At 47.6% G+C, this 63,373-nt stretch overlaps 1 pseudogene across 1 annotated transcript; it reads left to right on the top strand.

The window, feature by feature from the left end:
• The first annotated feature begins 1,598 nt into the window (after positions 1–1,598).
• LOC308467696 (inositol polyphosphate 5-phosphatase OCRL-like) lies at positions 1,599–40,155 on the top strand (annotated as a pseudogene). Its single transcript has 16 exons — positions 1,599–1,640; positions 12,737–12,864; positions 12,947–13,150; positions 14,674–14,856; positions 23,012–23,111; positions 23,219–23,469; positions 25,108–25,161; positions 27,152–27,255; positions 28,940–29,075; positions 31,459–31,569; positions 32,026–32,191; positions 33,018–33,226; positions 33,606–33,629; positions 34,951–35,057; positions 35,847–35,973; positions 40,049–40,155. The product of its transcript is annotated as an inositol polyphosphate 5-phosphatase OCRL-like (transcript).
• The last annotated feature ends 23,218 nt before the right edge of the window (positions 40,156–63,373 follow it).

Genomic DNA, 63,373 nt, shown 5'->3' on the forward strand with positions numbered 1-63,373 from the left:
AGATAGCTCTGGATCTTCAGCTGCGGAGGGGAAATGCCCACGGTCCTTTCAAAATTTCCAATGTATTCATAGGAACATCACCTGTCTTGGCAAAAAGGAAGGAACAAATGTCTCAGATGCAAGCCCTTTAATCTGGAATTGCTATTCTTAACTCCATGTGGCTGGGGTGTTCTGGGGCTTCTGTACCTTGAACTAATAATTTCTTGTTTGCATGTTCTACCCCAGCTGCTGCTCCCTGTTCAGTTCAGCTGAGGGATTAATTATGCCTTGTCATTTGATTCGTCAGGGTCCGTTCCATACATGCCGGGTGGATAAAACGACTAATTCATGTCATGTCTAACTGGTTTGAGCGAAAGGCTTCTCAGAAGCTAGGGCATGTCATAAAATACGGCAATGTACAAAAGCGGGTGGAGGGTGGACATTAAAATCAGTCCAAAGAAATCAAATGTCTGGGTGCTCAAGAAATGTTTAAATGATAGCACAGAGCTGTTGGCACAGAAAAGGTCTTCAAGAGATGCCTGAAAGTCAGCATTTCATTACAGATCAGCCTTCTCACGGATTCAGTCACTTGTGCAGACAGCTCAACTTCTGCAACCAATGACCTCCTGCAGAGTGTAGCCACAAAAGAGAGTTTTGGGAGGACTGGAGGACAGGCTTGCAGTTCATTCAGGGCAGAAGCAATGGGAGAAGGGCCATAGCTTAGTGGTAAAGCAGCTGCTTACATGCAGAAGCTCTCCGGTTCAATCTGTTGTATCTCCAGCTAGAATGTCCTCTGTCTGAAACCCTGGAGAGTTTTTGCCATCCATTGTGGACAAGACTGAGCTAGATAGAGCCATAGTGGGACTCAGTATAAGGCAGCCTCCTATTGTCCCAGCAACAAGCCTTTGCCACGCACAGAGGACTCCTTAAAGACATGAAATAAATAAAGCTGCCCTGGAAAGGGATGCTGAAAATTAGAAAGCCCTGGGACAACAAAACACTCGGACACAGTGCCTTTAAAGCACGGACCTGGGCCTAGGAAGCATGGGGCACCAGGTACCTGTGGCTGAGCCTTGAGAGACTGCTGTCCAAGGTGCTGAAGGGATTGAATACAAAGATGCAACTGTTAGCATGTCAAGGGGCATGATGGTGCTTTGAATGCATAAAGCAGATGCGGCCTAACTTGCACAGTTGCAGAATGAACTGAACTGAGCTGGAAGAAGCAGGACTACATGGGATGTAGAACGCTATACAGGAAATGGCTCTGGGAGAGGCACATGATGCAAAAAGCGGCAGTTTCAACCCATTCATGGGAAAGAGAGCTCTGAAATCCTGGAGAGCAGCTGCTGGCTGTGGCAGACCATACAGAACTAGATGGCCCAGTGGTCTCACTGGGTTTTCAAGCCAGAACACAGCTTCAGCGCCCCCAGGACAAACCAATTTTTAATTCCCCAAACTCTTACTAATCAGAGTTTCCTTTTTAAAGCGACAGTAGTTCAAAGCATTGACTAGGGGCTTTTCAATGTTCAAAGGCAGTTCGGATGCCTTGACTTGCAATCCTTACAACAACCCTGCAGAGCAGTTCAGTGTTATCTCGAGTTGCAGAATAGCGAGGTGCGATGCCGAGGCGGGCGCAGGGTGGCCCACCTAAGGAGTTCATGGTAGGGGGACCTAATGAGGCCAAACTCCGTCTTTTGCTCTTCTTTCAGCTGTGTCTTGGCTCTGTGCTCGCAAGTGTTCTAGTGACTTTCAGGTAACTTGGAAAGCATGGTAATGATGTCTTGGTTCTGAAGAATGATATTTCCCCCAGTCTGACTTAGTTATCCTGGTGATGATTCAGCTAGATGTTGTACACGCTGACCATATTCCAGAAGGGGTTTGTTGTCTTGGCCTTGCTTTGGCTTACTGAGATCTGTCTTCTCCCTATAGGTGCTCATTCTAAAATGGATAATTGTAACGTTTGACTTCATTGATCAGAAGGAAAATATGAATGCTCTCTATGGTTTCTTCTTCCGCTTCTTACAATATGAGAAATTGGTAAGATAAAAAGGAATGTGTTATTTTGAAGGAACTCGCTTTTATTCTGACATTAACCCAAATCAAACAATAAAGAGTACTTTCCGACCACACAACAGGACACCATGTGAAAAGTGGGACCTTAAAAATACCTCTCCCATTTCCTTCCTTTTCCTGTCTTGTTCCTTCCCAATGGGCGCCGGTCGCAGCGCCCCCCGGGTGCACGGCATGTTCAGGCAGGCAGGCAGGCAGGCAGGCAGCTATCCGATGTCGATCCCGCCCGTTCCTCCCTCCACCCCCCTCAAAGACAGCCGCGCAGGCAGCTATCCGATGGGGGGGGGGGATCCTGTTCTGCATAGCTATCAATTTGGGTGTGATAGTCTTATGTTTGCATACTTATGGGAAAATAAAACTAATTTATTTTAGAGCTTGTATTTGTGTGTATTCATGGTATCATTTGTAGACCCAGTAGATGGCAGTGTGGTGTGGAGAGTGTTTTTGGCAGCTCCTGAAAGGATAGAGGGTGGAACGTTGACCGTTCAATGGCAGTATAAGCAATATATATATATAACTCCACATTTTCCTAGCTACGTTTCCCCATAAAAGTATACACTTGAATACATTTGAATCAAATACATTTGGAACAAGTGATTGTTACATTTAGGGAACATTCTCTAGGCGATGAGTTTGGGGGGAAATACAAAAACCCATTTGGATACATTTGGATACATTTAGAAAAGTACAGCATTTTGAGGGAAAATACATTTGAGTCGAAAACTACATTCAGATCCATTCTTAAAGTCAATGAGAAAGATACAGCAAAAAGGATACAATTTGATACAGCAAAAAAGGATCCATTCCCCAAGGCACCGTTGACCTTCTTGTAGGGTGTGAAGGCAGAATACGATCTATTTGATATTGGTAGGGTCCTTCTCCTTCATTCCCCTCTCTGACCCTGACTCTCTTATGACACAGGGACCATCCCAGAGTGTGGGCACAACTTCTGCCGGTCCGGCCTGATCCAGTGCAGCGGGGCAAAAAGGAGGCTGGCTTCCTGTCCTCAAGGCCGAGTTGGAGTCCAGAGAAGGAGCTTCGTCCGCAATCGTCAATTGGCTACCTTTGTCGAAGTAGCCAAGACTCTCAGTCTTCCAGAGGGAAAGGAGGAGTCTGTGAGAAGCACCAGGAGCCCCTGAAACTCTTTTGCAAGGAGGATGAAGCCCCCATCTGTGTGGTTTGGGGCAGATCCAAGTAGCACTAACACCACGAGGTGATTCCTCTGGAAGAGGCTGTCGAGGAATACAAGGTACCTTGAGGGGGAGAAATAGCTGTGTATTCTTCTTGGCAGGTGATCTTCTTAATTCTCAGATCCAGAGTAGGCATGGTATTCATTGGTGGTTGTTTATTACCTTAGAAGCAGCCAAGGGGAAGCCTGAGGGCTGCTGGGATGGCTGGGAGGAGGGAGTCAAAGTCTTTCTCTCTGCCAGGGGGGCCAAGGGATCTTCCCTTGAAATACAGCAGCTTCATGGGACCATGGCAGGGAGAGAAAGAAAGGGTTAACCTCATCCACATCCCCCAGCAAGGTTGCTTTGTACATATTTAGAACACTACAAATGTGAATTGCACATGTCTCCTTTGGCTAGCAGGATGTCTCCTCAATACCCTGCCAAGCAGAGAGCAGCAAGGGGTCAGCTGCAAGGGGGTGGGGACTGGGGGCCAGTGTTATAAGGAAAAAACGGCTCCTTTTCCCTTCTGGGGTACCTCAGAGCCCATATAGAGTCCTTTGGTAGCTTCTCTATCGGTAGGAGAAAATAACAGAGGCCAACCAGAGAATACTGAGAAGCAAAGCAGCTAGTAAGCCAGATCTTTATTACCTGTTGCAACAGGGTGCTCACCCCCCCCCCCCCGCACGCAGGGGAGAGGAGGAGACCCCGAACCAAGTCCTTCTATAGACATTTGAAATTGCCCACCCTGGAGCCCAAGGCCACCCCTCCATACATCATACATACATCACAGAAGGGGTGGCCTACAACAGACTCCTGTCTGGCAGGAAACCTGTTGATGGGTTTACCTGGCTGTTCATGGGTTTACCTGCATATTCTTTTGTGATGAGAACTACTTTCGGTATTTATGTATGTGTTTATATCTTAGACCTTCTAATTCTCCTAACACCAGGAATTGACCAGATGGTGCAGGATGCCCCCCCCTCCAAGTATCTGTTGGAAGCAGATTTAGGAATGGGGGGTGGAAGCACCTACTGGTGGGGACCACACTTCTTCTGGGGATGCTTCCTCCTCCTCCTCCTCCTCCTCCTCCTCTTCCCACTTCTCCCTGGGGCCTCAAGATGAGAAGTCAGGCTGGAAGTCTCCTCGGAGAAGACAAAGGAGCAAGCATGGCTGCCTTTCCTCTTCTCCAGACCAGTTAGTTGGACTAGAAACCTTTCCCATCCCAGTTCTGCAGTGGTTTTCAAGCAGTGTGCTGTGGCAGCTGGGGTGCCTTGAATGATGGTCAGGGGTGCCGCGGGAGACACTGGCCTCTGTCCCTCTTTCCTTCCCTCCCTCCTCGGATGCCATCTCTGCCTCCCCAAGGCTTGCCCAGCTGTTCTCCCCCAGAGAATGGTGCCTCTGGGGCTGGCCAGGGGGTGTGGGTTGCCAGGAGCTGAGGCGGCCTCAGAGGAAGCAAGCCAACTGGCGAGGGGCCCTTGCTGTTGGGAATGGACAGGCAAGTCCCAGGCCCCTGGGGGGCAGCGGGGGCAGCTCAGAGACCAAGAGGAGGACTCCTAAGGAGAGGGGAGAAGAGACGAGGCTGAGAGAGCACTCCGCAAGGGAGGCTGTTCGAGAAAGGGGGAGGGGAGGCAAGCAAGGGGGGACCTAACTGGTCTCCTGAGCCCCCCAGGGGTGCCACAGAAAGAAGGGAGTTGGTCCAGGGAGCCGTGGACCCCAAAAGGTTGAAAACCTCTGTACTTTTCTTTCCTCCAGTCAATTACTTTCCTATTATAGCAAGGCCACTGGACCCAAGAAGCCAGTAGAATATTCATCTCCTCTCTTTGTCGCCGCCTGGCGATTCGGAGGAAAGAGAGAGGGGAAATTCTGGCCTATCAAGCAGACCTGGACAAGGAAAGCAAAGACCTCCTTGGAAGTGTCCCTATTCTTACTAGTGAGGGAACAAGCACTTCAAGAAGCAAGTCCGGACTGAGGAGGGAGGGGGAAATCTGCCCATTTCAACTTCTCCCCATTTCTCCTTTCTCCATATCGGTTTGTTATTTATTTATTATTCTGAAAATGAATCAAATGCTAGGGTGGCTACCTTCTCGTATGAAGATTTTGATACGTGCTTTACCCTCGTAAATACATTTTTTGTGAACATTACCTGGCTGGGTCAACCTTGAGAAATTCAGAGGTGTGAATTTCAACAGATTGCTGTTTTGGTCTCCATATTTTCCCAAGAATTGCGAATTAGGTAAGTTCACCTTTGAATGCAGCTAAATGGAGTTTATTTCCCATTGTTGTTTATTATGTGAAAAGCAGTCAAGGAGAAGCCTGAGGACTTGTGAGCTGAGAGGGTGGAAGCAGTTCAATTCAAATCCTAATTCTCTTGCTGATGTTTTGAAGGCTGACCATCTTCCTCACTCCGACCTCCTCAGAACCGGAGAGGCTGAAGACTGTGGAGTAGTTGAGACAACTGCGCCAGTTCCTGGAAGAAGAAGAAGAAAAGTGTCTGCTGAATCATGTGGAAGAGGTGGAGAAGGAGATTGCAGGGAGAAGGGGTGAGCAGCTGGCCAGACTCTGCAGGAAACTCTCCTCTCTTGAGAGGATCATCCAGGTGATGGAGGAAAAGGGTCAGCAGCCAGCGAGTGAACTGCTGCAGGTAAGACGGCTCCAGGAAAAGGCTGCCTCCCATCCTTTCTGTGCCCCTTTCATGTACGCAAGGAGTGTAGGGGCTCAGTTGACGGAGCCTCGAGTCAGCTTTGTAATGGACAGGAACACCCCAGAGACCTGGGATGCTGAACTCACCTGAGTGCCGACTAGAGATTCTTCAGTCTTCTTGAGGGAAGGGGAGGGGATTTTCTGCTCCTTGCTGATGATTTGCCTCCAAATGCCTTCCCGCTGGGCAATGCTGCCTTCCTGCCCTGCCCTGGGCTTCGCCAAGGATGCAGTCAGGCCTCCTTCTGACATGAGCCAGTCTCTTGACCAAGCTTCTCTTCCCGTTCCCTCCACAACTTCTGGGTGGATCCCCTTCCCCATAGATCCTGATCGGCCCCAAATGGTGCTCGGTCACAGTGACCAAAGAGCAAGACAGAGGGACTCATCCAGACTGCGCCACCTTCTCCACTCACAATCCCATATGGCCAGACGTACAAGTGCTTCTGAACGCCCTCTTTAAGGAGGCTGAGAAGGCTGACATACTGGCAAAGGCAGGAGAAGCCCTATTACGGAATGATTGCCAGATGTCCCCGTCTCCCGGGGACAGTCCCCGGATTTACAAATCTGTCCCCAACAAAATCCGTCCCCGGAATGTCCCCGGATTTCATATAAGGCCCCCAGATTTATATGTTAAGTGTTGTAGATTTATTAGTAGGGAAGGAATGTTGCGTGATTGGTTCAACGGCACAAGACACACCATATGGGGACTTCCGGCGGGGCAAAATGGCGGGTGCCACGGCAATGAGCAGCTCCTGAAGCCAGCCAGAGCCAAGTGCACTACCAGGCTGGCTCCGGGCTGCTGAGACTGCCGCCTGCGCTGCCACTGCCGAGGGGGAACCAGGGATGCCCGGCGCGTCAACTGGGGGAACCGCTGACACACACACCCCGGACCCAAATCGAGGCGGGAGCGAGAGCACCTGGCCACGTGGCCGACTGCCCAGCGGCACTCCAGGGCCAGTAAAAACCCCGGAGCCAACCCAGGGAGAAGGAGAAGGAAGAGAGAGAAAGAGGAAGGAGAAAAAAGAGGGGAGCCCCAACCTTGCGGCCGCTGAGGAAGAGAGGTAGGAGAGCACCAGGAGGGCAAGGACACAGGGCCGAGCCCAGGCCCGACCTGAGCCTACTTCACGGCAGATAGCACTCCAAGACATCAGGCTGGGGCCCAGAGGAAGGCCACGTGACAGAGGAGACCCAGAAGAGAAGGTATTACTTCTTATTTTTTTTAAAAAATGATTTTTAAAAAAATAACATTTGTTTCTCTTTTGGGGAAAAAAAAGTGCCCCCGGATTCTTTGAAAAAAAATCTGGTAACCTTACCTTAAATCCTAACCTTCTAATTCCAAGTCTCTTCTTTCTCAATATCCCCATTCCGTTAACCGCACCAAGCAACAAGCTGTAAAATGCAAGTTTAAAAAGCAAGCTTTCCTTTGCATCTCACAGAACTATAAATGTAATTCATGGTTTTTTTCACCTGTCCGCCAAACTTCGGTCATTTTGCCTTCCTTTAAATGGGAAATCAGTAGTCAAGCCATACTTTTTGGTAAAACGTTCGTCTGGATCCCGCAAGTCCTACCTGAGAAGAACAATGGGAGTGTCCGCTAGCGCCAGCCACTTCTCCTTCTGCAAGCAGCGCCACCCGAATTCCCACCTGGGATGAGCCGCTAAACTGAGCCGCCGGAGAAAGTCTGGGGCGGGCGGCAAGTGGGAGGGGGAAGTCGTGCGCTTCTGTCCCGTCAGAAAAGTGCTGGTCCTCCCCGGAGGCAGCCTGCTTGCAGAGAAGGGGGCTGGGCTGCCTCAAAGCCCATCAAGGCCACGGGCTGCTAGCATGACTCATCCCGGCTTTATCATCTGAGGGGAAAGGGTGCGTGGTCTTAAATGCTGGCCTTGGCAACTTGGCTGAGCTAGCTTGGGCCAGCTTAGCCTCCCTCACAGAGGGTTGTTCTGAAGATACACTCAGGAAAACACCCGAGGCATGAAGAAGAAGAACGAGGAGAGTCTGGAAAGGGGGGTGGGGAGCGCTCCCACCCCAGCCGCTCCAGGATGGGAAGTGCGTCCCGGGGGAAGCGGGATTCAGGCGGAGGAGGACGTCGGGTTGGGTGGGGGTTGCCAGGAGCAGCACGATGTCCCTTGAACCCCCGGCTTCCACTCTCCAGGCAGGCGCCCAACGTGGCCAGCTGGCACTCCAGCCTTGGCGTGCAGATCCCGGGTTCAGCCCCAGATCTCTGGAGCGGAAAGGCTCTTGGGCGTGACTATGAAAGGCAGCATCTGTCAGAATAGGGCATACTGAGCCAGTACAGATGAACGTGACTATTGGTTCGCTTCCTCTGCTATCTGCCAGGAGCCAGGAGTGAAACCGAAAGTAGACTGACCAGCTAGCTGAATCCAATTATATTGCTATGGGGTGGGGGGAAACCTCTAACATTGTACTTTTCGATACTTGTAGTTCCAGGGTGAATTGAATAGGTGGTGGGGGGGGGTTGGAGGAGCGGAGGAAAGAAGAGCTAACTTCCGTGGCTGGGGGCGCAATCTGGACGGTTTTGCCGGGGCGCAAGATCACCTAACTCCTGCTCTGTGCCTCTGGACCAATTCAGGGGTGGATGGTGCTCATTGGGACTGGTAGGGTGGAATGCAAGGAGGCCAACAGTAGGTGGCGCCAGAGCCAAGGAGTGGCAGAGCCAATGCGTTCTGTATCTGAGATGGAGTGGGAAGGGGCTGGCGGCCACCGCAGCCATCCCCTGTCTGCCCTCACGGACCGGCCAGAATCCACTGGGCAAATGCTCATCTTGCCAGAGTCTGGGTCTTCTGCTGTTGCTCTCTCAGAAACCGTTCCCAGGTGGGATTTTTCATTTTTCGTAGCTGCTTCATTCCTGAGGAAGTTGGAGGTGACGCAACTCCTGCATCTCTGACGTGGGAAGGTTTTGGGGTATAACAAATTCCACCCTTCTTCCTTGGCTCCCTGGAAAGAAGGCACCTTTAAATTTTGAGCGCATTTCACAGGCCAGGAGCCAAGCACCCCTTCCTGATGGGGAGAAGAGGCCCAGAAAAGATGAGCCCTTCCCAGCCCAAAGGCGTTCCCCTGAGATTCAGCTTCCGGGCTATGGCTAACCAGGTTAGGAGCAGGAATATTGGGAGCGGGAAGGAACTGATGTCATCTGCCAGAGCAGCTGGCTAATTGAAGGGAATGAGGTGATAACAAGGCTTTCAAATCTGAACTCTTGTTTGCGGCTGATTAGGATAGAGGGAGGTGGAGAACAAGGGCAATTGGAAGCAGACTCTGAGTAGTTTGTTCCTTTTCTTTGTTCGGGTTCCTACGTCACACCAGCAGTTTAAATAGCAACACTCCTTTGCAAGATTGTCCGCCTTTTTAATTGTTTGTTATGGAAAATCAATAAAATGATAAGTTGCCCCTGCCAAAGGGTTGCATGACATCTGGCTGAAGACTTTTTGTGCTAAAAGTTGAAGCTATGCTGGTGTGTGTGTGTGTGTGTGTGTGTGTGTGTCCGTCCGTCCGTCCATGTGGCTGCTGTGTATTCAACATTCCACCCCCTCCAAAGAATCCTAAGAACCTTAGTTTTCCTTTCACAGTGCTACGATTCCCAGCACCCTTAACAAACCATTGTTCCCAGGACTTTTTGGGTGTGGGTGGGAGATGTGCTTTACATGTGCGGTGTGCAGGCATCTCCCAGCACATGTGTGTGGGGATTCAAGACTAACTCTTATGCTTTTCTTCCTTAGACCAGCTTGACGTTGAAAAAGAGGTTCTCTGGGTTGAGGAACACACGCAATTTCACAGCGAAGCAGAACACGGGCCGAATGGTCACTCTGTCATTGGATTTGGTGAAGTTAGACTGGCTTTGCAAAGGAGCTTGCCCCTGGAGCCAGTTGGTTGCCTGCCTCTGGCTGGCTGGCGGCTTGGCATCACCAAAACACAAGGAGACAGCCCCATGCAACCTCACACCCAAAGATTTCTGCCCATGCTTCAGACATGCAGCCCTAAGAGCAGCTCTGACTCCCACTCTAGGCCCCTCTGCCCCAGTCTTCCTCCTGATGTAGGCTACAGGATCTGGGAAGTTTGATCCACCTTTGAGGTGTGGTTCCATATGGCTGTTAGTACTGTTGTGTTTTTGCCAGAGAGCCACGTGGTAAGGAAGATCTCCAAGCATGCTTCCTAGGGGGTCCTCTTTAATCCTCAGATGTGCCCACAAAGGCATGATCCAGCACCCTCATGCCACAGCTGCCTCTGGAGTGACCCTCCCTCTGGTAAGAGGCGTGCCTCACAGCTGAGTGCTTGGTTGTTTGTCTAGGGCGGAGGCTGGGAATCTTGTGGGCTCCCAGATATTGCCAGATCCAATGGCCTTCTGCCTCAGCCAGCATGGCCGAGGGTCAGGGGTGATGGAATCCAACAACATCTAGAGGGCCACACAATTCCCCATCCCTGGTCTAGTGAATTTGAGGTTCTTGGTTTCTCTCCCTCTGCCCCCTTTTGCCTGGAAAAGCACTTTGGCAGATTCCTTTGGAGGATTTGGGTGTGACAAGCTGTAGCAGCGCACTGAATAAAACAACTTTGAGAAGCTGGAACACCAGGCTGTTTTCTTTTCTAATAAAAATATTCACTGTGCAGTTCACAGGCACAAAACACAATGTTGATATTGTCCAGGAAATGGGTTTTCAGTTGGAGGGCATGGGTTGCGTGAGAGCATGTTGTGCGGGATAACCAGTCTCATATAACCAACATGCTTCAGTCTAATTAGTGCATGAAGGGGTTAACACCATAGAGTAAGCTGTCCTGCCATCTTAGCCATGTCTCTTCCCCTTACCTTGGGAGTGAGTTCTGATCTATTCTGGTATTCACTTCTTCAGCGTTTAATGTACTGTAGGTTTTTCCTGATTTTATGGTTTTATCTTTCTGTAAACGGCTTTGATGTTTCTTACCATCTGGTAGTGTATAAGTTTTATGAAATAAATAAATAATTTCGAACAAATAAATAAATAAATAAATAGGAAGATGTAAAACCACAACCTCCGAAATGAAAGCTACTGTGCCTCCAGACGGATGTTTTTGCCTGGAGGGGGGCCGTATTCTGCAAAGTGCTCTCGATGCAATAATAGTGCAGCTTTCTAATGGACTGTCCACGCAAACATCATTCTGCTTTCTCAGTTGCTCTGCAATACTTCGCCAGGGTTACCACATCATGGCCAGCTGGGGGTGCGCTCCTGTGTTGTAGCTCAGCAAAAGCAGGACAAAATTCCTCTAGTACGGCTCACAGTGAGGGCTGCTGAGAGTTGGGAGAGATCTCGGAGGCCAAAGAGTTTGCTTTTCTGCTCAGTACAGGGGATCTTGCCAGCTCTTCACCCCTGACTGGCCGAAGATGCCCATCTCTCATCCAGGCAGCTCCACAGCGTGCCTGGATGATGACTCAGATGGAGCTGGACACACCATTCCTGAAGGATGCAATAATCTTGCAATTGTGGTGGACCAACTACATGCCAACAGGATGTCAGACTGAATGGGCCTTGGCCTGACCCAGCAAGGCTCTTCAAATGCGCTTATGTTCCCCTGACTTTGGGGACGCCTTGCAGGAGTCTCACCCGTCTCATGGCTATTCTTCTAGTGTGGACCAGTTCGACAAGCTCTCCCCCGAAAGCAGGTGCACCATCCAGAACATGCTGGCGCTGTACCTGAAGAAGAAAGCGAACACAGACCAGGAGGCAGGGACTTCTAGGGGAAGCGAGGCCTTCATGCGGGAAGCCTTGACTCCTCACGTGCTCCCCGGGATCAGCTTCGACCCCACCACCCAGTCTTCTGCTGGTGTCACTCTTCCACCAGGCCCAGAACAGGAGGCTCCTTCCCAACACGCAGAATGCCTTGCACGTGATCGATGGGCCTGTGCTCACTGTGACATAGGCAGGGCCGGATTTATGTATAGGCTAAGTAGGCAGAAGCCTAGGGCCTCTAGATCTAGGGGGCCTCGCCAGCCTGCCCGCTCCCCAGCGCCGCAGACAGTCTTCCCTCTCCCAAATTGCAAACCCAAGACTTCATGCAGGGCATTTCTCCCCCATTTCAAGGACATTTTGCTTCAAAAGGAAAGGTGGACTTGGAGAAGGCAAGCAAAATGCAAGGGAGATAGTGAAAGATACAGGAAATTGAATGCAGATTTCCAAAAAATAGCAAGGAGAGACAAGAGGGCCTTCTTAAACGAGCAATGCAAAGAAATAGAGGAAAACAACAGAATGGGAAGAACCAGAGATCTGTTCAAGAAAACTGGAGCTATGAAAGGAACATTTCATACAACGATTACCATAATAAAGGACAAAGGTGGAAAGAACCTAACAGAAGCAGAAGACATCAAGAAGAGGTGGCAAGTATACACAGAGGAATTATACCAGAAAGATATGGATGTCTCATACACCCCAGGTAGTGTGGTTGCTGACCTTGAGCCTGACATCCTGGAGAGCAAAGTCAAATGGGCCTTAGAAAGCACTGCTAATAACAAGGCCAGTGGAAGTGATGATATTCCAGCTGAACTATTAAATTTTGTTAAAGATGATGCTGTTAAGGTGCTACACGCAATATGCCAGCAAGTTTGGAAAACTCAGCAGTGGCCAGAGGATTGGAGAAGACCAGTCTACCTCCTTTAGAGGAAAAGGCCTTGAGGGGAGGACCTGTTGCCTCCACAATCCTTCCTAAACGTGCATAAGCTGAGAGGCAATTGTCCGGCAAATGTGGTGCTGTGGGGAGGCAGGAACATTTTCCTGCAGTTAAGTATTTTCTAAGTTCCTTTCCCGAAACCTCCCCAAACGGTTCTGAAGCCTCTCTAACCTCAGAAGTCTTTTCCTCTCTCCGGAATTCTGGGATTCGAGGATAACTTCATGGAGAAGGAAAGAAACCTGCAGAATCAGCAAATGAGTGCCCGCCGGGAGCCTCCACCCCCACCGCTGCCACCAAGCAGGCTGTAAGTTGCCTTAGAGGTGTACTGTGCCCTCCCGCCTCCTTGCTTTTATGTACTACTTGAGCTCTGTTCTCATCTCCCTGAGGCGTATCCGTGACAAGGAGAGCATGAGCAAGAAGCAACCCCAATGACCCACACTATGCGCCAGCTCTTTGTGCCTTCCACACATCCGCAGTCCGGACAGAGAGAGGGACTCATCAAGCACGTCCTCGCCAAGAGAGAGAAGGAATATGTCAACACCCAGAATTTCAGGTCAGATCATGCAAAAGTGCAAAGACCAGTGGAACCTGTATCAGAGTTGGGGCTGGAGAAAGCGACATCTACATGACAGCTTTATTGTTGGGTGCCAGGCAAAGTCTGTCCTGTTCACTCAGGCCACATGGGTGGGTAATGGAAAGTATTAGTTGTGGTGGGCAATTTTCCTTGGTGCCACATACTGAACCGTGGCTTCATTTTATGAGCAGGACGGCAGCCTCTCCTCCAGGTTTGCACACCTCTCCCCCACCCCAAGCCTATTGGGAAGCTTCCACTTGGATTTTAAATTAACCACAGTTTGGTGTGTCCAGATCCTATGGTGGTTAATTTTACCAGCTTTGTAAACCCACGATTGGAAGTTGGCTTGTTTCAATGAGCCATGGTTCAAATGAAGCAGTTTGTGCAGCTTCAGACATTGTGACAAGATGCAGTTAATCCAAAACTGAAGCAAAACCTTTGGAACTCCTCCTAAAAGCTGTGCTGGAGGACAGGGAGGTGTGACCCCCCCCCCCCAACACTTGGTGTGGGTCATCCTTATAATGCTAAGCTTACTACTTCAAACAAAGTTTTTGCTTTGGTTATTTCCTCGTACTGTTAGTAGTAAGGTAAAGGTAAAGGGACCCCTGACCATTAGGTCCAGTCGTGGCCGACTCTGGGGTTGCGGCGCTCATCTCACTTTATTGGCCGAGGGAGCCGGCGTGCAGCTTCCGGGTCATGTGGCCAGCTGGACTAAGCCGCTTCTGGCGAACCAGAGCTGCGCACGGAAACGCCGTTTACCTTCCCGCCGGAGCGGCACCTATTGATCTACTTGCACTTGGACGTGCTTTCGAACTGCTAGGGTGGCAGGAGCAGGGACCGAGCAACGGGAGCTCACCCCGTCGTGGGGATTCGAACCACCGACCTTCTGATCTGCAAGTCCTAGGCTCTGTGGTTTAACCCACAGCGCCACCCGTGTCCCACTGTTAGTAGTACCCAGTGGCCATTTGTTTTTCATGTCTGCTTTTATGATATGTTTATCAGTATGTGGTTAGCAGCTTCAGATGCTACTGTTTTACAGAGGCTGTTTAGCTTGCTCTTTTTACCCCTTTACTAGACAGGCTGTATTTCTGTGCTGTTTTCAGAGTCGGGAATGCCCATTCCTTCATGGCCAGCATGGAAACACAGAAGGCTAGCCATTTAGGAGATTTGCAAAGAGGACAAGGGTAATCTTCTAGCAAACCAGCTTGGCACAGCAGATCTGAGAAGTGGTTTTCTGCTCCCAGAAAGCCAGCCTGGAAACCAGGTTGCCAGGTGAAGGAAGAATGGAGAGATCAACCAACTCACTTGCCTTCGAAGAATTTCTGGTTGCCTGTGGCTACTGGGATAGTGCTTAGATATCAGGCTGGCTGACACATCTTAAAAAATACAAGGAAAAAGCTTTTTTTCTTTCATTAGCAAAGCTCCTTTGGAGCCCAGAATAGCTAAGCTGAGGAAGAAGTGGCTGGTATTACTTGTTTGTTCTTGGTCCTGATCTTGCCTGCCCTTGCACACTCCTGTTGTCTTTGCATATTTAACCAGCCCGTCTGTTCCGATTGGAGTCCTATTCCTGCAGTTCCACATCCTTCTCTTTGGCACTTGGGCATTTGGTTCCAGGAGCTGGACCTGAGCACAGAGGCTTTCTTCTACTTGGACTCGACAAAGGAGCAAGAGTGGCTGACAGCTGTGGAAAAGGCTTTGCGTTCCAAATCCAAGTACAAGAAAGTAAGTCCAACCCCACCCATTTCTTCAGCAGCCAGACAGCTGTCAGGAGCTGGAGGGAGGAGCTGGAGGGAGGAGGAGGAGGAGGAGGAGGAGGAGGAGGTCAGCAAGAAAAAACACCTGGTGTCAGTGGTGTTTTATTCAAAAGAAGCCAACATTCTTTATTCAAAGAAACCCAAACCGTGCAGGCCTCGTGATCACAGAAACCTTTCCCAACAGGTCTTGCCCCAGTGAGGTAGTTGTGAAGGCTGAAGGTTGCTACCCTCCCACCACTCTCTGAAGTCTCCTCCTCCCCCTGGTCCTTCCCAAGCAACCTGAGACTGACACCTTGCCTGTCTTTGCTCCATGCTCTTAATTTCTCTGTGTTCTGGGAGACCAGCAGGGAGGGGAGCTGATCGCAGCAGGATGGGGAGACCCCCTGGCTTCTTCAGCAGCCTGCCTGATCTCTGCTTCTTGACCCCCGCCTCCAGCCTCCACTTCTGCCTCGGATTCTGGACTGCTGTTTGCCACAGAATCTTCCTGCCCTCCTGCCTCTTCAGTTTCCAACGCCTCCTCTTGCTCACAGTCTGCTCCCTCTTCTCCCTCTGACGGCTCAGCGTCGTCGTCCCTGTGGGAATGTTCTGGGGTGCAGGAGAGGATATATTGTGGGATTATATCCTAATCCAACTTGTGCTAACAAGTTCCCAAAATATCAGCAGAGTTTATAGACATTCCCCTTTAAGTTCGCAACGGTAACGCTTGCACAGGTTCGCTAGAACCTCTATAATAATTACTCTGGTGATTTCCCCTTTTGTTCCCTCTTAAAATACAAGACACAACACAGTCTTTATAAAAGTATAAAAGAGTTTACTCACGTTCTGTTCAGAATATGATCCCAGAAGGCAGACCGCTTAAAAAGGTAAAATACACTCAGAATCTATCTTGTAGTAAAATAGTCCCGTCCTCTCTTGGCTGAGAGCCAAGAGGGCATCCTTGGATGTTTCCTCATCGAAGGAAGATGGCAGAGAGAGAGAGAGAGAGAGAGAGAGAGAGAGAGAGAGAGAGTGGCTGCCTGCCCTGTGCTTTTACCATTACCTGCACAGGTGAGGCCACACCCACCTCTGGTCACATGCGGAGGGCGTCCGTCCCAGGAAGTTTACCTGCTTGCTGGACTGACATCCCTCCCCATGTTCTAACATGTACACTCTAGGAATGTTGTCATTGACTGCTCCTGTGTTTACATCCCACATACCCCTTCTCAGGCAATACAACATATACAAAACATAAACAACTTTATTCAACCACCCAGAGTCCCAGCTTGACACATAGATTCTGGAAACTCTCTCTTGGTAGGGGTTTTGTCAGGATGTCAGCAGTCATCTCTTGGGTGCTGCAGTAGGATAGTTCCACAAGTCCATCCTGGATCATCTGGCGTATGTAGTGGTATTTAACCCCAATGTGTTTTGTTCTGGCCAGGAACTTCTCACTCTGCGTCAGCTTCAGGCAACTTTGATTGTCCTCCAGCAAGCTGACAGGCCCTTTTCTCACCAACCCAAAGTCCTTTATGAGTTGATCAAGCCAGGCGATCTCTCTGCAGGCTTCTGTTGCTGCAACGTATTCTGCTTCTGTAGTCATTGTTGTCTGGCAACTGCTTCGAATCCTGCTGATTCTTCAGGAAGTCAGTAGCCATCGGTGTAGCAACTGGATGTGCGTCTTGCATCTGCATGTGCTCAATTAGCTCGTGGATCTTCTGTCTTTGGCTGAGAAGAAATGAGCCGTCCTCTTCTCTTTCCACCTGGATCCCGAGGTAGTACTGGACATCTCCTAGCTCCTTGACCTCCACCTCTTTGCTAAGGTGTTTTACTATCTGTGTATAGTCTTTCTCACTTGCTGTGGCAATAATCAGGTCATCAACAAAAGCTAAGATATATGAGAATTGTCCATTATTTGACTTACTGTACAAGCACTTGTCAGCGTCGCCTTGCTTGTACCCAAGTTGCGTCAGCATTTTTTGTTTGTTGTTTTTTTTTAAATGATTTTTATTAAGGTTTCAATAAAAAGTTAGACAGAAAAACATAGAAAAGAAATACACAAATACACAATACATAATCCAAAAAAAAGAAGAAAAACACAAAAAAACAAAAAGCAAAAAAAGAAACAGAGCAATTAAAAACAATATCACTTTTCATTTCCGTTTTTAAATTTACTTATTTTCTGGACTTCCTCATACCTCCCTCTTTTGTATTCCAGTCCAAATTGTTTGTCCAGCATTTTCTTTTCCACTTTTTTAATCCAAATCTTTAATCTTAATATAATATAACATCAAAATTTTACCTCTTAAGTACCAAATTTCCATTTCCTTAGACTTCTTTAATCCTAATCTTTAATTTTACTGTAATATAGCATTGACATTTTACCTCTTAAGTACCAAATTACCATTTCCTTAAACTTCTTTAATCCTGATCTTTAATCTTAATCTATCTATAACTTTATCCTGTACAGCTAGAAACCACTTATTTTCAATCCAACATCACTCTAACATTCTTTAATTTTGCAGTGTTTCTGTAGATAATCTTTGTATTTCTTCCAATCTTCCTCCACCGACTCTTCTCCCTGGTCACGGATTCTGCCAGTCATTTCCGCCAATTCCATATAGTCCATCAGTTTCATCTGCCATTCCTCCAGCGTGGGAAGTTCTTGTGTCTTCCAATACTTTACGATAAGTATTCTTGCTGCTGTTGTTGCATACATAAAGAAAGTTCTCTCCTTTTTTAACACCGTTTGGCCGACTATGCCCAGGAGAAAGGCCTCTGGTTTCTTGAGGAAGGTATATTTAGATACCTTTTTTAATTCATTATATATCATTTCCCAGAAAGCCTTAATCTTTGGGCACGTCCACCAAAGGTGAAAAAATGTACCTTCAGTTTCTTTACATTTCCAACATTTGTTATCGGGCAAATGATAGATTTTTGCAAGCTTGACTGGGGTTATGTACCACCTGTATATCATTTTCATAATATTCTCTCTTAGGGCATTACATGCCGTAAATTTCATACCTGTGGTCCACAACTGTTCCCAGTCAGCAAACATAATGTTATGTCCAACGTCTTGTGCCCATTTAATCATAGCCGATTTTACCGTTTCATCCTGAGTGTTCCATTTCAGCAGCAAGTTATACATTCTTGACAAATTCTTAGTTTTGGGTTCTAACAGTTCAGTTTCTAATTTGGATCTTTCCACCTGAAAGCCAATTTTCTTGTCCAATTTAAATGCCTCCATTATCTGAAAATAATGAAGCCAGTCTCGCACTTTGTTTTTTAGTTTTTCAAAACTCTGCAATTTCAGTCTATCTCCATCTTGTTCCAAAATTTCCCAATATTTCGGCCATTTGACCTCCATATTGACCTTTTTCAAGGCTTTCGCTTCCATTGGTGACAGCCACCTTGGGGTTTTGTTTTCTAATAAGTCCTTATATCTTATCCAAACGTTAAACAGCGCTTTCCTGACAATGTGGTTTTTGAATGCTTTATGTGCTTTGACCTTATCATACCATAGATATGCATGCCATCCAAATACATTGTTAAAACCTTCTAAATCCAAAATGTCAGTGTTTTCAAGAAGTAGCCATTCTTTCAACCAGCAAAAAGCTGCTGATTCATAGTAAAGTTTGAGGTCTGGCAGGGCAAATCCACCTCTTTCCTTTGCATCCGTTAGTATTTTAAATTTTATTCTGGGCTTCTTGCCCTGCCAGACAAATTTAGAAATATCTTTCTGCCACCTCTTGAAACAATCCATTTTGTCCACGATTTGCAAAGTTTGAAACAAAAACAACATTCTAGGCAATACATTCATTTTTATCGCAGCAATACGGCCTAGCAGTGAAAGCTTCAAATTTGACCAAATTTCTAAATCTTTTTTCACCTCAGACCAACATTTTTCATAGTTCTCTTTAAATAAGTTCCCATTTTTTGCTGTCATGTTAATCCCCAGGTATTTAACTATCTTAACCACTGTTAAACCTGTCTCATTCTGAAACCTCTCTCTTTCAATCGGTGTTAATTTTTTCTCTAAAACCTTAGTTTTTGACTTGTTCAATTTAAATCCTGCCACTTGACCAAATTCTTGAATCAGTTCTAAAACCCTTTTAGTACTAGATTCTGGCTCCTGTAACGTCAGTTGCGTCAGCATTTTATGCAACTTCTGGTTCCAGGCTCTAGCAGCCTGTTTAAGTCCATAAAGTCCTTCTGGAGTTTGCACACTAAATGTGCCTCATGTGGTTTCACAAAACCTTTGGGCTGTTTCACATAAATTTCCTCAGAAATCTGCCCATGTAGAAAAGCGGTAGCAATGTCTATGTGTTTCACCCTCATTTTCTTGGAGGCTGCAATGCTTAAAAGCATTCTTATGCTGCTGTACCTCACGGTTGGTGCAAAAACTTCATCATAGTCTTCACCAAAACGCTGTGAAAATCCCTGTGCTACAAGTCTAGCTTTGTAGCGCTGCACTTCTCCTTCTGACCCCTTCTTAACCTTGAAAACCCATTTACTGCCAATGGCCTTCTTACCGGGAGGCAGCTCAGTGAGTGTCCAGGTCTTGTTCTGATGCAGTGCATCCATCTCCTCCTGCGCGGCCTTCCTCCAGAGACTGGCTTCTGCAGCTGGCATCTCCTGTATCTCTTCCCAAGTGGAAGGTTCCTGTGGAAACGCCGACCCTGCAAAGTAGGACAGCCGTAATGGTGGGACACCTCTGTTGGTTCTGGATGAGCGCCTGACCTCTGGTTCTGCGACCGCATCAGCTTCCTCATCCTCCTCCAACGCAGGCATGTCCCCATCTGAGTCCTCCTCTTCATCTCTGGTGCCGCCAGGGTTCTGGTCCTCTGCGTCTTCTGGTGCGTCGCCTGTAGGGGGGCGCTGTAACACTCGAAGGCAGATTATTACTTTGTGGGGTCTCAAAAGGGAAATATACAAACTCTTGAGTCCTTTCTGACTCATCGGAAGAGTCCACAACAGTGTTCTTAGTGTCTACTTTTCCATATTCATCAAAATAAACCGCATGGTATGCATTTGTCTTACCAGTTTGTAAGTCCATAATTCTGTATCCTTTGCCTCCAGAGGCATATCCCACAAGGATACCTGCTTTTGCCCTGGAGTCAAGCTTGTGTCTGTGTTCCTTGGGCACGTGGAAGTAACACGGACTTCCAAACACACGTATGTGCGACAGATTGGGAGCTTTCCCATGCCAAAGTTCAAATGGTGTGCGCTCTGCTCCTTTTGTTGGCAGTCTATTCTGCAAATAGACCGAGGTGTACACTCCTTCGACCCACAGCTTCTGTGGCAAACATGCATCCTTTAGCATGCACCTTGTCATATCCATAATGGATCTAAACTTTCTCTCAGCTATGGCATTCTGCTGTGGTGTGTAAGGAATTGTGGTTACGTGTGCAATTCCTTCCTTGGCCAGGAGAGCCTGCATTTCGTTTGAGCAGTACTCACCTCCATTGTCGCTCATTAACACAGCTGGAGCTCTCTGGAATTTATTCTTGACCATGGCAATGTACTCCTGGAGCTTGTCCACTATCTCACTCTTCTCTTTGAGGAAATATACAACACAAAATCTTGAAAAGTCATCCAGAAATATTAAAATATATCTATTCTTTCCCAGTGAGGGAACATTCATAGGTCCACATATGTCAGTGTGCACTATGTCAAGCACTTTGTTGCTTCTTTGTTCTGCACAACGTGGAAATGAAGGTTTTACAGCCTTCTCAGTAATACAGCTTACGCACTTTGCTGGAGCTTTGTTGCTCTGCTTTACCTGCAAACCTCTTACAAGTTCTCTTTTCTGTAGATCCAGAATGACGTTGGTGTCTCTATGTCCAAGCCTTCTGTGCCATAGGTCCAGATCTGCTTCATTCTTCTGGCTGGAATGTGCCACTTTTGCAGACTGGTTCTCTGAAAGATCAAGCTCATATGCACCATTTATTAGCTTTGCTTGAGCAACCACTTTGCCATTTTTAGTCACCTTGCATTCGCCATTTCCAAATGTGATCTGGAAACCTTTCTTGTCCAAAGTGGACACGCTGATTAAATTGCAGCTCAGCTCTGGTACGTACAAAACTCTAGAGATTGTGTTCTCAATGCATTCATTGTTTATATTGCATTTCAGACTCATGGAACCTGCACCTTTTGCTTTAACAATGTTGCCATCTGCAATCTCAATTTCAAATCCTTCTTCATCATTTCTCTCATTTATCTCATTAAAATAGTCCTTTTTATATGAAAAATGCGAACTGGCACCTGAATCTAAAATCCATTTATTACGTTTATTTTCACGATTCTGGACAGCTAAGTTCCTTTCTTGCAGTAACCATGTGCATTCACATTTCCCCTTCTTTTCCCCTTTTGGCTGAAAGCGGTAGGGTTTCTTTGTTTTAGGAGCTTTGCAATTCTTTGCAATGTGTCCTTCTTTGTTACAATTGAAACAAATCACTTTCTTAGGCATCTCTTTCAACTTTGTAAATTGCCTAGATGCATAACTGCTGTCCATGCTTCTAGCATTTCTCACTGGAGATTCAGCTCTACCTCTACATTCTTCTTTTAAATAACCAGTCAAGTCTTTAAAAGTCAGACCTTGTCTATGGTCCATCAAACTTTCAAATGCGCTAAAGCGTGGTCCAAGTGATGATAACAAAAATGCTATCTTTGTATCTTCATCAAAAGCTTTGGGAGTCAGATCAATTCTTTGAATAATCTCAGTAAACTTGTTGATGTGCTCTGTGAATCCCTCTTTTGAATTCATCCTCACTCTGGTTAATTTACACACCAAGTTTCTGAAGCAGTTTATGCTAGATTCTCCATACACGCGCTCAATATCTCTTAAGATTTGAGATGCATCATCTGTACTATTTATTAATGATAGCTGCTCATCACGAAGTCCACTCAAAATTATGTGTCTAGCTTCGCTGTTCATGCGTTTCCAAGCACTTATCTTGGCTAAATCTCTCTCAGTTGTCCCTGTAGGCTGAGGCTTTAAAGCTTCCAAAATGTGCTTATAATCTAAACATGCTATCAAGCGCTGCTTCCAGTGTATGAAATTGTGTTCATTCAGCACAGGCATTCCTAGCTTTGTATCACTATCAAAAGCTGCTCTAGCCATCTTAAAATCCAAAATTTGAAAATTCTTCAAAATTTCAAAATTTCTCAAAATTTGAAAATCAAAATCTCAAAATACAAAACAGTTCTTCACTGCCTTGGGTCACTGTGAACTCTGAGGGAAGGGGGGGGGTGTTTAATCCCCACTGCACAATGGAACAAAGGACCATGTGCTTACCAGGAAGTTAACTCAGAAAAATACTACTCAACTCAAAATCACAATCCAACGCAATCCTTCAAAAATACGCAGCAATATGCAATACTGGGCCCATAACCCTTTGTGGGAATGTTCTGGGGTGCAGGAGAGGATATATTGTGGGATTATATCCTAATCCAACTTGTGCTAAAAAGTTCCCAAAATATCAGCAGAGTTTATAGACATTCCCCATTAAGTTCGCAACGGTAACGCTTGCACAGGTTCGCTAGAACCTCTATAATAATTACTCTGGTAATTTCCCCTTTTGTTCCCTCTTAAAATACAAGACACAACACAGTCTTTATAAAAGTATAAAAGAGTTTACTCACGTTCTGTTCAGAATATGATCCCAGAAGGCAGACAGCTTAAAAAGGTAAAATACACTCAGAATCTATCTTGTAGTAAGATAGTCCCATCCTCTCTTGGCTGAGAGCCAAGAGGGCATCCTTGGATGTTTCCTCATCGAAGGAAGATGGCAGAGAGAGAGAGAGAGAGAGAGAGAGAGAGAGAGAGAGAGAGTGGCTGCCTGCCCTGTGCTTTTACCATTACCTGCACAGGTGAGGCCACACCCACCTCTGGTCACATGCGGAGGGCGTCCGTCCCAGGAAGTTTACCTGCTTGCTGGACTGACATCCCTCCCCATGTTCTAACATGTACACTCTAGGAATGTTGTCATTGACTGCTCCTGTGTTTACATCCCACAGTCCCCCCACCAGTTCCCTGGCTCTGAGCCTTCTTCCCTTGGGGGATCCCCAGTTGGTGCCACCTGCCACTCCAGGACAGCAAGCAATGAACAGAGCTGGTAGACATCCCAGTACCTTGCATCTTCTAGGTGCAGCTGGTGCTCATCTTTGTCAGGAAGGACCAGCTCAGCCGCATCAAGGAAGTGATGAGGGAGACAGTGGGCACAGGCATCATGGGGAAGACGGGGAGTAGACCCTGACAGCGGAATTCCCTACGTCTATCTTTCTGTCTGTCTATCTGTTTTTCTAATCTCTGCCAACCAGTTCCCCCCTCTTTCCTGCTTGCTCACTAACAGGCATCTTTGCTCCGCCCCTGCAGGGTAACAAGGGGTGTGTGGCCGTGAGGCTTGTCTGCAACAATACCAGCTTCTGCGTTGTCAATTCCCACCTTGCTGCCCACGTGGAAGACTTCGGGCGCCAAAACCAGGATTACAAGGATATCTGTGCCCAGATGAGCTTCCTGCCCCCTGACCAGGGTCTGCCGCAGCTGACAATCATGAAACATGAGTGCGTTTCGAGGGCTTGGAGGGAGAGAGCCTTGGCTGATGTAACTTGTTGGTCTCCGCTATCTGGAGAAGCAAATTGAGTCATGTTTCTGTAACTTTCCTGCCTGTGTGTAGCTCAGGGTAGGCAGCATTTGTTGTTGTTTAGTCGTTTAGTCGTGTCCGCCTCTGCGTGACCCCCTGGACCAGAGCACGCCAGGCCCTCCTGTCTTCCACTGCCTCCCGCACTTTGCTCAAACTCATGCTGGTAGCTTCGAGAACACTGTCCCACCACCTCGTCCTCTGTCGTCCCCTTCTCCTTGTGCCCTCCATCTTTCCCAACAACAGAGTCTTTTCCAGGGAGTCTTCTCTTCTCCTGAGGTGGCCAAAGTCTTGGAGCCTCAGCTTCAGGATCTGTCCTTCCAGTGAGCACTCAGGGCTGATTTCCTTCCGAATGGAGAGGTTTGATCTTCTTGCAGTCCATGGGACTCTCAAGAGTCTCCTCCAGCACCAGAATTCAAAAGCATCCATTCTTCGGTGATCAGCCTTCTTTATGGCAGGCAGCATTGTGCTCTCCAAATGTTGATTGACCAAAATTCCCATAATTGCTAAGAATTGGCCTTGCTGACGGGCTCATGAGAGTTCCACTTCAGCAACACCAGGAGGGTGCAGTGTTGGCGATCCCTGCTGCTGCAGCTGCACCACTAAGGTTTCTACTAGAGCAGCCAGAAGTGCCCAGCACTGTAGGCTCCTGCTTCATTCAGGGCAGGCAGATACTAAACATCTGTGGAAGCGAGTGCTGGGCTTCATTCATTAATTTCTGTTTATTGTGGGGATTTCTTCCCCAGAGTGGCTAATTTAAAATAATAATCAGAAATGCACCTCAAGATAATTTAAAGCATTTAAACAATACCTTAATAGCAGCGGATCTAAAGAGAGCAACATAAGCCGAGTGGCAGAGATGTATTAGATTAGATTATAGCAAATGTGGGCAACTTCTCCAGTGATCGGGGTGGGAGTTGCAGTTTGTTATGGGCAGTAACACGAAAGCAGAGCGGCCATTTTGCATGGAGAAGGTTCCCGGCTCAGTCACCAGTGTGTGCAGATCGGGCTGGGCATGATCTCTGCCTGAAAGCTGCTGCCAGTCCATGTAGTCCGTCCTGAGCTTGATGGGTCAATGGTCTGCCTCAATATAAGGTAGCTTCCTATGTTCCTGTGTCTGTGTACTACAGCAGGGTTTGGAGGGCCACAAGCGCCCTGCCCATGAATTAACGAACCAGGGGAAATTCTAAAAGTCTTTGCTGAAAGGACATCAAAGCAGGGGCCAGGTGAACCTCTTTGGGAGATTATTCTGAAAGGTCGGGTGCCATGACTGAAAAGGCCCTGCCATGCTTGAAAGAGCAGGAGTTCCCTGGGAAAGGGATTCTAGTCAGTGGAGAGGCAGTGCAAACATAAGTGGGCCTTCTTCTGGTACCCTTTTCCCAAACCTTGAAACACTTGAAAGGCCAAATGGGATGCTCTGAATTGGGCCTGGAAGCAGTTCAAGAGCCAGTCTAGTTCACAGAGCACGAGCCTCATATGATCATACTGCCCAATCCTAGTTATCAGTCTTACTACATATTGCAGGAAGTGGCAGCAGGCTGCCCCCCGCCCCCCGACCCCGTGAGCTAGCCTGTAGCTGTGGTTGCTTTGCTTTTTTCCAGCATTGTCATCTGATCACTAAAAATGAGCTTCAGAGACTTCTGACCTACGACCAGGTGAGAGACATCTTTGTGTTATATGTGGTGGTTTAGGATATTGCCCTGTTTATTTCCTTTGTCTGGGATACCCCAGCCTAGGCTAGAGAAACCACTTTCAGGCAGTTAGGAGCAAAGAACATAGGATGACTGCGACTTCTACAAATGCTTTTTAAGGTTGCAGGTTTGTGCAACCTGAATTAGAAGCAAGTCCCAATTAAGTTGGAGGGTTGCCTTGGAATAAGTAGGACTGCTCTGCAATTTCCCAGTTAGAGGGCTTTCCTAGCTCAGCACACGCTCCAGATGTTGTTGGACTCCCATCAGCCCCAGCATAGCTGCTGTCCAGCAATATCTAAAGGTCTAAGGTTTCCTGCTCTAGGTTTTGCATCTGTCTGGAAAATCTGCGTTGCTCACATGTTCTTATCAGCAGATACTTCCATTAAGTCCATTTAAATTGCTGGTGCTTTTTCTTTTACATTTTTCTCTCCAAGGTTTGTGTGTTCATCATGTTGACGACCTTTCTCCCACTTGGCATAAGGATCATTGGTATTTTGTGTTGAAACAGAGGCCTGATTGCTGCACCTTATGGTGGATTTAAACTCTGTGAGCGTAGTCATGCCTTAGCCCTTTGAGAAGGATGCTGCAAGGAAGGCAAGGGGGGCAGCCTCAGACTTCCAACATATGCAAAACCATCATAAAACATTAAAAACTTCCCTAAAGGCTGTATAGTTACTTATCTCCTTGACATCTGACGGGAGGGTGTCCCACAGGGCAGGTGCCACTACTCAGAAGGCCCTCTGCCTGGTTCCCTGTAACTTCGCTTCTCACAGTGAGGAAACCGCCAGAAGGCCCTCGGTGCTGGACCCTGATGCCTGGGCTGAACAATGGGGATGGAGACACTCTTTCAGGGCTGAGGCCATTTAGGGCTTTAAAGGTTGGCGCCAACACTCAGAATTGTGCTCAGAAACGTGCTGGGAGCCAACGTAGGATGCAAAAGGATGGTTTTGCAGTTGCTCATATTGTCGGGGGTGTATTCTGGTGGTGGTTAACAGTTTGTATGGATTATTGGTACATATAACGTTGCATATTGTAGGTATGGCTAACCTGTGGTCTGCCAGATGTTACTGAGCTGCAGTTCCTGTTGGCTCCAGCCATCATGGCCAGTAATCAGGGATGATGGGAATTGTAGTTCTGCAGCATTGTGAGGGCCACGTGTCTGCTGCTCCTGAGTTAGAGGATTTTCCTGTCGTGTGATGCAGCAAAGTAATTTAAGATGACATGGGGCAAAAATGCACAAGCATCCTGTACCTTTAATAAGTGTGTATAAGATAGGATTTCAGCAGGTATACCCCTTTTTTTGCACTTGGCTAACCTACTAGTAGGGACGCGGGTGGCGCTGTGGGTTAAACCACAGAGCCTAGGGCTTGACGATCAGAAGGTCGGCGGTTCGAATCCCCGCAACGGGCTGAGCTCCCGTTGCTCGGTCCCTGCTCCTGCCAACCTAGCAGTTCGAAAGCACGTCTAAGTGCAAGTAGATCAATAGGTACCGCTCCGGCGGGAAGGTAAACGCCGTTTCTGTGTGCTGCTCTGGTTTGCCAGAAGCGGCTTAGTCATGCTGGCCACATGACCCGGAAGCTGTACGCCGGCTCCCTTGGCCAATAAAGCGAGATGAGTGCGGCAACCCCAGAGTCGGTCACGACTGGACCTAATGGTCAGGGGTCCCTTTGTTGTTGTTGTTGTTTAGTCGTTTAGTCGTGTCCGCCTCTTCGTGACCCCATGGACCAGAGCACGCCAGGCACTCCTGTCTTCCACTGCCTCCCGCAGTTTGGTCAGACTCATGTTTGTAGCTTCGAGAACACTGTCCAACCAGGGGTCCCTTTACCTTTACCTTTAACCTACTAGTACTTCACCTTGGTCTTCCAGCACAACAGTGGCTGTTAATAGACTCCATGGTCAGGCAACAGGGGGTCTTTTGCTTCTCTGCTGATTAGCGATTTCTTTTTGGCTTTAGCTAAACATTCAGCGTACCCAAAAGACAGCTTTTGCTGATTTCACAGAGGGAGAGATCAAGTTCATCCCGACGTACAAATTCAACTCTAAAACAGATCCTGCTTGATAGTTGAGCCTTTGTAAGTAAGTCCTCTCAATCATTCTTCTGCAAGGCTTGTTTGTTTTTCCTAGTCTGCCGAGATGCTAGTAGTGTCCTGCCTTTCCATCCTCCTGAGCAGGCTAGTAAAAATATATTTTAAACATGGCTTTCTGCTAAGCAAGCTGTTGGAGGAGGGCTAGAGTTGAGGGCTGGACGGACTTCCTTTCCTCCGCAGTCAGAATGGACACCAAGCCACGGAGGAAGAGAGAGATCCAGCTCTCCTTCACCTGCTCACTTTGCTTGCATGGAATTCCGGGTTGCCAAAGGCTGCTAGGCGAGTTGTGAAATGCAAGGCTGTGATATGTTGTCTTCCTCAAGCCATCCCTGCTCTGCAAATGTTTTGGCTCCTTTTCCCCACATTTGTCCTGATAACCAGCATCCTCTGTTTCGTGGTGTGTATAAGCGGTGTTGCAGTTCCTTGAAAGGTGCAGCAGGCTGAATGAGACTCCTCTTTGTGTCAAGGAAGTCTGGGAATTAGACTTGGTGCTCTCTCAAGATGAGTCTGCCAGGGCATAAGAGCATGAGAGCAGCCCTGCTGGATCAGGCTATTGGTCCATCTGGCCCAGCATCCTGTTCTCACATTGGCCAATGAGATGCCTCTCGGGGAGCCCACAAACAGGACCTGAGTGCAACAGCACACTCCCCTCCTCCAAGCCATACTGCTTCTCTTGGTGGAGTATGTGCGGTGGCCATTATGGCTAGTAGCCATTGAGCCTCACCATCCAGGATTTGGCATGTTCTTGTGGTTCTTGACAACTGTCAGAAGCCACCTAGGCCTGCTACTTTCATTGCTCTTGCTGTGGTAATGGGGAAATCAAAAGGACAGGCGGAACATGTAGTGACGAAGCCGGAAAACGGCAGGCTCCTTTGGGCAGCATATCAGGTGCCAGAAAGGGTCTTTTGGATCATGGTCGGCCAATTGGTGCGAAGGGAAGATAGGAATTTTTTTATGTATGCGACAGCAGCGGCAAGAATACTTATTGGGAAATATTGGAAGACACAAGAATTGCCTACCCGAGAAGAATGGCAGATGAAAGTGATGGACTATATGGAACTGGCTGAGATGACCGGCAGAATCCGAGATCAGGAAGAAGGGTTGATGGAAGAAGACTGGAAAAAATTTAAAATATATCTTCAGAAACACTGTAATATAAAAGAATGTTAGAAAAAGGTTGGAAAAGAATATTAGACCGTATTGGCAGACATGGTACAATGGAATAAGTAAATATGAAGTGTAAAATGAGGATAGAGGAGAATTAAATACTTTCGAATGTTAAAATAAGTAAAAGAAAAGAAGGTTAGAAGGATTTGCTGGAGATACGATTTAAACTAGAATACAAAGCAGGGAGGTGAGAGGAAGTCATGGAAATAAGCAAAAGGGAAAAAGGTTGTAAAGGTCTAATTTGATTTTTGTTATTTTTTACTGTGATTTTTTGGTTTTTTTTATTTCTTTTTTACTGTCTGTTTTTTGTAAGATCTGTGTGGTTTGTTTTTTTTATTTTTTTGTAACTTTAAAACTGGAATAAATATTCTTTAAAAAAAAAAAAAAAAGATCACACGCCGTGTGTGAAGCCAAAGTTTGACTGCGTGAGCCTTGTGTGTTGCCTCAGCCAGTCCAACAGTCCTGGTGTCTCTCCTGTCTCCTTGCAGTGGGAAGTGCCGTGTGCCAGCATGGTGTGAGCCAATCCTCTGGAGAGGAGGCAGCGTGAATCAGCTCAGCTACCGAAGCCACATGGAATTGAAAAGGAGCGACCACAAGCCCGTCAGCTCCCTCTTCCTCACAGGGGTAACACCTGCCCTGGCCAGGGCTATCGTCTATTCGGGGGTTTTAGTTGCCTGCTATGTGGCACCTCCTCGAATCTGGGCAGGCCCTGACCAACAACCAGGCCCCTTTCCTTTTCCTTTTTTTTTAATGATATTTATTAAGGTTTCCAATAAAAAGAACACATCAATAAAAAATTAAAAAGAAAAAAGAAATACACAATTCAAAAATACACAATACATAATCCAAAAAATACAAAAAACAAAATAATAATAATAATAATAATAAATTTTATTTATATCCCGCCCTCCCCAGCCGAAGCCGGGCTCAGGGCGGCTAACAACACTAAAATAGTGCAACATTATAAAAACATCAAAGAATTAATTAAAATCAAAATTGATGGCAACCATAAACTAAAGTATTGTAAAGATTGCCAAAGGAGGGAGTCAGGCTGCGCCCTGACCAAAGGCCTGGTGGAACAGCTCTGTCTTGCAGGCCCTGCGGAAAGATGTCAAGTCCTGCAGGGCCCTTGTCTCTTGTGACAGAGCGTTCCACCAGGATGGAGCCGCAGCCGAAAAAGCCCTGGCTCTAGTTGAGGCCAGCCTAACCTCTCTGAGGCCTGGGACCTTCAAGATGTTTTTATTTGAAGACCGTAAGTTCCTCTGTGGGGCATACCAGGAGAGGCGGTCCCGTAGATACGAGGGTCCTAGGCCGTATAGGGCTTTGAAGGACAAAATAATTTGAAAGACAAAAAAGAAAACAATTAAAAACAATACCACCTTTTCATCTCCATTTTTAAATTTACTTATTTTCTGGACCTCCTCGTACCTCCCTCTTTTGTATTCCATTTCAAATTGTTTGTCCAGCAATTTCTTTCCCTCTTTTTTAATCCCAATCTTTAATCTTAATATAATATAACATTAAATTTTACCTCTTAAAAACCAAATTTCCATTTCCTTTAACTTTTTTAATCCTAATCCTTAATCTTAATCTATATATAACTTTAAATCCTGTACAGCTGGAAGCCACTTATTTTCAATCCAACATCACTCTAACATTCTTTAATTTTGCAATGTTTCTGCAGATAGTCTTTGAATTTCTTCCAATCTTCCTCCACCGACTCTTCTCCCTGGTCCCGGATTCTGCCAGTCATTTCCGCCAGTTCCATATAGTCCATCAGTTTCATCTGCCATTCCTCCAGTGTGGGAAGCTCTTGTGTCTTCCAATACTTTGCGATGAGTATTCTTGCTGCTGTTGTTGCGTACATAAAGAAAGTTCTCTCCTTTTTTAACACCGTTTGGCCGACTATGCCCAGGAGAAAGGCCTCTGGTTTCTTGAGGAAGGTATATTTAGATACCTTTTTTAATTCATTATATATCATTTCCCAGAAAGCCTTAATCTTTGGGCACGTCCACCAAAGGTGAAAAAATGTACCTTCAGTTTCTTTACATTTCCAACATTTATTATCGGGCAAATGATAGATTTTTGCAAGCTTGACTGGAGTTATGTACCACCTGTACATCATTTTCATAATATTCTCTCTTAGGGCATTACATGCCGTAAATTTCATACCTGTGGTCCATAACTGTTCCCAGTCAGCGAACATAATGTTGTGTCCAACGTCTTGTGCCCATTTAATCATAACAGATTTTACCGTTTCATCCTGAGTGTTCCATTTCAGCAGCAAGTTATACATTCTTGACAAATTCTTAGTTTTGGGTTCTAACAGTTCAGTTTCTAATTTGGATTTTTCCACCTGGAAGCCAATTTTCTTGTCCAATTTAAATGCCTCCATTATCTGAAAATAATGAAGCCAGTCTCGTACTTTGTTTTTTAGTTTTTCAAAACTCTGCAATTTCAGTCTATCTCCATCTTGTTCCAAAATTTCCCAATATTTCGGCCATTTGACCTCCATATTGAGCTTTTTCAAGGCTTTCACTTCCATTGGTGACAGCCACCTTGGAGTTTTATTTTCTAATAGATCCTTATATCTTATCCAACCAGGCCCCTTTCCACAGAGCTCCTCCTTGGCCAATGACTTCCGGTGCAAGGAGTGGGCAGGTTTTGGCTCTGTTAAATCCCTAGGCTTCCATTCTCCACTGTTCTGAGTACACGCTGCTCCTGCCGGCATGGCAGACCACATGGGCTGAACTGTATACCTTAACCGTTGGCTCCATTCATGCAATGGAGCTTCTGTGGTACTTGGCTTGGAGCATTTGGCTTCAGCCCATTGGCTCTGGAAGTCACAGCCGCTGCCATCCCTAGGGAAGCTCTCAGAGTTACAGTACTTGCCTCTTTCAGGGCTGGGAACAGGGGGGTGCATCAGGCCTTTCTGCTCTTAGCTCATACCCCCCCCCCTTTTAGTCCATAGCCCCAACAAATGTGCTCTGTCCCCCCCCCCCCATAGGTGAAGGTTGTGGATGACCGACGGTACCGGAAAGTGTTTGAGGATATTGTTCAGTTGATGGACAGGATGGAGAACGAATTCCTTCCCTCCCTGGAGGGAGGTAAAGACGAATAGGATCCTCTCCAACCCCTTAAAGAGGGTTTGCTGCACAAAGATCAGGGGGGGAAGAAGCCCTTGGCCCATCTAGCTCAGTCTTAAGCGGTTCCCCAGGATTTCCGGGGGATCTCTCCCAGCCCTACCTGGAGATGCTGGGGATAGAACCTGGGACCTTTGCATGCAAGGCAGATGCCCTTCCACTGAGCGGCAGCCTCTTCCTCGCAGGCAAAGACTCGAGGGGTAGCCAGCGTGGTGCCCTCCAGATGCTGGACTACAACTCCCATCATCCCCAGCCAACATGGCCAGTGGCAAGTGCAGCAAGATCTGGAGAGCCCCACGTGGACCTGTTGCATGTGCAGTCCCCTAAATGAGAGCCCGGGGCCAAGGACAAACTTCCCCCGGAGCACGTTTCCTTGCCTCTGCTGAAGGCAAGCACTCTCTTTCCTCCCCCCCCCCCCTTTTGCTCTGCAGTTTCCATTTGAGAATGTGAAGTTCCGGTAGCTGCAGAAGGAGAAGTTCCAGATCACAAACAACGGGCAGGTCACCCTCCACTTCTCCTTTATCCCCAAGCTCAGTGACAGCCAGTACTGGAAGCCATGGCTTTGCGCTGAGCCCTGCGAGGGATACTTGGAGCCCAGCGCGTCTCTCTCTGGAATCAGGGAACTGTAGAGTTGGAAAGGGACCCCAAGGCTCATCTAGGGAAGGCCTTGGTTTCCTTTTCATCCCCCCTTTTCCCCTCCTCTTCCCAACCCTCCTCCCTCAAACCTTGGGAGTTTGGTAGAGCAGGGGAGGCTTAACATTTGTGGGCTGCATTGCCCCATGCTCCAAGGGCCACACGTCAAAGCAGCTGAGCCCAAAGTGTAAAAGTGTGTGTGACCAGCTTTAAACAAACACACACACACAAATGAATTGAAGCCAAACAATGCTGGAGGGTCCCCAAACACCTTTTGGCATCGCAGGGAACCAGTGAGAGCAGTCCGTCCAAAAATTACTTTAAAAAAAAAAAAAAGCGTATTTTTATGTTGTGGAGGCACAAAAATATCTTGGGGAACATATAGAACTAGCCAAACTTTTAAAAACTCAATGAAATGTAAACTAAAAAAGAAAGTTACATCGGGGGCGCAAAAATCCTTTCCCTTTTTATATTCTTTTGTTAGGATCACTTTCTCTCACCCCCCCAGTATCCTGTCACCATCTTCTGTGCAGCTGCTGCTTTGGAGGACTAGAGAGGAAAGTGAGGTGGGGGTGGGAACTGAGTCGCTTCTTCTCCTAATTCTTGAAGTTAAGGTTTCCCCCATACACCTGTGAGAACAGGAGGCTGTACTAGATGGGCCATTGGCCTGATCCAGCAGGCTCACATTGTGTCCTTCTGTTCAATTCTTCACCGTCTTCACTTTTAATTTACAGACAAGCCAACGTGGCTGTGCCAAAGAGTGTATCTACCTGACCTCCTCCCGTTTTAGGTGAGACGGTGGACATTTCCCTGGATGTGTACGTCAGCAAGGAAGAGAAGATTGAGGCTATCTTTGTCCTTCACCTTGACCGTGGCAAGGACTATTTCCTCACCATCAGGGGGAGCTACCTACCAAGCTGCTTCGGGACCTCCTTGGAAGCCTTGTGCTGGGTGAGGCAGCCGCTTGGCGAAGTTCCCGTCACCAGACTTATTGACCTGGTAGGGAAAGGGGTTGATTTACCTGGCAGGTTCATCTGCTGGATGTCTACCCTTCCCACTCTGCTTGCCTGCTTGAAAAACAGCTGCTCTTCCACTCAGCAATGTGGGGGCTGGGGGTCCTCCGCTGCATTCAGCTTCAGCTTCTGTAGCTGTGCATCCGCTTCCTGTGTGCTGTTCATGCCCTTTGTTTGCCTTGACTGAGTCATCCCAGGTTCTGGTCCTCCCACCTGCCCTTTCGCAGGGCCACTGAACCGTGTGCATTTCCCTGCCATCTGCCCAGATACTGTTCAGCCAACGGGCTGTTTCTTTCTCTTCTCAGGGCCTGTGCCATTAACACCCTTGGTTGTCTTTTGCTCTTGCCTTCCTCCTCTGATCTCAGGGAGAAGACAGCTTCCTAGAAAAGGTAACAGTTGGTTTGCTATCCTCTAGATGTTCTTGTAGCGGGCTCAAATCAGGTACAGGCAACGCCCCGTTTACACGGGGGTTGCATTCCGAGGTACCGTGCGTTTAAATGAAATTGCGTATATTGGGGACAGCATTGGAAAAGCCTGCAAACACCCTCTGAACTGGGTCCTAATCAACAGCTGCCCTGGGGATGAGGGGATCAAATTCTCCATCCTTGCCAACTCCTTTTAGTGATGGGCTGCTTGCCACTGCTGTGCTCCTAAAGCTCTCTTGCTCCCCCCTCCTCTCTTTCTCTTTCTCTTTCTCTTGAATGTGGTAGCTTGAGATAGAACTAACCACCCTGAACATTTCTGGAGAGGAAGATGGGAAGGAGGCAGGAGGCATGGTTCACCAGCTGCTGTGTGCTGCATTGCCCAGACAAAGTCGTGGGCTGGGGCTCCAGCTGTTGCTCAGTTTCTACCACTGCCTCTGCAACGTGCTCTAGACAAGGGGTGGTGAACATGTGACCCCATCATCTCATCATGCTGGCTGGGGCTGCAGCCCATCAACCTATGAAGGCCCATCCATGTTCTGTTGCTGTTTTTGTTCCTTATTTCCTGCCCTTCACCCTAAGGTCCCAGGGCAGGTTCCAGCAATTTAAATAAAATGTTAGCCAAACCTCATGTCCACAGCTGCATATTCAGTAAGCTTTTGGGTGAGCTGCACATCCGGAGTGGGAGGATTACGAGCTGCATATTAATAGGGGGAGGGGGAGCTTGGATTTGGGGTGCGAGCAATTTGTTTTTTGTTTTCCCCCTTGAGATGCTTGCTGTGGCTAGGGCCGGGCGATATGTCAATATAGCTATATTTTCAAATCAGCTTGAAGTCTAGATAGTGAGACTGGTTTCATAATTTCTGACCTGGCAATATATTGCGAAACATGATGTGTGTGTGTACTATGCAAAAAAACACCATGTGGGGGGAACCGTGAAGCCAGACAATGCTTCTCGAGATTCCTGCAGCCCCTGTGGACTCTGCCGGTTCAGCTTTCCCCTGCCCTCCTGCAGGGGGCAGCAAAAATCACAATGCGGGGGGAACCGTGAAGCCAGCCAATGCCTCTACATAGCTCCATCTTATTTCAGACATCGTGATATATTGGTGTATTGCAATGTTTAGCTAGTGATATATCACCGTGTTGAAAGCCAGCTATCGCCCAGCCCTACCTAGTTGTGGCCTCAGAGGGCAAGACTTGTCCACCCAGCTGGAGCAAGGAAAGAATGCATACAGGCACACACTCTGTCAGGCTCTCATGCCAGTCCCGCTTGTCATTGGACCTCCAGGAGAAGCAGTTTCTGGATATCGTTCCCCAGGATGGTGATGACTCCACTGAGCGGCCAAGGAGATCTGGCTTTTGGTGGACCACCTCTTCAAGAATGCCTGCCACCAGGTGAGCTGAGGGGGACGGTACCATTGAAAGGATGGGTGTTGGCTGGAATCCAGTACCAGTTTTGGGGTGTGCAGGTTCCAAACATCCCAATTGATTTATATCTTAGCTACCGACTCGCTCTTACAAGAAGAAGAAGAAGAAGAAGAAGAAGAGTTTGGATTTGATATCCCGCCTTTCACTCCCCTTCAGGAGTCTCAAAGCGGCTAACATTCTCCTTTCCCTTCCTTCCCCACAACAAACACTCTGTGAGGTAAGTGGGGCTGAGAGACTTCAAGGAAGTGTGACTGGCCCAAGGTCACCCAGCAGCTGCATATGGAGGAGCGGAGACGCGAACCCGGTTCCCCAGATTACGTGACTACCGCTCTTAACCACTGCACCACACTAGCTCTCAAACTCCTGCTGTGAGTATAGTGGCACCTTGGTGGAGCGGCAGCGGGTGGGGCATCCAGCATACGGTCTTCCTTAGAGCGGCTCAGAAGAACCCAAGTGTTCCCAACCATTGTCTGTCTCTCCCTAGCAAAGCGGCTCTCTGAGACTCGCCACTAGAAGAAGCGGGGAATGATTTCACTCTCCCATTGCCCCAAATCAGGAGAAGGGTAGTAGGAATGCTACTGTGGAAAGCAGGCGGGATACAATTCTCAGCCCTTGTGCCAGCTCTCTTGGTGATGGGCTTCTCTCCATTGTGGCATTCCTCGACCTCACATTATGCACCCCAGGGCTGGATTGTTCTGTATGCTATCCAGGATGTACCTCATCCCTTCCGAACGCATGGGTGATACTCTGCTTCAGGAGGACCTCTTCCAGACCCCGGGCACGCAGGACGAGCTGCAGGAGAGAATTGAGTGCCTGGACACCAGCATTCCCGAGACGATCCGTATCCTCTTTGGGGGGCATTGTTGGGGAGCAGGGCTGCTTGGTGGTTTTCTTTCGCTCTTGGCTGGAGTGGACCTCACTTTTATATACCTGGTGGCTTAGGTTCCTAGGCCACCCCATCCTTAAGGCTCTGGGACACAGCACAATGAAATGCCCACAGTCAAGTCCAGTCATGCATCCAAACAGCTTCACAGCTTTAACCCCCATTTGAAAACATCAGCCTGGCTAGATAGAGCAGAGGTGGGGAATCCTGACAGGCCCGCAGGCCCCACATCTAGCATCATACGTGGTGTCAAGGTAAAGACATGGCTGCAAAGGAGCTTCAAGGGTGCGTTCAATTGTTCTTTGGCAAGCAGGGTTTGTTGACCGCACTTTTGGAGTTGACCACTAGTATTTGCTGTTTGGATTGAAACCATGCCTGCAGAAGGACATTTCCTCGGCAGATCAGCTTTGCAGGCAGCTTCGTCAAGAGGGGAGGTGTGGGATAATTACAGTGGGGTGGCTCAGTTGGTAGAGCGTGACACCCTTAATCTCAGGGCTGCGGGTTCAAAATGTGGGGTAATAAGCAAAGGATTTTAGGTATACTAAAAACAACAAGACCGCCCATAAAATGTATGCTATTGCCATGCCAATATGAGAGAAAATTAGTTGGAGGGTGGCAAGGGATGGGGCCACGGACCCCTGATTGGGAATAACGGAACTAGATGGTCCTCGGTGTCCCTTCCAACTCCACAATTCTAGGATCCTGTGTCTTAAACACAAATCTTGAGGAATAGTGTGTGTGTGTGTGTGTGTGTGTGTGTGTGTGTGTGTGTTTCTGTTTGAACTTTCCCAGCCTTTGCTTTATTCTGATTTGCGCTTGCATCCCTACTCCCCACGTGTAGAATTGCTATACCTTTGGATTTGGACATTCAAGCGTTTCCCGCATGGACACTTGTTTCCAACGGCCAAATCCCGGCGGCGGATGGCAACCCTACCCACTTGTGCCAGATTGCCTGGCATACATTACAAGCATCTAGTCACATAGATTCTCCAGAATCCCGGGGCTAGCCCACCTGACGGGAAGAGTCCGCGACCAGAAGGAGGAGGAGTACCAGGAAGAATGGACAAAATTCAAAGATTATTTAGCTAAATATTTCAAGATAACCTAATTGGAAAAGCTTGCAAATATGAGAGAGGCTTAGGATTTAAATATGTAAGGATAGGAATTAAGATGTTTCAAGCTAGATTAGAAAGAATGAAAGATGTGAAGTGATCAAGGTTTTTTTTGTGTGTTTTTTTGAGAAGATTGATTTTGGAAAACTGTTAAAATGAAATACAATGAAATTCAACCAGGGGGATTTGAGGAAGTCACTTAACAATGTTATCAAGATTGGTTTAATTACAATTAGGATGTATGTTTGTTTGTTTGTTTGTTTGTTTGTTTGTCTTAAATATTTTTTGGAAAATTAATTAAAAAAACTGAAAAGAAAAACACCATAGATTATCCAGAATCCCAAGCACCGACACTGTGAAACTTTCATAGGAATAAAAGGTAGGGGGAAAGGAGGCACAATGTCAAGCAGGCAACAGAATAAACCCGAGCACTGTGGGTCTAAAACCGGCCTCTGAATCTCTTGCTCCCCACTCTGCCCTTCTAACAATACCATTTTTTTGCTTGCTGGATGGCTGTGTGCAATGAGACCTCAGCCACTGAGGAAGGGTGCTGGCCCGGTGGGAGAAGTATGTGCTTGGCATGCAGGCGATCCAAAAATCAATTCAAGAGCAAAATTCCAGTTCTCATGTTTTCTGTCAAAATGGCTAATTTAAAGGGGAATAGCATGGTGCCTTCCACAGAGTCAGACCACTGAGCCGCCAAACTCCTTAAGGGAGGACCAGAGCTCGCTGGTGATGCAGGTCCCAGAACAGTCTCCAGCATCTCCAGGTGAAACTGAAAACATCACCTGCCTGGAACCTTGTAGAGCCACTGCCAATCAGTACAGACAGTGCTGAGTTAGGTAGCTATGATCCATCCACCATCACCCTTTGCCCGAAGCAAAGGCACATCGCTGGTCCAAATCTTTGAAAGACTTTCCCTGCTCACCAAGCCACCTGCCCTCCTTTATGCATTGCCGATGGCTTATCAAAGGGATCCTCACTGCAAGTCTCATCAAGGCAGACAGCTTGATGAAATCTTGGTGCCCTTTCTTACAAAATGCTAACAGGGACAATGGCCCCAGTTGCCCTCTGGACTCACAGGGTGCAGCTTACTTTGGAGCCATCAATTGTACACATTTGGAATGGCCCTTGAGAAAGGATAGTCTGCCTATATTCAGCAGCTTACCACCTTGTTGTTTGTTAAAAACTTGAATAAAAAGCATGCTTAAAATAAAACAGGAAAGATGAAATTTTGCTGGCTTCTTGAGAAAAGAATAATGCCTCATTATTTGTATCTGCTTTTAAATGTTGCTTCTCTTCTCTTTGTAATGAGTTTTACTGGGTCCGTGGTCATTTTAAGTTGCTTACCTTCCCTAAAATATATAAATCTACTCGACTGGAAACTTTTATTATCCAAATTCAAACCCACTTTGGATAGCAAAATTCCTGGAGTGGGGAGGAGGGTTCAGTGTTCTAATAGATTAGATATGGACAGTCCTTCAGTACAGCAAAACTTGACACTTTGAAACCTTTGAGTCCTTTCCAAAAGGACTTCACCCACTATTTAGGGGGGAAGTACGTCAGAACTGACCTTCTGCAGTACTGATTCCACATTCTTGGACTCCTAATCTTACACGTAAGTTAGAGCTGGAACCATCTCAGGCCCTATGGCTCTTGAAATGACCATGACCTATTGAGCAAAACCACAGAATCCACCTCTCTGGTGACTAAACCCCACTTGCGTTTACAAAATAAATTAACAACAGAGGAAAATCATGGAAGAAATAAAATGGCTTTTGAAATTAACAAAGGCGATTCCTTTTATCCACATGTATTACGGGACATGTTCAAAGCGCCCCTCAGGAGAAATTCTGTAAGCAAAGGTAGCAGGCACACAAGGACACATTGCTAAAAGAAACAAAGGGATTTGGAGGGACCATGCGTGAACAGGTAGTACCAGAATGTACAGAATTGTACCTAGAAAAAGGTTACAACTGGATTACCTTTTTGTAAACAAAAACAACAACAACCCCCAAAATAAAACTCGGAAGCAGCAGGACGCCTTAGGAACTCTTCAAAAAACAAAACACAAAACTGCATATCCCTACCTAGTCACCAAATGTGAGGGGAAACGTAAACCAGCATCTTACACTGCTTTAAATGATAGCCAGATTCTGCAATTTTTTACCACACCAGAAGTAAAAGCACGGGGCATTCATAAGTTTTTGAAAAATCATGCACTTCATTTGTAGGCAAGGGAAAGCTTTCTGCAATGTACAGAATCTTACTAAGACACACAATCTGTTGAAATGACCAAGCAGCGGACGAGATTCGGGGACAGTGGTGTGCCGCCTGGGGAAATGTTCCTTTCCATTCACCTTAAGCAAAGATGTGGTGACCTTGTGCATCCATAAATAACTTTCAGAAATGTATTCCATTACTTCCCAAAGCTTCTCAATGGGCTACCAAATGGCATTTCTTTCTATTTTGGATGAAACTGGGGAAGCAGCTTTAGACGAAGGGGTTGCTGACATTCGCTGGCCTGGAAAACACCTGATGCCAATATGATGGCAAATTGTGGGTGGTGCATTGATGGAGAAACTAAGGCAACAAATGGGGACATGACGCCACCGGTGTTCTAAAGATACATTTCATGTAAAGATTATGATGGGCTTCTTCAAATGCCCATAGCCTCTTACAAGCAGAGGTTTTAGATCAATTTTCTGTAAACCTCTGTCATAAATAGTTGTCACTGGAAATACGACCAAAACAATGCAATGCCGGACTCATCCCTCCCGTTAGCGTGCCTGGAAAGCACGGGTCCCAGTAGTTTCCGCCTTACTCTGCTCCTTTCTCTGTGAAAGCCTGCTCTTTAGCTTTCACATCGGAGCAAACCTCAACCCACCCCCTCCCAAAGAAACCTTTTTTATGAGCCCCCCTACTCTGCGTGTGCTTTCTTTGGCTCCTGTCTCAATGTGCAGAAATTGAGCACGTGAATTTTCCAGCATCGGGAGTTTCCCCCAAGACAGTGTCGAGATCAGGCGTGTTTGTGTGGCTCCACGCTTGCAGTTATTGGGGCTTTGGCTAAGAGGAGTGCATGCACTTCCAGCAAGACATAGCTAGCTAGCTAGCTAGACAGTTTACCTCCCTTTGCTACAGTTTAAATTTCTGCATGCCATCTGCTGTTGTGGAACAAGTCATCCCCATGATCCCTCTAGCCCAGTGTTCTCTAGGGCGGCCCACAGAAACTCTCAAGGGTTTCAGACAAAACATTTGTTCACTTCAGCATATAGCAGTCCAAAGAAATGTATGCTCTAGAAGGTCACAGGCTCCCCCGTCTTTGGGGTAGAGGTTTGACGTCTGAGACTAGATCTGCAGGACTCATAAACATTTCACTCCGTAGAGATGAGTAGTCGGCACCGTCCGAGTATAGGAGGAGGGGGGTGGGGGTGGAATACAGGGCTGAGAAATAGAAGAATGCGTTCAATCTCCTACACGAAGCCAGAGCCAATTATGAAGATTGAGCAGTTGCTTATAGATCAAATGCATGGATCATGCAGCTGCAAAGAGGTCTACCCAGCCGCTCCCACAGGCAACATGGAATTCTTCTGTGCAATTTACTGTGGTGGTGTTGTTGTTGTTGTTAAAGATGTAAGACAAGCCTATATTGCACTTCATTAAAAATGCCAGGTCACTTCACAACAATATACTGATGGACTCAGTAGAATCAGCAATCAATACTGGGGCACGGGCCTTGGCTGGCACCCTGAAATGCACGGCCCCTGCGCCAGTCCTGAGGAGGCTCAAGGCCAGGGGTCAGCAACCTTTTTCAGCCGTGGGCTGGTCCAGCGTCCCTCACAGCATGTGGGGGGCCGGACTATATTTTGGAGAGAGAAAATGAACGAATTCCTATGCCCCACCAAGAACCCAGAGATGCATTTTAAATGAAAGGACACATTCTACTCATGGAAAAACACATTGATTCCCGGACTGTCCGTGGGCCGGATTGAGAAGACGATTGGGCCGCATCCGGCCCCCGGGCCTTCGGTTGCCTACCCCTGCTCAAGGCAATCACTTCCTGCACTTCACGTTAACGCAGAAGACGGCCCAGTTGTGCTCAGATGCTCAAAATTCCCTTTTCACCTTTGAATCTTTGGAGGGTCTGTTTCAGTTGGCATCGGGACAGCTCACCTAGCAGTGCAGCTGCCTTTATTGCAGAGGCAGGAAGTTTCCTTCCTTTCATATTCAGGATTTCTGTACTCACATAGAAATAATAAAATGGTTTCTGCTGTTTGTTAAAAGTCATGAATGAACTCTCACAACTCGTTGATAAGGTAGCTTGCTTGTGTTTCGAGAAATCGTATACGAGGAGCATTCATAGGAAGTTGCACTTGACAGAGTCAATCTAGCCTAGCACTGCCTACACTGACTGGCAGCAGCGCTGCAGGGTTTTCAAACAGGGGACAGTCCCAGCCCTGACTGGTGGAGATCCTGGACTGAACCTGGGATCTCCTGCATGCAAAGCAAGGCCTCCCTCAACTCGGGAGGCGTGAGTTCTCTACTGTATTTCAACAAATGCTTTCACTTTATCATTTCATTTTCATCTGTATATTTTGTGCACATATTTTCCTGTATATTTTAGACAGAGAGGAGTAGCAATACGGTTAGAGGCAAGGTTCAGAGTTAGTGTTGTGTGAGCATTTTAAAGCAGTTGACTTTAAACAGGAGGGGATTTCACCTGAAGAGATGGCCAGCATCGTGAATGTGTAAGTAGGATTCCGTCTGCTTCTTTTTTGTAATCTTCTGGGGCGAGGGCTTGGGGTCCCCCACACGGCCAGCATCCCCATGGAATTTAACCCCTTCCTGAACAGCTTAACTTCTCTTCCCACCCGCCTTCCCATTCTCCCTCAAATCTCATTGCAGCTCAGCTGGTTAGAGGGAGCTGCAGATAGCACCAAGGTTGCAGGTCCGATTCCCATAAGGTACAGCTGCATATTCCTGCATTGCAGGGGGGTTGGACTAGATGATCCCCAGGGTACCTTCCATGATCATTCTTTTGGGATGCTTTTCATTACATTCATAGCCCACTTTTCATCCAAGCAGTTCAAGGTGGCATTTATGGCTTGCCTTTCCCCCTGTTTTTCCCCTCACAACAAACCTGTTAGGCAGGCTAGGATGAGAGTGACTGGACCCAACATCAAACAGTGCACTTCATGATTGAGTGGGGATTTGCACTCGGATCTCCCAGGTCCTCCTAGTCCAGAATTCTAGCCACTATACACCCCCTCTCTCTCTACCCAGTGGGTAGAGAGTTCGACAGTGGAATTTGCTGCCAAGGAGTGTGGTGGAGTCTCCTTCTTTGGAGGTCTTTAAGCAGAGGCTTGACAACCATATGTCAGGAGTGCTCTGATGGTGTTTCCTGCTTAGCAGGGGGTTGGACTCGATGGCCCTTGTGGTCTTTTCCAACTCTATGATTCTATGATTCTACCCCTTCTCCGTTTCTCAACTCTTCAGCCATCAACTGCAACAGACAGGCATTCTGTCAGTCTTCCTGTCAGTCACTCTGGCTCTAAGAGAGTTTTCATTGCATTCTTTGGCTCATCTATGCCTTGATGCTTTGACGACCTTCCTAGCAGCCCCCTTCCCTCTCCAGGCAGGGCTGCTGTCCTAAAAGCATTATGCTGAGGGCTCTTTTAAATGCTGGAAATGCTTCCCTTATCTTTGCTTTGCTGGGGGTGGGGGTGGGGGGAGTGTTGGAATCCCCCCCCCCCCACATACATGAGATGCACCACTGTGTTCCTGTGGAGAGCCGTTTGGGGTCTGTGGGTGCATAAAAAAACAAAAAGAGCCCTATTGCGTGGCGAGTTCCCGCCCCCCCCCCCCAAAGTGGAAATAAAGACACATGACACAATGATTTCAGGTTAATGGGCTAAATATGGCCACAACTTTGTTGGTTACAGGTGATGAGTGGTATTGGCTTAGGCATTGGTCCTAACTGACTATCCGGCTTCAGCCCGTCCGCTTGAAGTCCGGGAAGGGTTAACCACCAGTAGGGGGAGTCCTGCTGATGCACATCAACTCGCAACCCCCCCCCCCCAGGCGAAAAATCAGGTCCGGCAAAAGAGGGAAATCCCGGCCGCGCCAGCGATAAATAGGGCTGCTCACGCCCCCTGAGCCAGCCGATTCCCTCAGTCGCACTTTCCAGACTAAGGAGAGCCCACTCAGTAGCTGCAGCAGCCTTGCTTGGTGCAGACCTCCTGGGTCATGTGGCTGTGAAATCCTGCCACAGCACAAAGATGGCCAAACTGCAGGCTTGGAAGGAGTCGTTGCCACCAAAGACAGGATCCATAAAGCCTCCTTGTAAATAGGGTGGAATGGGGGCCAGGTCAATTTGGTGAATCAGTAAATGTGGCAGAAATTCATCTCTCTTCTCCTTCATTCTCTTCCAGATGACATAAGACTTGATGTCAGTTTCGATTATGGGGCTAAGACACAAGTTTCAAGGCTCAGCGATGATGGAGTGGCAAGTTTTGCTTGCTGTTTCATTGTGTCTTGTTGCTAATTGTGATCATTGCTGTTGTTTTAGAATTCTTTCCTATGCAATATTCCTTTTTTATTGCTTTTAAATTGTTGCTTTTTAAATTGTCCTTGTAAAGGAAAGTGTTCTGCTAATGTTGATTGTATTCTGAATTGCTTCAAGAAGCCTCATAGCAATGAATACTATTAAGAGTAATAATTATTTTACCTGCCTTAATTATAATAAAGCATTGGCATGCATATTTTAAATTAGCGGTTAAGGTCTTAAACTACACATTTTAATAGTTTCACATCTGTATTCTTTACTGTGTTCTAGCTTATAGATTTTGATTTTAACCTACATATATATGAGAGCTAGTGTGGTGTAGTGGTTAAGAGGGGTAGTTACGTAATCTGGGGAACTGGGTTCGCGTCTCCGCTCCTCCACATGCAGCTGCTGGGTGACCTTGGGCCAGTCACACTTCTCTGAAGTCTCTCAGCCCCACTCACCTCACAGAGTGTTTGTTGGGGGGGGGAGGGAAAGGAGAATGTTAGCTGCTTTGAGACTCCTTAGGGTAGTGATAAAGCGGGATATCAAATCCAAACTCTTCTTCTTCTTCTACATGTTCTCTATCTCTGTATAAGTCCATATTCTGGCTTGTGGCTGTAATAAATTGATTCGTTCATTCAATAAAGCTTCGGTGGTTTTGAAATTCAGTAAACTGTCTCTGCCTCCATTTTTTGGTACTGAGGGAAACGCTCTATAAAATAATCAGAAAACATCAGGGTTGTAGTCAACATCAGTCCTTTCCACAGCAGACCTATTTAAATTGATGGGCACAAATTACGTGGCTGTGTTGATTTTGACGCATCTCTTCTGAGTAAAACTCAGTTGACTACTGTAGGGATAATCGCGGAGTGGGCAGTGGGGTCCGGAGGGAGCACACTCCCCACCAGCAGGCAGCCACAGTCTGCCTGCACGCGTGACCCTGGGGTGCGTAGCATACTCCCCCTCACAGACAAAGTCATGGCTGTCTGGAACATCGTTTCCTCTGTCTGACCTTTTGCGGTCTCAGCAGTCTACGGTGTCCTGTCTGTAACCTTTGTCCCCGAGACCTTTTGTCTCCTTTGTCATACACTGTGCAAGGGGAAAATGACGCGGTGGAAACAGGTGCCAAAATAACTTTGTACCACCCCACGATCTCGGGACCAAAGGTGTGTAAAGGTCACAGCCCAAAATGTATCTGCCTAGCTTGCATATTTGTCTCAATAAAAGGAGGCTCCACAGGACTGGTCAGCAGCTCGCTTCAGCCCACCTGTGCGCAGCTCACATGATGATCAACTCCTGTCTTGTGCCTTCACTTCAGACTACTCCTCACAGGATATCATGGAATTGTAGAGTTGGAAGGGACCACAAGAGTCATCTAGTCCACCCCCCTGCAATGCAGGAATATTTTGCCCAACGTGGGGCTCGAACCCACGACCCTGAGATGAAGAGTCTCACACTCTACTGACTGAGCTATGGGCAGATATCTTGTTTGATAAATGTGTCCCTTTGAAACATTTTGGTTTTATCCTCTCTGCAGGAGTTGCTATGCCTGATCATTCCATCTAGTTCTGTCAAAAGAGAGGTGGGGGTTGTTTTCTGATTTCTTAATTGTGAATATTTGGGGGGGAGGGGAGGCATAGGTGGAAAGGAGATACTCAGATGGACCAGAGTGAAATGGGGCCGAGTGAAATTGGGGCTTCGGGATGGCTTGGGGAAGTCTCAAAGTGTCACATCCAAACCAAAACTCTTGGTTGTTGGATGCCCCTGCCTTCTGTCATCATTTGAGCTTTCCTCTGCTTCCCTTTCAAGCTGCTGTCTGGAAGGAGGCCAAAGCCCACTTAAACATAGGAATGATTATAAGAAAGCATTCATTCAACAGCCAGAGTTGAATGAAGACGATGTGCTAGGAGGAGAATGAGCTAATTAAACCATTCTGCAACACACACACACACACTGCAATCCGAACCCCAGTGCTGTTATGAGGACAATGGTCACAACCACACATTTCAAGAAGCATTGCACTAAGAGTCACAGATTCACCCAACACATCCTGGGAACCTCTGTTTGCTACAGATCTAACATCTCTCAGCACCCTTGGCAAACTACAGTTCCCAGGATTCTTGAGGGAAAGCCTGGACTCTTTCAAGTGGTGTAAGAGCTTTAAATGTGTGGTGTGGAATTCCTCCAAAATAATCGGGGAACTGTGCAACCCTCTCTCTCTCAGGCTACGGTCCTGCCCCAGGCTCAGGAGGAGGAGGAGGAAGAGGGCTCTTTATTAGATTAGGTTTGTATCCAGCCTTTCTATTTTCATGCTCAAGGCAGCTAAACCGTCAGAACTACATAAATCAATTATAATAATTAATACAATAAGAATAGCAATAAGAATTATTTACCAAATCTAAATAATCTGATAGAAAATTGAGGGAGGGGTGATCTCTCCATCGGCTGCAGTCTTTGGACACAACATTTCAATGAACATTATTGTTATTGTTATTATTATTATTATTATTATTAATTTCATTTCTATACCACTTTATATTTTCAAGAAAAAATTCAAAGCAGTTTACAGCATATTAAAACATAAATAAAACAATCTGAAGAATGTCAAATATAGAGTATACAGTTAAAGCAACATAGTTAACCAAAAACTGAAATATTAAAGATTTCAAAATAAAACATTACAAAGGAAGTCAACTACAGAATACATATTTAACACAAAATTAACAAAAACAAAACAAAAAACTTAAGCATTCCCCCCCCAAAAAAAAACCAACATTGCTAAGTAAAGTCAAATATAAAATGCACATTTTAAACAGCAGAATTCCCAAGAGAATAAAATATTATCATAAGCATGACACGGCTGTTTAGCAGGCACAAAAAGATGGGGCAAAAGAATCCAATAGTTTGGGTTTCTTGTCAGGCCGAGCGATGTCCCTCTGGTCTCACCAGGAGCCTCTTTAGTAGAGCTGGTGTCTGGGCCCTGCCCCCCAGGCCAGGTGAAAAGGGCCTTGCAGGAAGCGGCCTTCACAACTCACAACCGGCCAAGGCCATCATGATGACACACAGTTCAATAGGGCAAGGTTTCTGGCAGGTGGGCATCTAAAGCCTACCAGACAGTCCACGCACACCTTGTTGGTCCACTTGCAACCTCTCTAGGTGGAGCAAAGTACTTCATGGTATTGATTGATGCTTTTTCCAGGTACATTCATGTGTTCATGCTCAAGCAGAAATCAGAAGCGTTTCCGAGGTTCAAGGAATTCTGTGCTTGGTGGCAAAATGTCCATGGAAAGCAACTGCAAAACCATTGGTTGGCTTTGTGGGAATGTTCAGGGATGCAGGAGAGGATATATTGTGAGAGTATATCCTAGTCCAACTTGTGCTAACAAGTTCCCAAAATATCAGCAGAGTTTATAACATTCCCCCTTTTAAGTTCGCAACGGTAACGTCTGCACAGGTTCGCTTGAACCTCTATAATAATTACTCTGGTAATTTCCCCCTTTTGATCCCTCTTAAAATACAAAACACGACACAGTCTTTATAAAAGTATAAAAGAGTTTACTCACGTTCTGTTCACAATATGATCCCAGAAGGCAGACAGGCTTAAAAAGGTAAAATACATTTAGAATCTATCTTATAGGAAGATAGTCCTATCCTCCTCTCTTGGCTGAGAGCCAAGAGGGCATCCTGCTTCTTCAAAAGATGAAGATGAGAGAGGCAAGAGGCAAGAGGCAAGAGAGAGAGATGGCTGCCTGCCCTGTGCTTTTATCATTTACCTGCACAGGTGAGGCCACACACACCTCTGGTGACATGCGGAGGAAGTCCGTCCCCAGGAAGTTTACCTGCTTGCTGGACAGACATCCCTCCCCGTGTTCTAACATGTACACTCTAGGAATGTTGTCATTGACTGCTCCTGTGTTTACATCCCACAGGCTTTCATTGATTTCTGTGGACACAGTAAAACAAAGCTGCCATCTGGTTTCTCTCGGGATGTTCGGATTGTTGAACACAGATTTGCTCTCCTCCGTAACCATGTCTCTCAGCATACCACTTTATTTCCCCCCAGATAGGTGGCTACTATTCACTTGTAGGAAGATGTGCTTATTTAGATTACAACATTGCAGTGGGAGCAAAAGCCACCTTTCTTCTCTCAAGAGGGTTAGTCGAGTTTCTGTTGCTATGGAAAAATCCAGGTGGGAGGCTGCTCAGAGCCCGTGGGTCCCTGCGGAACAAAGAAGGAGTCCAGCCACCAACCGGAGCAAAGAGCGGAGACCAAAGTTTATCGCGCAGCAGGTTCAGAGAGGAATTGAACCCCGAGAACGGGGTGACAAGGACTTTTAAAAGTTCCTATCTTATCCCAGCAGACAGTTCGCTAAACATCACCACTCCATCAGAAAAGGGGAGGGTTATACATGATTAACATAGGAGGAATGTGTTGGGGTAACATGCAAATACAGGATATGTCTTGGGAAATCCGCTCCACTTCCCAGTGGGGAGGAGTTGCGGTGGACCACGTGGCCACCCACTCCCCACCAGGGGCGGGGGACTCTGTCCCCCGTTGCCTATGGGATCCCGGCCACGTCAGAGCCCGGCCAGCCAACCCCCAGAGAACTTCCTCTTTGGCTCGCTTCCTCAATCACCCGCCCTCCCTCCCTATTTTGCAGGTTAGGCAATGGCCTTGCTATGGACTACGGTTGGTCGCCTTGGTTGTCCGAGGGGCCTGGTAGGAATTTTTCCACTTGGCAAATTGGCACTGGCCACTTGGTTTTCGCCTACCTCGTAGCAATCATCACAACTTTGTTAGGGTTGCGGTTAGGCATTGTTTGACCTTGTGTGGGGGAGGGGAGGTGTGGCCATCACCTGCCCCTCCATGCTTAAGGGTATTCCGTTAAAGGAATCCGGGGGTGTTGATCTAGTCTGAAGCCCGGCTGGGGGGCTAAAGCCTTGACACGACCCCGACGGGAGCACCAGGGGGAGCTTGAGTTGGTTCGCATCGACAGGGCTTCCCCTACCGGTGGCTTACCCTTACTGGGACTTCCTGCACAATGGGCAGGAGTCAGATATAGTCAGGTCCAATCAATGCCTAAGCCAATACCGCTCACATTCGCCGAAGAATTGACGCTTTTGAATTCTGCTGCTGGAGGAGACTCTTGAGAGTCCCATGGACTGCAAGAAGATCATAGAATCATAGAATCATAGAGTTGGAAGAGACCACAAGGGCCATCGAGTCCAACCCCCTGCTCAAACCTATCCATTCGGAAGGAAATCAGCCCTGAGCGCTCACTGGAAGGACAGATCCTGAAGCTGAGGCTCCAAGACTTTGGCCACCTCAGGAGAAGAGAAGACTCCCTGGAAAAGACCCTGATGTTGGGAAAGATGGGGGGCACTAGGAGAAAGGGACGGCAGAGGACGAGATGGTGGGACAGTGTTCTCGAAGCTACCAGCATGAGTTTGAGCAAAGTGCGGGAGGCAGTGGAAGACAGGAGGGCCTGGTGTGCTCTGGTCCAGGGGGTCACGAAGAGTCGGACACGACTAAACCACTAAACAACATCTAGTTTTGATTGGATTAACAGGGTAACGAGGTTTCGATTGACTCAGTCCGTTGTTCTCGCAGCGGGAGCTGTCATCACCTTGTCAACGCTCAGTGGATGAGCGTGCAAAACAGCTGGAGCTGAGCTGCCTCTGCAGAGCCATGGCATTGCTGCGATTGGCTGAAGGGCTACATTCAACGCCATCTGATTGGCTAGAGCGCATCCTCATGCAAATACATTGTTCATTCATCAAATACATCGATCGTGTATAGCATCGGGATACGGGGTCAGAAATGGCGCTTTCTTCTCGGGGTTTTGGACTTTTGTGCGGTGCTTGGTGCAACGTTGTGACGGGGCGAGGGGAGTCCTAGTGTGGCAGGGTTCCCTTGAGGTCATCGCCTCGGGCTCTACGTCTCTTACTCGGGAGTAAGACTTCGTTCATATGCCCCCCTCCATTCCGTAACACTCTTCATATGGACTTCATGGAGTGTGCACTCTTGCAGGGTCTGCTTCCAGAAACTACTATTGCAGATGTATATATTTTGGCAGAAATGGTTTACAAATATGCACGATGGCAAGCAGGCAGGCAGGAACAGTTACAAATCAACCTTGGTCCTGCCTAGCCTGGAAGCTGTTTCCAACTAGTGAAATGGAAACCTTTACAACCATCTACAAACCCCGAAGTTTGTATTTTCTTGAGCTTTCTCTAGAGAAGGGGCTGTTTTGTATATTGGAGCAGAATAGTGTATTAGCTCTCATGTTTTGTGTAAAGCAAGCCCTTGTTAAGTACCGTCAGCTGAATTGGGCTTGTGCCCAGATCTTAGCACACTAACCGATAAAACAGGTGAGGGTAACCTCTGGCCCTCCAGACGTTGCTGAACTACAATTCTCATCATCCTGCCCATTGGCAATGCTGGCTGGGGCTGAGGAATTTCAAGGAAGCTTTCGACTTGCCCCGACCTACACCTACCTACCCACTGAACGAAGGAGCAAGAAAGCAAAAGGCAAGTTCAGCATTCCAGAGTTTTCCAAATGCCATGGCATCTCAATGGGGCTCCCTTGCCAATTGATGGTAAAGCAAGCCATTGGACAGGCCATCATGCATGAGGACGGTTTTTCGAATGGATTTGAATCACACTTGGACTTTTTTCTAATTCAAGATAGTGCCTCACGGAAGCAGGGAGCTTTGCAGAGTCCTTTGGAGACTGTGGAAAAGATTGCGCAAGAGAGAGGCTTGGCACCAGAAGAAATTCAGAACTTGCTGAACATCGCACTCAGTGCCAAGCTTGGTAAAGAAAACATGTTTTGGCTTCTCTTTCCCCTTGGCAGCAAAGTATGTCAACGGAGCTGCATTGCCCTGCCTTCTCCCTTAACAAGAACCGGGGCTGCTTCGAGCTTGTGAGAAATTATCAAGAGTGAAGATGTTCAGAATGTTAAGCAGTGTCTTTCAATGTCTTGCAGGCACAGTGATAAGCACTAGGCTACTGAAGACTCTGGTTCCCATTTCCGTAATAACAGAGGATTCTCTTCTTTCAGCTGTGTCTTGGCTCTGTGCTCGCAAGTGTTCTAGTGACTTTCAGGTAACTTGGAAAGCATGGTAATGATGTCTTGGTTCTGAAGAATGATATTTCCCCCAGTCTGACTTAGTTATCCTGGTGATGATTCAGCTAGATGTTGTACACGCTGACCATATTCCAGAAGGGGTTTGTTGTCTTGGCCTTGCTTTGGCTTACTGAGATCTGTCTTCTCCCTATAGGTGCTCATTCTAAAATGGATAATTGTAACATTCTTCCGCTTCTTACAATATGAGAAATTGGTAAGCTAAAAAGGAATGTGTTATTTTGAAGGAACTCGCTTTTATTCTGACATTAACCCAAATCAAACAATAAAGAGTACTTTCCGACCACACAACAGGACACCATGTGAAAAGTGGGGCCTTAAATACATTTGAATCAAATACATTTGGAACAAGTGATTGTTACATTTAAGGAACATTCTCTAGGCGATGAGATTGGGGGGAAATACAAAAACCCATTCAGATACATTTGGATACATTTAGAAAAGTACAGCATTTTGAGGAAAAATACATTCAGATCCATTCTTAAAGTCAGTGAGAAAGATACAGCAAAAAGGATACGATTCGATACAGCGAAAAACGATACATACATCACAGAAGGGGCGGCCTACAACAGACTCCTGTCTGGCAGGAAACCTCTTGATGGGTTTACCTGGCTGTTCATGGGTTTACCTGCATATTCTTTTGTGATGAGAACTACTTTCGGTATTTATGTATGTGTTTATATCTTAGACCTTCTAATTCTCCTAACACCAGAAATTGACCAGATGGTGCAGGATGCCCCACCCCCAAGTATCTGTTGGAAGCAGATTTAGGAGTGGGGGGTGGAAGCACCTACTGGTGGGGACCACACTTCTTCTGGGGATGCTTCCTCCTCCTCCTCCTCCTCCTCCTCCTCCTCTTCCCACTTCTCCCTGGGGCCTCAAGATGAGAAGTCAGGCTGGAAGTCTCCTCGGAGAAGACAAAGGAGCAAGCATGGCTGCCTTTCCTCTTCTCCAGACCAGTTAGTTGGACTAGAAACCTTTCCCATCCCAGTTCTGCAGTGGTTTTCAAGCAGTGTGCTGTGGCAGCTGGGGTGCCTTGAATGATGGTCAGGGGTGCCGCGGGAGACACTGGCCTCTGTCCCTCTTTCCTTCCCTCCCTCCTCGGATGCCATCTCTGCCTCCCCAAGGCTTGCCCAGCTGTTCTCCCCCAGAGAATGGTGCCTCTGGGGCTGGCCAGGGGGTGTGGGCTGCCAGGAGCTGAGAGGAAGCAAGCCAACTGGCGAGGGGCCCTTGCTGTTGGGAATGGACAGGCAAGTCCCAGGCCCCTTTAATATATCAATAACAAATCAACACAATGGCGCTATAATGATACAATCTGAATCATTAGGGGTGCATTGCAGCAGTCATTGCAAATCTCCATGAGTCGCCTTTCAGCCAGAAGCTCTGCAGCACAGGTGGTTCTGATGATTCCCCTGTAAGGAAGGCTTACAATGTAGGAGGCTTTGGGGCTTTGCAAGAGGGGGGAAAGTGGGGACATCATAGAAGTATGCATGATGTGGGAAAGGTGCAGAGCGATGTTTCCTCCTCCTAATATCAGAACCTGGATCTCTTTAAGAAAGCAGAATGATGGCAGATTCAGGCCAGACACAGTGCCTAGTGACACTGAAATTTCCTCCTTCCAGAGGCACTGATGGGGATGGCTTTCAGAAAGGATTCGTCAAATTCATGGAGGGTTAGACCATGTTGCACCTCCAGCCGCAGAGGCAGTCTACCTCTGCCTACCCGTTGCGGGTGTCCCCAGTGGGGAGAGTGGGGCTGCATTTGGAGTCTGCTTGGGGCTTCCCTTGGACATCTGCTGGGCTGCTGAGAGCTGGACTAGATGGGCCTTGGTCTGATCCTGCAGGGCTGTGACAATAAGAGCCTGGAGTATGGCTGCTTCACGAGCAATTCAGGGAACAGTAGTGCAGAGTTGCATCTCCCTGGGAAGGGGCACGTGCTCAGCAAAGCTGTCTCTTGCTTCTGGTCCTAAGAGTTGGGGTGGGGACATGGAGGAAAGGGGTGCAGCCTTCTGTAGAGGCCGGAGTCTCTCCCCTGCCTCTCTCTGCCACCTCTGAGGTGCCCGAAAAGGCAGATAGCAGAGGAAGCGAACCAATAGTCACGTTCATCTGTACTGGCTCAGTATGCCCTATTCTGACAGATGCTGCCTTTCATAGTCACGCCCAAGAGCCTTTCCGCTCCAGAGATCTGGGGCTGAACCCGGGATCTGCACGCCAAGGCTGGAGTGCCAGCTGGCCACGTTGGGCACCTGCCTGGAGAGTGGAAGCCGGGGGTTCAAGGGACATCGTGCTGCTCCTGGCAACCCCCACCCAACCCGACGTCCTCCTCCGCCTGAATCCCGCTTCCCCCGGGACGCACTTCCCATCCTGGAGCGGCTGGGGTGGGAGCGCTCCCCACCCCCCTGTCCAGACTCTCCTCGTTCTTCTTCTTCATGCCTCGGGTGTTTTCCTGAGTGTATCTTCAGAACAACCCTCTGTGAGGGAGGCTAAGCTGGCCCAAGCTAGCTCAGCCAAGTTGCCAAGGCCAGCATTTAAGACCACGCACCCTTTCCCCTCAGATGATAAAGCCGGGATGAGTCATGCTAGCAGCCCGTGGCCTTGATGGGCTTTGAGGCAGCCCAGCCCCCTTCTCTGCAAGCAGGCTGCCTCCGGGGAGGACCAGCACTTTTCTGACGGGACAGAAGCGCACGACTTCCCCCTCCCACTTGCCGCCCGCCCCAGTCTTTGCTCAGTTTAGCGGCTCATCCCAGGTGGGAATTCGGGTGGCGCTGCTTGCAGAAGGAGAAGTGGCTGGCGCTAGCGGACACTCCCATTGTTCTTCTCAGGTAGGACTTGCGGGATCCAGACGAACGTTTTACCAAAAAGTATGGCTTGACTACTGATTTCCCATTTAAAGGAAGGCAAAACGACCAAAGTTTGGAGGACAGGTGAACAAAACCACGAATTACATTGAAAGTTCTGCGAGATGCAAAGGAAAGCTTGTGTTTTAAACTTGCATTTTACAGCTTGTTGCTTGGTGCGGTTAACGGAATGGGGATACTGAGAAAGAAGAGACTTGGAATTAGAAGGTTAGGATTTCAGGGTTAGATGGCTTGGATATTTGTGGTAGATCAAGTCAGAGTAAATGCGCACCTTGAGAACCACTGTATTAGACGTGTGTGGCGTATTAAGAATCTGAAAATAGATATAAAGTTAGTTTATACACAAAGACTCTATTTTGGGTTTCACCAGAAGACACTTTTTATAGACAAAAGGGTGACGGATAAAGAGAAATGGTTAATCTACTGAGAGTTCTTAAAGTGGAAACGGGGAGATTGTAAAATTTAAACAAGGGGTTTCTCTTTTACACTTAATAAAAGAGGGTTGGGGTGTTGTTTATGGGTTCTTTTTTTCGGGGGGGGGGGTTTGCTGTTGCTGATGTTAATTTATTTTTCTCTTTAGCTTGGATTATATGATTTACGTGGAATCTTATTATTTATGTGGATTTTTTTTCAATTTCGTTGTGTACTTTTTGATATTTTGTTCATTGTTTACGACTAGTTTTGTTATGTTTGCACTTATGTAATTTTTTTTTTTTTTTTGTAAGCTGCCTTGCACATGGTTTGAAATTTGGAAAGGCAACATACAAATAAATGATTGATTGATTGATTGAGAGATTCTAGTTGGAAATGAAGACTTGGGGTATGGAAGAGTGGAAGACGGGTTTTGAGATACAATTATGCACATCATGTGATATCAAAAATGTACAAACTTTTGTTGAAATCCTAAATGGAAGAGGAACAGATTAAAAAGTGCAGGATTAAAGGGGCAATATTTTCTCTTTTTTGGTTATATTGTACAGTTGGAATAGTGGTAACATATGTGGACTAAAGAGTTAAAATAATAATTGAGTTATGACTTAAAATAGACTTTTAAATATATATATATATTTAAGTATTGTTGGTATCTAACTCCCGAGAAGTTATTTAGAATACATGAAAACATACCAAATGTTTGTTGGAAATGTCAAGAAGATGAAGGGACATTTTCTCGTGCTTGGTGGACATGTGAAATAGCTTAAAACATATGAGAGACAAATACATACATTGTTTTTGAAGGTTCCTATTCAACTGTTGGGACTTACCGATATACAGAAAGCCTTTCCTGACTATAGCGCTGCAGCAGCTCCCAGCCAAGTGCTAGGAAATGTTCCCCAGCAGATGGCATGCTAGGAGGTCCTGCACCACTGGGTTTTTCAAGTATTCAGAGAAATTGTGGATTTTAGGACTTAGAAATGGGTCAGCAGCTTCATTTGGCAATGCCAGAAAAGACTGCCCCTTCAAATTCTGTTTCTAACGCGTATAATAATTTAATAATTATATTTTTTAATTATTTCTACCCGGCCCATCTGGCTGGGTTTCCCTAGCCACTCTGGCGGCTTCCAGCAAAAGATTAAAAATACATTAAAACATCAGTCATTAAAAGCTTCCCTAAACAGGGCAGCCTTCAGGTGTCTTCTAAATGTCATATACTTGTTTATTTCTTTGGCATCTGGTGGGAGGGCGTTCCACAGGGCGGGCGCCACTACCGAGAAGCCCTCTGCCTGGTTCCCTGTAACTTCGCTTCTCGCAATGAGGGAACCACCAGAAGGCCCTCAGCGCTGGACCTCAGTGTCCGGCCTGACCGATGGGGCTGTATTGAAGCACAATAGGGGGTGGCGTAGGGACTTTGCACAGGTGATTGATGGTCAAGAAAAGGCAACCTTTGTGCTGTTTTATGTCAGGAGTTGGGAAATCTAGAAGTAGTACTCCTTTTTGCACGTTCTTACTTCCTGTACTGCTTGAATGGAAGAGGAAAACTTCACTTCCTAATTAATTATGTTAAGCGAGGCAAATGTTAGGTCAGGAAGCTGAGCGCAGTATACCTGAAGGAGCATCTCCACCCCCATCCTTCAGCCCGGAGGTCCTCCTCCGAGGGTCTTCTGGTGGTTCCCTCCCTGCGAGAAGCGAGGTTGCAGGGAACCAGGCAGAGGGAGGGCCTTCTCGGTGGTGGCAGCCTCTCTGTGGAACGCCCTCCCTACAGGTGGCAAGGAGATGAGCAACTATCAAACCTCTGGAAGGCAGCCCTTTATAGGGAGGCTTGGAATGTTTGTTGTTTTAATATGTGTTGGAAGCCGCCCAGAGAGGCTGGGGAAACCCAGTGAGGTGGGTGGGGTACAAATGACACAATTACATTTATAGCCCCCATTTCCTGCAAGGAGGTCCAGTTGGTGTGCAGAGTTCTCCCCCCCCCCCCATTTTATCCTCACAACAACCCTTTGAGGTAGGTTAGGCTGAGCGTGAGTGCCTGGCCCAGGGTCACCCAGTGAGCTTCAGGGCTGAGTTTGAATGCCTGCCCCCAGCATTCCTCCTCTGCAAGGCCTGCCTCCTCCCATGGCAAAGTCTGCTCACACACTCTCAAGCCCCCATGGATGGCTGAGGCAGGTAAGGTTGTCTGTGTTGGAGGAGGGCAGGAGCAGGCAAGGTGAGCCATGCCCCCAAAGGAGGCAGCTGCAGCAGCCCCCTCCTCCTGCTGCCCTCCAGGAACAGGGCGGGGAGGGACCAGCCCCCAGGAAGGACATGTTTGCCTCCCTCTGCAGTGCTCACAACAAGAGGGGAATGAGGCCACCCAGGCCCTCTGGAGCACAGAAGGGCTCACCATCCTTGACTTTCCCCCTTCAACTGCCTTTTTACCCAATCCCTCATTTTGAGGAAGTCTCCTCTTTTGAAGTCAAATGTGACTGTTCTGGATTTCCTTAGCAATTGTCCACTTCCATGCTGTGTATGTTGAATTTGATAGCACTGTGGTCACTGTTCCCATTTGATTCAACCACACCTACATCTTGTCAGTTGAGAGCATCAGGCAGAGCACCCAGCACCTACCGAATCCTTTTTTTATTCCAGCAGGTCTTTTTAACGGAAGTCTGATGTCATCCATGTTAACTTTTCCTGCAATGTATTTCTCGTGTGTCACTTCAGAGATGATTCTAGTCAAGTGGTGTATAAGCTGTTTAAATAGTAAATAGTTGAATGCAATTTTAAAAATAATAATTGTATAACAAGGGGGAAAGCATACTTGTATCTGACCATATCTTAATGGGCACAGACTTTGATAAATAGCATCCTAGCCATAGGCTAATTTTGTGGAGTTTAAAGCTAAGCATACAAGTTCTCAAAGCATGCTTTGAAATCCATATGAACTCTAGTATGCTGTGGGGGGAAGAGGAAGGATGTGGTTGGCTGAAATGAAGTCCGATCCTGTACAGATAAATCACTAGTGGAAGCGCCAACAGAAACGTGTACAGATTCCACACAATCATGAGGAAGCCTGAATCTGGGCAGGACCTTGTCTCTTTGCCTGTCATTTGTGGCTGCTCCACCCAGGTCTGAGACACCTTCCGGAGTGAAACAGTGATCGGGGGGCGGGGGAGGCAAGAGGATGGAGCCGCCTAAACCCCTCGGCAGGTACTTTGAAAACAGACTCCTTTTGTCTGGATCTTCCCCGCGCAAAGATGGCTGTGTATGCATTTTGAGCAGAGGAGGAGGGTCTGTGGAACTGCCCACCACTGCGGTGTACTGTTCCCAGGATAGGTAAAGATCATTCAACAGTTTTCAAATCAAAAAACGGTGTTTCATTTTGAGACCCTTTGTAACACCATCCACTTCATTTAAGCACAACCTACGACCCTTGAGGTTTTTACTGAAGCAAAAGGATTGATTCCATCCCTGTATCAAACAGCTGTGATTTGAGGATCGTCTGTTTCATAGCAGCTCCTGTGCCCCTTCCCTCTGCTGCATTTGGCATGAAATTGCCGGTGATTTCCCCAGGAGTAAAAAGGCCTCCCTACTCTGGGCTTATTCTTGGGAATTACTTTGCAACAAAGAAGAAAGCTTTTCGTCTTCTGTTTCTTCTCGTTTTTATGTTTTCAAAATGCTTGATATCTGACACTGATTTCTGTATATTGTGTTTTCTTTGTTTTTCAAGCTTTCATAAAAAATAGCCTTTGAAACCAGCTGGTACAGTGGTCAGAAGACTTGCCTTCGTGTCCACAGAATGGAGAAGAAAAGTTCGCCCAACGAATCCCTGGGTGCGACCACAGAGACCTCCAGCTGCCACCTGGCTGAGCCTTCTCATTGCCAGCTCACTTCGATGCCCTCTGTTCCCAGAGCTGCTTCCCTTAGCCAGGAAGCGTCGGGGTCCCAGCAGCCTTCCCAGCAGGCCTCCCACATTTCCTCCTCCTTGGGCAGTGCTCCATTGCAGGTCCCCGAGCAGCTTTCCGAAGAAAGGCCCCCTGGCACTGGCCAAAGTGCTTCCCTCCCATCTCTGGATGAGGTTTCTTCTTCCCAGTGCACCACCCAGGGAATGGGTCACCAGCGTGCAGTGATGTTCTCTAGCCTGCAGTCTGGGAGTAGGAAAAGTGTGATCTGCTTTGCGGGCATCTCCTTTGAGAGTGCTCTCCAGGGGACCCAGGCTGTTTCCTCTACCTCTAAGTCTCCAGAGGGGTCTGTCCCAGCTCCGAGCACAGCTGATCTGGCTAAAGGCAGCCAGGGGCAAGGCCAGGTAAGTCCAGATTGAGAGGTAGGGAAAGGGCTTTGAGGCTGTAATGCCCTCCTTGAGTCTCTCCAGCTGGTTTGGACAACTGCCCCCATCCCTGACCCCTGGCCATACCGCCTGGGCCTGGTGAGAGATGGAGCCCCAGAACACCGGGAGTGCACCAGGCTGGGGATGTTGTGAGGTGGAAGGCAAAAGAAGGCAGACAGCCCATCCCGGGGTCGGTCCTTTTCCTCCTTCTAGCTTAATGGCTCACCTGAGCCACCATCCTTTAAACTGGGGAAGCAGCAGCGGCTCATCAGAACTCACAAGTTAGGAAGTCCTATGTTATAGTCCCCATCTTCTTGTTATGTCCTGTTGGTGGGGAGAATCGTGCCGTTTTCCTGTGGGTGGGTGGGCAGCCAGCCAGCAGCAGGCTGGCAGGTGGGCCCAGGGAAATGGCTTTGTTGGGGGAGCCTCAGAACTCGTCCTCTGCATGTTTGTTCCCTGTTGCCCCAAAGTGGGAACTGTCTTGCAATTCAGGCTTGTGGCACACAGGTAGAGAAGGGGAGCCGTTTGTCTCTTCAGATGCCTGGGAGAAGAGAGCAGTGGGTGGGGGCAGCCTCTGCCCCCCCCCCTTCTAGAAAGGAGGCCTTTGCCAACATGGGTGCAATTCTGCTCCATGTGGGGAAAGTGTTTATCCATCATGGACTTGGGGGGATGCTGCTGCCAACCAATATGGGCTTTGAAGGATATTTTTTTACTGTAGGCCTGTTTATTCTGCTGCATTTCAATGTTTGCCTATTTTCGGACCTAGTTGTAAAGTACCTTGAGATTCCCACATAATAGGTTGCAGGTAAATACACTAAAAATAAGACCTCCCCCCCCCCATCATGTCACAAAGTCAATTGACACAGAGCCTAGAATAATGCCAACGAGCTCTTCTACCTGGAAGTGCAACATCAGCCCTTGAACACATCAGCATGATGTGCAGTTGTCACACGGCTACGACTCATAAACCATGAATGCAGGTCTGAATAGTGCCCCTTTGGAAACCCCCACCCTCCATGCAGAAAAAGAGCATCAGCCCCTGAAATCCTTTCAGTATGAAGTGTAGGAATGACAGGCAGCTAAAAAACTGTCTCCTCGGCTATTTGGCTCATGTGTCTCATAGAACAAACTCCGTGGACGAAAACAGCCTTGCCAGGAATGTGAGCCGACTTTAATCCAGCCTGCCCTGAAATATCTCAGAAGTGAAGCAGGAGAAAGAGGCCCAGTTTATGGCGGTGAGCTGACTTGGTTTTGAGTAGGAGGGTGTGCGCTGCAGGGGACTGGTCTGCTTATGTGAATAGGCTGGACTACAAAATCTCTGGCTGCTCTTATATTCTTTTCCTGCAAGGCTGCAGTTAGGTTAGTGAGCGGCAGGCTATTGCCTATCTTGTGTATCAGCAGCACTGTAGAGTCAGGCCAGATGGCAAATCCTGATAGTTGGGGTCGGGATGCATATGGAATGGGTTGGGGAAAGAGGGGTGGCCACTTCCAATCTACCAGGAAGCATTTTTCTGCTGGAGAAACAGCTTGCACCAGCAGAGGGAGGCAGCACTCCACAGAAAACCTCTCTGTCATACAAGCAGTCCTCTACAAGGAGATCCATGGGCTGGGAGGGGGCTGGAAGTGACCATATTCCAGATGAGGGGGAGCATGAAGCCAGGCTCTGGGCTTTCGTTTCGTGTTGGAATGGAGATGTAGAATCACTTCTTTTGTATTCAGGTCAGGACAAGAGATCCACACCTGGGAGCTTGACGGCAACTGAAGGGATCCATGGTGATCCAGGGCAAGCTGCGCTTGCTGCTCAGGTAAGGCCAGAAGGAGGCTTACCAGGCGTCCCCGGTTGCCAGGGACAGTCCCCGGATTCAGCAATCTGTCCCCGGCAGAAATTTGTCCCCGGAATGTCCCCGGATTTACGCCTGGGGACTTCCAGCGCTGCAACATGGCTGACGCCATGGCAGCAAGCAGCATCGGAGGTCCCGACTACATCCGGGGACATTAATTAAATCTGGGGACATTCCAGCCAGCCAATCCGCTGGCTGGGGGGGTGCCCCTACCTTGCTGCAGCCACCGCCGCTGAGGAGAGGGAGAGCCCGACCCGAGAGAGCAGACCCAGAGGAAGGTCTGTCTGCTTTAACGCCTCATTGCTGAGCAAAAAACAGCGTTCTTGGCCGTTCCTGTGGCGTACACCCCTCCCCCTTTTCTCCAGCTGGACGGCTTGTCTTTGGGGCGTTGAGGCAAAGCACAGCAGCGGGGATCCCCTGTCCCCCCCCCACTTTGTGGGAGAGCTTGCTTGCAGATAGGGATAGTGCACGGTTGGAGAGCCTTTTATTTGTAATTGCTCTGGTTGCTTAGAAGGGTAGTTGGCGGATGAAGTTAATCAAGTCAACTTTAATCGTTTAACCTGCCAGAAAAAGGGCCAGTTTAAAACAGCGGCTGTCTAGTTCACAGAGTTCCTAAACAAGCATGCATGGAAACTCCGGTTTCTATAATAACTGAAATGTGCTTCATTTGCAACTAAGTAGAGCCTCTCTGCTAATGCAGAGCACAATCCACAGCTTCAGGCAAGGCCATTGATATACCCAGAATCCAGAGCAGCCTCTTCTCCTACTCCTCTGAAGTACCACCACTGCAACACCAGCGCTTGGCCTTCTGGCACCTGCAGGCTAGGGAAAGAGCTCTTTGGCACCCTGGGGTGGAGCTCCTTCTCAGCAATAGCACTGTCTGCTCATTCCCAACTTCTTCAACCAGTGCCTCTGTGTCTTCTGTAAATGTCTGGAGTAAATGTCTAGCAGGAAGTGTCTGTCCTCTCCAGGATGTTGAAATACTGAAGAAGGCGCCCAATAGCCCTAAGACGGGGGCGGAAACAGTACTTAAGGATGATCAAGCATTGCGTATGAAGGTCCAGGAGCTTGAAGAAAAACTCCAGCTGTTGCCAGCAATACTCCAGGAGCCGCAAGGAAGAGGTATTTTTGAGAATCCTGTCTTCACAAATTCCGGGGCCATGGCCCTCCCAGTGTTAAGGTGGGGAGGTGGGGTTGGGAGTTTGCAGATAAGAGTCAAAAGTTAAAAATGTAAAGGCTACTGGAATTCTATTTAAAAATCAAAAGTCGCTGTGGTGGTTCAAGTTACAGTGTCAGACAAAAGACATGATGGAAAAGAAAAAATATGGAAGAGAGAAAAGAGATAGAGAGAAAAAGAAGAAAGAAAGAAAACGAAAACACAAAAAATCCTACTGAAAATGGTTTGATTGTTTGTTCAGAAAAGAGAAGGAAAAGAAAAAATCCATTGTAATAAGTAAATAGAAAATGGGGGAGTGGGGATGGAAAAGTAGTTATATATATAGAGAATTCTTTAATGAGAAATTTTAAAAAAAAACTTTTTAAACTTTTTTTGAGTAATAGCAGCTCTTTTGGCTGAGGTGTGGCATGCAGCTGAAACAGTATTTAAGGAAACTCAAGCATTGCCTATGAAGGTCCAGGAGCTTGAAGAGAAACTCCAGGCGTTGCCAGCAACACTCCAGGAGCCACAAGCCAGAGGTATTTTTGAGAATCCTGTCTTCACAAATTCCGGGGACATGGCCCTCCCAGTGTTAAGGTGGGGAGGTGGGGCTGTGGGTTTGCAGATAAGAGTCAAAAGTTAAAAATGTAAAGGCTAATGGAATTCTATTTAAAAATCAGGTCAGGACAACAGATCCACACCTGGGAGCTTGATGGCAGCTGAAGGGATCCATGGTGATCCAGGACAAGCTGCACTTGCTGCTCAGGTAAGGCCAGAAGGAGGCTTACCAGGCGTCCCCGGTTGCCAGGGAGAGTCCCCGGATTCAGCAATTTGTCCCCGGAATGTCCCCGGATTTACACCTGGGGACTTCCAGCGCTGCAACATGGCTGACGCCATGGCAGCAAGCAGCATCGGAGGTCCCGACTACATCCGGGGACATTAATTAAATCTGGGGACATTCCAGCCAGCCAATCCGCTGGCTGGGGGGGTGCCCCGACCTTGCTACAGCCGCCGCCACTGAGGAGAGGGAGAGCCCGACCCGAGAGAGCAGACCCAGAGGAAGGTCTGTCTGCTTTAACGCCTCATTGCTGAGCAAAAAACAGCGTTCTTGGCCGTTCCTGTGGCGTACACCCCTCCCCCTTTTCTCCAGCTGGACGGCTTGTCTTTGGGGCGTTGAGGCAAAGCACAGCAGCGGGGATCCCCTGTCCCCCCCCCCCACTTTGTGGGAGAGCTTGCTTGCAGATAGGGATAGTGCACGGTTGGAGAGCCTTTTATTTGTAATTGCTCTGGTTGCTTAGAAGGGTAGTTGGCGGATGAAGTTAATCAAGTCAACTTTAATCGTTTAACCTGCCAGAAAAAGGGCCAGTTTAAAACAGCGGCTGTCTAGTTCACAGAGTTCCTAAACAAGCATGCATGGAAACTCCGGTTTCTATAATAACTGAAATGTGCTTCATTTGCAACTATGTAGAGCCTCTCTGCTAATGCAGAGCACAATCCACAGCTTCAGGCAAGGCCATTGATATACCCAGAATCCAGAGCAGCCTCTTCTCCTACTCCTCTGAAGTACCACCACTGCAACACCAGCGCTTGGCCTTCTGGCACCTGCAGGCTAGGGAAAGAGCTCTTTGGCACCCTGGGGTGGAGCTGCTTCTCAGCAATAGCACTGTCTGCTCATTCCCAACTTCTTCAACCAGTGCCTCTGTGTCTTCTGTAAATGTCTGGAGTAAATGTCTAGCAGGAAGTGTCTGTCCTCTCCAGGATGTTGAAATACTGAAGAAGGCACCCAATAGCCCTAAGACGGGGGCGGATACAGTACTTAAGGATGATCAAGCATTGCGTATGAAGGTCCAGGAGCTTGAAGAAAAACTCCAGCTGTTGCCAGCAATACTCCAGGAGCCGCAAGGAAGAGGTATTTTTGAGAATCCTGTCTTCACAAATTCCAGGGACATGGCCCTCCCAGTGTTAAGGTGGGGAGGTGGGGTTGGGAGTTTGCAGATAAGA

Source organism: Podarcis pityusensis (genome assembly GCF_964106645.2).
Source record: "Podarcis pityusensis genome assembly, chromosome: W".
Lineage (NCBI taxonomy): Eukaryota > Metazoa > Chordata > Lepidosauria > Squamata > Lacertidae > Podarcis > Podarcis pityusensis.